At 41.3% G+C, this 72,089-nt stretch overlaps 1 long non-coding RNA gene across 1 annotated transcript; it reads left to right on the top strand.

Moving 5' to 3' along the window:
* The first annotated feature begins 38,850 nt into the window (after window positions 1-38,850).
* LOC122710203 lies at window positions 38,851-48,103 on the top strand. The gene is made up of 3 exons (XR_006345847.1): window positions 38,851-38,943; window positions 42,773-42,903; window positions 48,014-48,103. It is a non-coding gene; the product is annotated as an uncharacterized LOC122710203 (long non-coding RNA).
* The last annotated feature ends 23,986 nt before the right edge of the window (window positions 48,104-72,089 follow it).

Here is a 72,089-nt window from a genome sequence, read left to right as displayed (position 1 = left end):
ACGAAATCCATTGGTTTCTTTTAGGGAAAACCCAGGTACCTGAAAGAGTGTGCACGTCGTAATGCACATTGATAAAACCCTGCGGTTACAGAGCATTTTCACACACGTTATGTTAGGGAGTTCTCCGGTTTCAGGGACAGATTGCAGAGATATACGTAGGACACCTAAGCTTTTTCTAAGCAAGCATTTAATCTGTGTTTTCTTTGTATAAGAGTAGCATTTGCGGTGCAACATTCTGATTTTTTTTAAAGAAGCAAAGGAAGGGGAAACGTGAGAGTTTTCAAACAGAGAAGCCGGTATCGCTTTCGCTGTGATGCTGAGAGGGACGAAGTACTTGGAGCTGGTACCACAGATGCTGCCGGAGCAACTGCAGCCTCTCCCCTGGACAGGACAAGATGAGGTTCTTTGTGACTTTAAAAGACCTTTCCCTTTCTGTGGTCGAGACTGCAGCAGAGAACTTGTATGAGATTTCTAGACAATCTTTAAGGTCTCAAGTAATGCAACTTTAGAAACATTAATATTAGTCATTTAAATCTATCAAGCGGTCCATCCACACTCAGTCATCCTGGGATCTTCAAGCCGAGGCTGTCCTGCATTTTGCCTGACCCAGGCAGATGTGATTAGGCACTTATTATGATGCCTTTTTCGGCCCATGCATCTTTGGTCTTCTCATTGATCAGTGACTCAACACTGGGAAAGGCTTCTCTGGGGAAGGAGAGGGGAGTGTTGGTAAAACTTCAGTAAGCCATATTTTTATCCGCTCCCAATTACCTATATATGGATGACAAGTGACAGAATGGATTTTTTTAACCTGCCCCCATTTAAACCACATTGTTTCACACTCACTGTGTGAGTCCGCCTATGCCGCTTAGGTATTCATGAGTTCATTTCCTTTGTGCCAGCTCCTTTCCGTCCAGTTCAGGTCACCCTCAGAGATCTTAAGTCCATCAGCGTTTTTGTTTTTTTTTTTTTTTTTGCCATGGCTCCTGGCTGAAGCCTTTGACTGCGGAGGGAGTGGCTCAGAAAGAGGGAGGCGGCTGACGGATGCTGCAGGGACACGGAGATGCTGCGGAGAGAAGGAATCTGTGGGCCTCTGCTGCGGTCCTTTGAGCAGCTGAAAAGAAAGGCACCCTGGAGTGTGAAGGGTAGGAATGAGAGGGCAGGGACCCTTGTCTTTGCTGAGCCTGGTGAACAGGGTGTGGGGAGAGGGGCAGATCAACGCTATTTATGAATGTAGAGCTCAGGTCTTTTTCAATAGCTCCACTACAGCTTTGCTTTAGAGGGGCTCCCAGAACCAGCCTGTGTTTGAGTTTTGGTGACACTTTACCTTCAGCCTTCCTCTGCTAGGTACCAGCTCCTTTTTAAAATATTCTGTCCACTGAGTGAAGTAAGTCAGCCAGAAACGGAAAAATATCATATGGCATTCCTTATATATGGAATCTGAAAAGAAATAATACAAATGTACTTAAAAACAGAGACTCACAGACTTAGAGAATGCTTGTGGTTCCCCAGGGAAAGGATGGAAGGAAGGGGTAGTTAGGCAGTTTGAGATGGACATGTCCACTCTGCTATATTTAAAGTGGGCGACCAACAAGGACCTAATCTACAGCACATGGAACGATGCTCAGTGGTATGCAGCAGCCTGGATGGGAGGGGAGTTTGGGAGAGAATGGATACATGCATATGTATTTGTATATGTATGTGTATATATGTATAGATAGATAGATATGGCTGAGTCCTTTTGTTGTTCACCTGAAATTATTACAACATTGTTCATCGGCTATATGCCAATACAAAATAAAAAGCTTAAGTAAATAAATAAAATATTCTGTCTAGTCATTCTTCTTTTTAACTCCTCTTCTCAGCACTTTGTTCTGGATACCCCTGTGGCATCATTTCTGTGTGTCAAAGCAAAGGTAAAATGAACAACTTTAGAATCTGTTTTAAAAAAGAATCTTGACTTTCCTTCCCTTATCACAGATGATTCTGCATTAGTGCTATTTGCAGGGGTGTCGTTATTTCTTTAGAAGAAGGCTCTGGGGTCTTGTTACACATCTGTGCATTTATTCCCCTTTAAGCACATTCTCCACCAACATGAAATTGGTTGAGGACTGCCAACAAAACCCACTCCTAGGAGATAAAAAATATTTTTAAAATAAATAGACAAGTATGTTGATGAAATTCATAGAATTTCTGCCACTCTGGTTATCCCTGATAGCTCTGTAATGCCCCTAAATGACTGTTTGAAGTAGTTTAGTTTAAAAGTAAAATGTTCTAGCATTATCACAGAGCTCATAAAATATAACTCTTCGAAGCACTGAGAAAATTTAACCCTCTCATGCTGGGAGAGTCAGAAGTGTCAGATGGCTAGAACCTGGTGACTTTCATTATTTTAAAATCCTTTGGCAAATGAGAAGTACTGTATTTGCATTTGATTGGAAAAGCTCAGCTCTAGGCTGAGATTCTTATGAGGCAGATCTCCTGAGAACATCATTCCTGGGGTCAAGAGAACAAAGTTCTCCTGCCACCAGTGAGCAGCAGGAATAGTCCTCTTCCCTATCCGGTCTCCACGCCTCACCTTCCAGTATATCCATCATTGTGAGCAACATTGGCATCAGCTTGTCCATGCAAAGAAGGATGAAAGAAATATACATGTGCAGATAGGCGTTTGATATCTTATTATTTCATAATTCCCACATCTCCATGAGATGGTTATTGTTTGTTCTGAGCAAACAACTGAGGCCCAGAGAGGGTAAGTCATGTGCCAACTCACCCAGCTGCTCCACACCTAAGCTCAAGCTGCTTCCAGTCTGACTAGGCCTCTATCCATTACACATGCCGCTGGCCTTTGCTGCTGCTTGCAGTCTCTGCGGAATGTGATCATTGTATGCTATAGTCTCTGTGCTTGTGCTAAACTTTACACTCATGTTTGCGGGGGAGACCAGTAGGAACTGATTTACACCGTGAAGAAACTGTTCATGAGCCTGTTTTATTTGGACACCTAGTGCTGGCAATAAACTGCAGAATTATTATAGGTTTCCTAAGAGTTCCAAAAATAAAATGGAAGCTACCCCCAGAACATGACACATAACTGATGATGTGACTTTCTCGACACTCCTCTAAACATCAGTTTACAAGACACCTTTTCTGGAATGAACCACCTAAATGCAACTTCGCTGATTTAAACGCTTTAGAATAACTACATTGTGACATCTACCTTTTTACTAATTAAAATATCTTTGTTTTCCACTCTTGTAATAGGTCTTCTTTAGCAAAATGACCTTTAAAATTGCTCTAAAGAATAAAAGAAGAAATGCTGGCAGCCAACATCTCATTATGGGAGTTTGTCATGCTTTCTCTACATCTTTACCTTTTTTGGAAAGAAATACAAGTAAAATCAACAGAAAATGTATATCCTATGGAAACCACAAATGTATTACCTCTCTACTTTTTAGAACCAGTTTATTTCCTGATGTATTATGCTTGCCATTGGAATCATCATACACAAATCTCTCCATCCCTGGGGAAATATATTTGAAAGAAAACTTTCCTCCTTGTAATATAAAATATGACTAATTTTACAGCATCACATTCTGAAGTGATGTATCGTAAAAAGTGCTATGCGGCGTTATGACATGTAGACGGCGGCAGGAATGAGAATGTCACTTGAATAAATTAAAAATGAACAGTACCCTTGTATTCAGGACACGTGCAATATTGGAAATGACAGGAAGTTGCTGCCGTCCAAGCAGAAATGATGACCATAGGTTTAAACTCCTAAATGCTTGCTGCATGGAACCAGTCAAGGGAATGTATGTTCTCCCTAGAGACCTGTTTCACAGTGCCCTGCCCTTAATCACAGTCAAAGATGCATAGGTAAAAAGAGGCTATAAAAGGGACTTTAAAGGGCTTCATTTGCAGTCAGTCCAGGCAGGTCCCCGCCCTATGGGTCCGAACCAGCAGTACTAACCCTGATTGTTGAGATGTGCTTGTGTAACTGCCAGGATCACTCCAGTATTCTTGCCTGGAGAATCCCAAGGACAGAGGAGCCTGGTGGGCTGCTACTGATGGAGTCACAGGGAATCAAACATGACCGAAGCTACTTAGCACACACACAGGTGCAAAGAAGTACAAGCTGCTTCTGCAATCTGGGTAGCAACTAGCCACAAAGACATGCCAGGAAGCACCTGGATTTCTTGGCCAACCTTTGCAGTGGTTTAACAAATCAGTCGGAGGAATGTGAGGTTTACTGTTTGCAAAGACAGCGGATAAGCATTTCCGTCTGCAAGAGACAAAGACCCAAGGTCGGCTCTTTCACAGCCAGGCTGGAGCCCCAGCCAGAGCCGCGGTTCCTTTCTTTGCCGTGGGAATGCAGCAAATGCGGTTGCAGCAATGCTCATGGGCGGATCCCTGGGTTTTTCCGGGACAGCAGACAGACTGCTGACACCAGGACAGATGCCTAGCACTGGTGTTTGGTAAGTTGAACGTACAAGAGACAGTCTGGATTAGAAAAGCAAGACCAGATTGTGTCTAAATGGCTTCTTGATGGATTAAATAACTCCTATGTGCATTTATACACTGCATCACCGTATGCCATTAGAACACTTAGAATACACACAATTCTAAGTGCCTGGTGAAGCGGGGGCCTGCAAGGAGTTAGAGCAGAATCCTGCCTCCAAGGGCTTGAAAAATACCTGAGCACAATAGAAAGACCAGCTACTGATACACAGAGCATGGATGAATCTGATACTGAGTCCAAGAGGTCTTATACCCTATGCATAGAAGGATACATGGTATATAGTTCCATTTATATGAAATTCTAGAACAGGGGAACTAAGCTATGATGTTTTCCATTGTAGATTTCCAATCTGATTTCCAATGTATCCTTTAATACACTCTATTTATATGAAATTCTAGAACAGGTGAACTAATCTATGATGGAAAACAATCAGGGCAGTGATGGCTTCAAGGTGAGGAATGACTGGGAGGAGGCAGGAGGGAATTTTCTGGGGGATGGTATTGTTTTAGGTCTCAATGGATGGGACAGGTGTCTGCATTTTTCAAACTTCAGAACCTAGTAGGATTTCTGCATTTCATTGAATATAAGTTTTACGTCAGGAGAGAAAAATGTAAACCATACATAGACATATACACCTCTAATTATAAACATAAATTAACAATATAAAATATATTTACAAATAAAAAGCACATAACCAATCACTTTAAAAAGAGCTAAGCAGACAAGGCCCGTGTATGTGAAATTTCAAAGAACTATGCAAAAGTCATTAGTAAAAAGCAAAATTCTAGGCATTGTCTCAAGGAGGAGAAGAAAGTTTCTGGCCAAGTTTGCCATGATCTCAGAGAAAGGTCACATGAATGAAGAGAATCAACATTCTGTAGCTGGTTACTATGCCAGATGCTCTGGGCAGATTTTGAATTTAATTCCCACAGTAGCTCTATGAAATGGATGTTCTTATTATTCTGAAGATGAATAAGTGGGGGAGGGAAGGGTTGAGAGGTTGGGATTAGCAGATGCATACATATGCATACTAATGCATACATTAGTACATACAGGATGGATAAATAAGGTCCTATGGTATAGGACAGGGAACAATGTTTAATATTCTGTAGTAAACCATGATGGAAAAGAATATAAACAAGAATATTTATATATATATATGTATAACTGAGTCACTTTCCTAGACAACAGAAATTAACACAACATCGTAAACCAGCTATTCTTCAATAAAATTTAAAAATTTTAAAAATAAAGATGAGTAGGTATTGTATTTCTGTTAGCCCATCCCAATATTGCATTTAACATTTTTAGCCATCTTGCTTTGCTGCCTCATGCTGAATTTGTATCAACTTAAAAAGAAACCTTGAAAGCTAAGGCTATTCACTTATACTGTGACTTTTATAAAAACCTAAAAATATACCTTTTGTTTCTTTTCTTCAAATCTAATCTTTAATATAAATGCTTTGAATCCATTGGTCAACCCTGCTGTAATAGTTTTAAAACCTTCCAACTTTATATCAAATTCAATAATGGATGAATTTTCTAATTTTTAAAAAATTAATGCCATTATAATGGGAGTTTTTTGTGCTGTATTTCATAGACTCTTGGGATTGGGAAGTAATTTAAATACTTTCCACTCAAGTCCTCCACTGGCTGCTTCATCTTCAGCAGCTCTTAACCTTTCCTTTGCTTGTCACATTTTGCGGAATGAGTTATATCTTCTTACCCTCCCCCAACACCGAAGCCACTGGACATTACTTCTAAACAGAGCTGAAATTTCTAGAAAGGCAGCAACATTAGTGCCCCAAAATGAGCTTTGGTTTTCACTTTTTGTTTCTCATTATGCTCCAGTTTCTTTTCCACATGATTCAATAGCATCGTCATATAACAGAGATGATAACAGCGATATTTATGTGGAGAACAGAGAGTTTCCCACCACTTCAGCATGATATCACTGGATCCTTGTAACCATGCTGTGAGACCAAAAACAGTTCTACAGGGGTTACAGTCCTTGCTTCCTAAACAAGGATGCTGAGAAGTCTTAGCAGAGGCAAAGGATTTCCTCCCAAATCCTATCTTCTGTAACAATGAGGCCAGAGCTCTTACCCAGGTTATCTGTCATCAAATTCACTGGGAATTTGTCCTCCGCATCTTACATTTGACTATGTATTAAGCCTATCCTTTTCCAGATCCCCTCCTAGTCCCCTTCCAGAAAGATAGGAAAGCCCTAGGTGCTTCTCACTTTTAGGTTGGATTCTTCTTCTTCTTTTTCTTTTAGTGTTTATTTATTTGGCTGTGCTGGGTCTTAGTTGCGGCATGGAGGATCTTCAATCTTCATTGCGGCATGAGGGATCTTTAGTTGCGGCACATAAACTCTTAGTTGTGGCAGATAAACTCTTAGTTGTGGCAGGTGGGATCCAGTTCCTTGACCAGGACTCTGCATTGGGAGCACAGAGTCTTAGCCAGTGGACCACCAGGGAAGTCCCTCAGATTGGATTCTTGATGTACAATTACTCAAATCAAAGCTTCATCTCTTTAGCTTGCATGGCTATTAAAATGTCAGCATCAGTAGGAAAGGTAAGAGTTAAAGTTGATATTAGTCCTTTATATCTAAGACTAAATATAGGTTAATAACTCCTTTTGAAATAATTAAAGTTTGAGAACCTTGAGCAGTGAGGAACTGGAAAAGGACAGTAAGTGTCATTATCATAAAGAAGCTGGTCAGAGAATAAGCCAGAAAGGCTCCTGTCTCCCTGATATGAGTTGACCAGGATATAATTCATATCAGTCAGAACCAATGAATTCTGGGATGACCCAGATGTATTTAAGTCAGGGAAGACACTCAAAGCTTTATTTTGAGATGTCTTCTCCCATCTGAACTTTGGCCAATGAAGTTCTCGCATTGATAGACATTTGTCTCAGCTTCTTTGCTCTTACATCTTCAGGAAGGTACCAATCAACCAACTGGGAAACCATCAAATGGAGAAGGAGATGGAAAGAGAAGAAGTAAAATGGCATAATAATTTAGCACATACCAAGTACCCAAGTCTGAGCAAGGAAATTAAAGCATAAACCTAAATTTAAAAAGGAATATGAAAGTCTTGCATGTATTAAGCATAATTGCATGCAATAATATTAATAGAAGCTTTATATCAGGCACAATCCTAAGTTGTTTTCTTGGATAATTTCATTTAATCATCACAAAATTTGATGAGTTGGGTATTTTTTATGTGGATCATCTTTTTAAAGTCTTTATTGAATTTGTTACAATATTGTTTCTGTTTTATGTTTTGGTTTTTATGGCCATGAGGCATGTGGGATCTTAGCTTCCCTGCACTGGAAGGCGAAGTCTTAACCACTGGACTGGCAGGAAAGTTCTGAGTTGGGTATTTAAATAGTCCTCATTTTAAAGATGTGGAATATAAGGTTTAGACTAGAGCCTACACCATATATCTAAAGAATTCAGGCATATGTCACTGACCTCTAATGAATTACGTATTACTGTCATTCCATAAGGAGAAAGAAGGAAAATGAGATTCAGAGAGTTTAAGACTATTGATCAAGGTCGCACAGCTGGGTCAAGGTTTGTCTGAATTCTCACACTTCCTGTTATGACCGAAGTGCCAGAATGTTCTTGAGAGGTGCTAGGCAAATAGCATCACTCACTATATTTTTCCTGTGCAGTTTCAATTTGTAGACTGATACAAGAAAACGCTGCAACAGAGTTGAGGTTACACAAATCATGAGCAAGGAAAATAATCCATATAATGGTCATTTAGACAAAGCACCACAAACACACTCCAAATAAGTCATCTCTTGGTTTCATTAGCAGGCTGTAAAAATAGCCATCTATCACTGCAGTCATTTACAAGAAGCAAATTGCATTGGACCATCTCTCTCCAGACACAGGCTCCCTGCCTTATTGTTAACTAGCAATTTCTTTTATTATATTATCTGGAAGAGAAAAAGGCACACTGACAAAGATTCCCTGCACCTTTCAGTATCACTTTATCCTACGAATTTAATAAACTGCACTACCAAATCTCGTTACAGCAACAGATGTGCTGTTAAAGAGGCCTGAGATATTTCAATTTGCAAAGTGTTTTCTTTTCTTTATGCCAAAAAAGTTTTTGTCCATTACACTGATTAAAGCAGCTTCCAAATTAAAATTTTCTTCCAAATGAATTCCCCAATTCAGAAAGGTCACTTAAGCAAGGCACACAGCTCTGTCTTAACAATTAAATGTACAGATGAGTGTAAGACTTGGTGGAGGAGACTGCTCCGGGCACAAAGTCACAGCAGTTCAGAAAGGAATCACTTCAACTCTGAGCTGGCCTTGACCTTAGATGGCATCTCAGATCCTCTGCCAACCTGAGATTTTCTGATTCAAAAGTATGGAAGAGGCCAAAAGCGCTGGGTAAGCCAGGACCAAGGAGAGCTCTCACCTTTTAAGTGATGATAGATGAGAGTTCAAAAGCATAGGGTTGCAACAAAAACTGAGACTTGCTAATATCTTAGTTTAGATAGAAGCCAGACAGAATATGAGCAAATGCCATCAGAATGAGATTTTGGGGGGAAGAAACCATTACTAATTGAAGTTTTCAGGGAATTATATATTTGCTTATTTGTATTAAAGTCATCTTTCCTGGGGCTTCCCAGATGGCTCAGTGGTAAAGAATGTGCATACCAATGCAGAAGACACAGGAGACGTGGATTTGACCTCTGGGTCAGGAAGATGCCCTGGAGAAAGAAATGGCAACCACTAAAGTATTCTTGCCTGGAAAATCTGATGGACAGAGGAGCCTGGTGGGCTCACAAGGAGTCAGACCCCACTGAGTGGCCGAGCACGCACGCTTGCACCTTCTTACAGCACAGAGCTAATAGTAAACAGCCGAACAGTTATCAATATTTTATCAGTTGAATTGGTTCCCGTTCACCTAAGACAATAGAATTTCATTTTCTCTCCTCTGGTGTTTACCTAACACAATAGGATTCAACTTCTCATTTCTAATTTTTTCTTCCCGTGGGTTGATTATGAAAGAAATGAGAGAAAAACAGATCCTCCTCCTAAATCTTGCTTCAGGATTAAGTGTTGAAACAGAGCATAGATAGGGCTTTTGGCATTTTTTCCCCCCTAGGGCCCAAACCCCAGGATGAAGAATAGAAACAACTTCTCTCACTGTCTCTGTCTTCCTTTCTCCTTTTTAAAGTCTTTGGTTCTTTCTCTCCTCCTGAAACGTATGTATTGCTGATTTCTCTTTGAAGAAAGGAACCTAAGCCTTTGAACTCAATGCCCAGGAAATAGTAGGCTGTGGCATTTGGGGTTAAAGAGAGGACAGGCAAATAATCTCTACGTATCACTATGGTAACCATTCTAGACAGTGAGTGGAGCCTGCTGTTATTAAGAAAAAAAAAAAAAAAAGACAAACAACTAAAAGAAATAAACAAATAAGCTAAATGTATCAAATATTATCTTTTCCAGATAATGAAATTTTGGGGATGCACTGTTGTTCTACAGCTCATACAAAGTCCATATAATCTTGGCAGACCACATTGAAGAGTGGGAAAGCGCTGGATTTGAGCCTGAGGTATTTGATCCTAGATCTAGCTCTGTCGCTAACAAAGCACAAATGCCTTTGAGCTGGGCCATCTGTTCCCCTGAAGGGATTGGAAGACTTTTTAAGGGGTTCACGGAGAATAAGTAGTGCTAAGGGAGTCTATTTCCAGATCCCCAATTGCCATATGCAGTCTTTTGTAAAATCTATCTGCTTGAGAATTTGTGCTAATTCCGCTTTCCCCCCTTCGCTATAAATTGAATGAGCTAAATCTGCAACAACAAGCTTTTGACAAAAATGAATTTAAATCACATGGGAAATAAGATAATTTTATTAATAACATATTGATAAAGATGTATTGAAATTAAAAGATTAAAAGTATTCTTTATTCCAACCCTTTCTAAGTTTGATGAGTTAAGTAAGGTGCCTGTAAGTGAAAATAAACAGGTATAATTAACAGTCATTTGATAAGACTTGGTGAAGCCTCTTTTGCTATCTTCCCAGAAATGAAGGGAGTAAATTACTTTAACTATGCAGAAATAAATCTTTATGCAAGCTAGGTGTTTTCTAATTCTATGCTTTCAGCAAAATTAAAGGAGCACTTAATTAATTAGCAGATAGATCATTAAAATAATTATTTTATTTTTTAATTGAAGTATGGTTGATTTGCAACATCATGCTCAGTTTCAGGTGTGTGATAAAGTGATTCAGCTATATTCCTTTTTGGAATCTTTTCCTTTATGGGTTATTATAAAATATTCAGTGTAATTCCCTATGCTATACAGTAGGTCCTTGTGGGTTATCTATTTTATATGTAGTAATGTCTATATGTTAATCCCAAACTCCTAATTTATCCCTCCCCAATATTTTTATAATAGGTCAATATGTGCGTTTTGGCTTCAAATTTGGAAAGATTTTAAATACTGAGTAACATTCTAAAGCAATAAAAACAACACCAATATTTCTATTCCTGTATACTTATATATTTTTTTACTTTTATACTTGTATGTGTACTTGTATAGTTTTATATTTATTTAGGTAAACAAAATTTCTACAATTTTATGTTATATATATATATGTGTGTATATAGTTATTTAAAAGAAGGGAATTGTTTTATTATTTATTCTAGCCATCAGTACTATTCATTTATAAATGTATAATTAATTGAGACGCATTCTAAATAAAAGTTCATTCTTTATTTTAACTCTGTATTTCCATTTTGCCAATGATCAAGACTGTCGAATTCATGTGCTCATCAACCACTCATATACCTTCTTTGGGGAATGTCTATTAAATCAGATCCAGCATTTCTACTCCTAGGAATCTACTCAGAAGAAATGAAAACATATGTCTACACAAAGATTTGTACATGAGTATTCATAGCAGCAACTGAAGCGACTTAGCAGCAGCAGCATTCATAGCAGCATTATTCATAATGGCCAGAACAACTGAAATGCCCATCAGCTAGATCAATAAAATATATTTTAGCGATGGAATGTTATTTGGCCAGGAAAATGAACTACTGATACATGCCATAGTGTGGACAAAATTTGAAAACAGTATGAAACATTGTATGAAAGAAGCCAGTCACATAAAAACACACAGTCGATAGTCCATTATATGACTTTTTGAGTGACAGAATGAGATCTGGGCTCTGTGAGCTGCCTTGCTTCACTACCACTAGAATGGTAAAATGCGGAAGACTATTCTGAGGCCCTTCTATAGTTCTCTCTAGACAGTTTGATCAGTTTCTTCAGAAAAACTCTCCCATCTTCCCATGGTATTATGTAGTCTGATTGGGGAGGGGAAGCGGTCGCAGTGACTGAATGCCTGAAGGACCTGGGCTGGCTAGGCTGGTAATAGGGAGTTAAGGAAGAGAATGGGGGGATCAAGTGTTTCATAACACCCCCCATCAATCTCAGGGCCCTGTGCCCGTCCACCCTGCTCCTTTGTTTTATCTGCAGTCTCTACACTATAGCTTCTCCAGGGCTGTCCCTGGGCAGGTCGGCAGCCTCCTTACTGTAGGGCCCTCCATGCACATTGAGGGGTTTGCCTTCTTCACTTCACAGATCAAAACCCTTTAATCTACACCTGACTTTCAGAAATGTGTTGAACGCAGGGAAAGGAGAGGGTGGGACAGATTGAGAAAGCAGCATTGACATATATATGCTCTCGTGTGTAAAATAGATAGCTAGCGGGAAGCTGCTGCGTAAGTAACACAGGGGACACGGCCCGGACTTGCACTCTGCGACAACGCAGAAGAGTGGGATGGGAGGGCGCGGGGAGGGGGCAGGGAGGCCAAAATGCGAGGGGATATATATATATACGCATATGTGTAAATATATACGTAATTATGACTGATTGGCATGAACCAACACAGCACTGTAAAGCAATTATCCTCCAATAAGAAAAAAAAAATCTGTTGAGCTCTTCCTTAGTCTGTCTAGTCTCATAAGCTGTTGTGAAATTATATCTTTCTTAACTTCTTAATTATCATCAAATGGTGTCTCAGAAGAGAGGATAAATATATTCAGTTTAACATCTTGAATTAGATAAGTTTTATAATTCTATTATTCTATCTCCTATGTAGAAAAAAATTTTTTTACAGTGTTTAAATCAGCTCTGTCTGCATTTTCACCAGTCCAATCCTATGATTAGTGTCAGAGCAGACAATCAAAATCAGTAAGTAAAAAAAATACCAGTAAGAACCAAGGGCCTAAATATATTTTTATATATATGTACATATGTGTGTGTATATGTGTTTCATGTGCCATATTTCAATCTGTTTCCTTTCATGATCAAACAGTGGTAATTTAAATTGAAATTTGAATGACAGATTTTTATTGAAAATCTTCTAGCAGGCACGATCAGCCCCTGGAAAGATTTTTTTTAATTACAGCTCACAGAAAACTATAAAAAACATTATAATAAGCACCATATATCTCTTGCTCACCTGTCAAAATTTAACATTTTATCAGATTTACTTAGAATCTTAAAACAAAAATTACAGGTACCATCAAAGACTTCTATACAGCTTTCCTCAATCTCTTTCTCCATCTTTTTTTCCCAGAGAAAAGCAACAGACTGAGTTTAGCATTAATTACTCCTTTGCATGTTTATCGTCCATGGGATTCTCCAGGCCACAATACTGGAATGGGTAGCCTTTCCCTTCTCCAGGGGATCTTCCCAACCCAGGGATGAAACCCAGGTCTCCCACATTGCAGGCAGATTCTTTACCAGCTGAGCCACAAGGGAAGCCCAAGAATACTGGAGTGGGTAGCCTATCCCTTCTCCAGTGGATCTTCCCAACTCAGGAATTGAACTGGGGTCTCCTGCATTTCAGGTGGATACTTTACCAACTGAGCTATCAGGGAAGCCTGTTTTTCAAACTCCTATCCATAAATAATATGGATGTGTCTATAATAATATAGACATAGTCACTAATAAACACTATCATGTTTTTTTCCTTATTCTGTAAATGTGATCAATTACCTTAATGTTTCTAATGTTAATTCATCTTTACATTGTTGTGATTAGACACAGATATACAATATTCATATTCATATACATATACATACATTCAGTCTTAGGTTCAGTGTGCCTATATGTGTTTAAGATTTTTGCATATATATTCATAAAGTCAGGTTAACCTCCTCTTTCTTCCGTATTCCTTGCCTGATCTAGGCTAACCTCAGTAACTGAGTTTAGTTGTTTCCTCATGTTTTATTTTTTGGAAAGATTTACATAACTCTGGGCTATCAGTTTTTGGATGTTTAGTAGAATTTGCTTATAAAATCATCTACATATAGTGTTTTATTTTGTACAAATTTTAACTATTGAAAAAAGTCAATACCTTAATGGTTACAGGATCATTAAGTTTCTCTATTTCTTCTTGAGTAAGTATTAGGACTTTATATTTTTCCAGATAATTGTACATTGTAAGTTTTCAGTCATGTTAATATCAAACTATTGGTATTGGTAATATTCCTTTATTACTTTCATGTCTTGGATCTTTTGAAAGTTATACAGCTCTATAAACCCACTTTTTGTTCTTTGTAAAGAGAAATCTTTACTTCTTGCTTTTCCCCACTTTCTAAATATATACATTTAGCATGCTCTGTTCCCTCTGCCTGAAATGCTTCTCTCTCAACTCTTTTCATAGATGCTCATTCCTGTTTTTAGGGTATTATTTTATTTCATTATTTTCGTATTCTTGCCTTGAGAACATCATGAATAGTATGAAAAGGCAAAAACGTAGGACACTGAAAGATGAACTTCCCAGGTCAGTAGGTGCCCAATATGCTACTGGAGAGAATGGGGAAATAACTCCAGAAAGAATGAACAGACGGAGCCAAAGCAAAAACAACAACCAGTTGTGGATGTGACAGGTAATAGAAGTAAAGTCCGATGCCGTAAAGAGCAATATTGCATAGGAACCTGGAATGTTAGGTCCATGAAAGAAAAAGAAGGAACGTGAAGTCGTTCAGTCATGCCCAACTCTGCAACCCCATGGGCTGTAGCCTACCAAGTCCTCTGTCCATGGAATTTTCCAGGCAAGAATACTGGAATGGGTTGCCATTTCCTTCCCCGGGGGATCCTCCCAACTCAGGGATCGAACCTGGGTCTCCCACATTGCAGGCAGACACTTTACCATCTAAACCACCAGGAAAGCCCATAGGTCCATGAATCAAGGCAAATTGGAAGTGGTCAAACAAGAGATGGCAAGAGTGAACATCAACATTTTAGGAATCAGTGAACTAAACTGGACTGGAATTGGTAAATTTAACTCAGATGACCATTATATCTACTACTGTGGGCAAGAATCCCTTAGAAGAAATGGAGTAGCCATCGTAGTCAACAAGAGTCCAAAATGCAGTACTAGGATGCAATCTCAAAAGCAACAGAATGATCTCTGTTCGTTTCCAAGGCAAACCATTCAATATCACAGTAATCCAAGTCTATGCCCCAACCAGTAATGCTGAAGAAGCCGAAGTTGAAAGGTTCTGTGAAGACCTACAAGACCATCTAGAACTAACACCCAAAAAAGATGTCCCTTCATTATAGGGGACTGGAATGCAAAAGTAGGAAGTCAAGAAACACCTGGAGTAACAGGCAAATTTGGCCTTGGAGTCCAAAATAGCAGGGCAAAGGCTAATAGAGTTTTTCCAAGAGAACGCACTGGTCATAGCAAACACCCTCTTCCAACAACACAAGAGAAGACTCTACACATGGACATCACCAGATGGCCAACAGCAAAATCAGATTGATTATATTCTTTGCAGCCAAAAATGGAGAAGCTCTATACAGTCAGCAAAAACAAGACCAGGAGCTAACTGTAGATCAGACCATGAACTCCTTATTGTCAAATTCAGACTTAAATTGAAGAAAGTAGGGAAAAACCACTAGACCATTCAGGTATGACCTAAATCTAATCCCTTACAATTATACAGTGGAAGTAACAAATAGATTCAAGGGATTAGATCTGATAGACAGAGTGCCTGAAGAACTATGGAAGGAGGTTCTTGACACTACAGTAGACAGTGGTCAAGATCATCCCCAAGAAAAGGAAATGCAAAAAGGCAAAATGGTTGTCTGATGAGGCCTTACAAATAGCTGAGAAAAGAAGAGAGGCTAAAGGCAAAGGAGAAAAGGAAAGATATACCCATTTGAATGCAGAATTCCAAAGAATAGCAAGGAGAGATAAGAAAGCCTTCCTCAGCGATCAATGCAAAGAAATAGAGGGAAACACTGGAATGGGATAGAATAGAGATCTTTTCAAGAAAATTAGAGATACCAAGGGAATATTTCATGCAAAGTTGAGCACAATAAAGGACAGAAATGGTATGGACCTAACAGAAGCAGAAGATATTAAGAGGTGACAAGAACACACAGAAGAACTATGCAAAAAAGATCTTCATGACCCAGATAACCACAATGGTGTGATCACTCACCTAAAGCCAGACATCCTGGAGTGTGAAGTCAAGTGGGCCTTAGGAAGCATCAATATGAATAAAGCTAGTGCAGGTGATGGAATTCCAGTTGAGTTATTTCAAATCCTAAAAGATGATGCTGTAAAAGTGCTGCACTCAATATGCCAGCAAACCTGGAAAACTCAGCAGTGACCACAGGACTAGAAAAGGTCAGTTTTCATTTCAGTCATAAGCAAAGGCAATGCCAAAGAATGCTCAGACTACCACACAATTGCACTCTTCTCACATGCTAGTAAAGTAATGCTCAAAATTCTCCAAGCCAGGCTTCAATAGTACATGAACTGTAAACTTCCAGATGTTCAAGCTGGATTTAGAAAAGGCAGAGGAACCAGAGATCAAATTGCCAACATCCACTGGATCATCAAAAAAGCAAGAGAGTTCCAGAAAAACATCTTTATTGACTACGCCAAAATCTTTAACTGTGTGGATCACAATAAACTATGGAAAATTCTGAAAGAGACGGGAATACAAGACCATCTTACCTGCCTCCTGAGAAATCTGTATGCAGATCAAGAAGCAGCAGTCAGAACTGGACATGGAACAACACACTGGTTCCAAATCAGAAAAGGAGTACGTCAAGGCTGTATATTGTCACCCTGCTTATTTAACTTATATGCAGAGTACATCATGAGAAATGCTGAGCTGGATGAAGCACAAGCTGGAATCAAGATTGCCAGGAGAAATATCAATAACCACAGATATGCAGATGATACCACCCTTATAGCAGAAAGCGAAGAAGAACTAAAGAGCCTCTTGATGAAAGTGAAAGGGGAGAGTGAAAAAGTTGGCTTAAAGCTCAACATTCAGAAAACTAAGATCATGGCATCTGGTCCCATCACTTCATGGCAAATAGATGGGGAAACAAAGGAAACAGTGAGAGATTTTATTGTCTTGGGCTCCAAAATCACTGCAGCTGGTGGCTGCAGCCATGAAATTAAAAGAAGCTTGCTCCTTGAAAGAAAAGCTATGACCAACCTAGACAGCATATTAAAAGGCAGAGACATTACTTTACCAACAAAGGTCTGTCTAGTCAAAGGTATGGTTTTACCAGTAGTCATGTATGGATGTGAGAGTTGGACTATAAAGAAAGCTGAGTGCCAAAGTATTGATGCTTTTGAACTGTGATGTTGAAGACTCTTGAGAGTCCCTTGGACTGCAAGGAGACCCAGCCAGTCAATCCTAAAGAAAATCAGTCCTGAATATTCACTGGAAGAATTGATGCTGAAGCTGAAACTCCAATACTTTGGTCACCTGATGAGAAGAAGCAACTCATTGGAAAAGACCCTGATGCTGGGAAAGATTGAAGGCAGGAGAAGGGGATGACAGGGGATGAGATGGTTAGATGGCATCACTGACGCAATGGATATGAGTTTGAGCAAGCTCCAGGAGTTGATGATGGACAGGAAAGCCTGGCATGCTGCAGTCCATGGGGTCACAAAGAGTTGGACATGACTGAGGGACTGAACACACTCATTCCTGTTCTTAGGGTATTTTTTTTCATTATTTTTAATGAAGTATCATTGACATGTAATTACATTAATTACATTAGAATCAGGTGTACAACATAATGTATTGATATTTGCATATATTACAAAATGATCATCTCAGTATCATGTCTTTGTTTTATCTGTGATTATGTCTCCTTTTTCATTACTCCTCTGTATCTTATCTTTTTGAAGTATAGCTGATTTGCAATATTTTGATAGTTTCTGGTATACAGCAAAGTGATTTGGTTGTAAACATACATATATGGGCTTCCCAGGTGGCTCAGTGGTAAAGAACCCACCTGCCAATGCAGAATATGTAGGTTCTATTTCTGGGTCAGGAAGATCCCCTGGAGAAGGAAATGGCAATCTACTCCAATATTCTTGCTTGGGAAATCCCATGGTCAAAAGGTGGGGTGTAAGCCATGGGGTCGAAAAGAGTCAGAGTCAGACACGACTTAGCCACTAAACGACAACAACAAATATATATGTATATTCTTTGTATCAATTCTTTTCCATTATAGTTTATTACAATGTGGTTTCCTGGGTTAGGCAGTAAATCCTTGTTGTTTGCTTTATACATAGTATTATGTATTTGTTAATTTCATACTCCTAATTTATCCCTTCTTTTTTCCCATTTAATAACTATAAGTTTGTTTTCTATGGCTGTGAGTCTATTTCTGTTTTGTAAATAAGTTTATTTGTATTTTTTATATTCCACATATATGTGATATCATGTTTGTCTTTGACTTACTTAACTTAGTATGATAATCTCCAGATCCATTCATGTTGCTGCAAATGGCATTATTTCATTCTTTTTTATGGCTGAATCGATCATATACATACCACATCATTTTTATCCATTCATCTGTTGAAGGACATTTAGGTTGTTTCCATTTCTTGACCATTGTAAATAGTACTGTTATGAACATTGGGGTGCATGTGTCTTTTTTCATTAAAATTTTCATTTTTCTAGATATATGCCCAGGAGTGAAACTGCTGAATCATATGTTGTTATTGTTGTTCAGTTGCTCAGCCGTGTCTGCTTCTTTGCAACCCCGTGGACTGCAATACACCAGGCTTCCCTGACTCTCACCATCTCCCAGAGGATCATGTTAGCTCTACTTTTAGTTTTTTAAGGAACCTGAATGCTGTTTTCCACAGTGGCTGGACCGATTTACATTCCTACCAATAGTGTAGAAAGGTTCTCTTTTATTCACACCCTCTCCAGCATTTATTATTTGCAGGATTTTTTGCATCTTCTCTTTTTAAAAATTTTAATTGTAGTGAAAGACATGTAACATAAAATTTATGTTAACCATCTTTCCATATACAGTTAAGTATATTCATATTGTTTTACAACAGATCTGTACAACTGTTTTCATCCTGCAAATCCGAAACTCTATAGCCATTAAACAATAACTCCATGTTTCCCCCTCCCCTATGCCTTGGCAGCCACCACTGCATTTTCTGTTTCTATGACTTTGACAACTTTAGAGACCTTATGGAAGTGGAATCACACAGTAATTTTTTTTTAATTGGCTTATTTCATTTTGCATAATGCCCTCCAGGTTCATCCATGTTGTAACATATGACAGGGTTTTCTTCTTTTTTAAAGCCTAAATAATATTGCAGTGTGTTGCTATACCGTAATTTATTTATCCATCCATCCATCAATGGACATATCTATTGCTTTGACCTCTTGGTTATTGAGAAAAATGCTGCAATAAACACGGGTGTGCAAATATCTCTTCAAGATCCTGCTTTCATTTCAGTGTTGCCCATCCGTGCCTTTATTCCACCAGCCCACTCAGGTTATCTGCATGTGGGTTTGTTTGCGTGCCCAATAACATTATTTCCTCAATGAAAATCCCCGTGTGCGTAGCTGCAGTGTGGGGAAGGGACCCTGGATTTCAAGCCCAAAGTTTTGCATTCACATCTCAGTTTCACAACTTACTAACAGCAGGGTCTTGAAACAACTTTTCTGAGTTTTAATTTTCCATACACAGAGTCAAATATGCCTATCAATATGTTGGGAGGGTTAAATAAGATAATTGTGTAAGCCATCTATTATGTCACTTGAGTAATAACTGGTGGACAATTAATATTTGGTAGCTTCTCTGTTGTTTTACTTTCAAAGTCTTGATCTTGAGTCCTGAAAGACTTACTAAGTTTAAACGATTTTATGTTTTGATTCCTTTGTAGATGAAGGTGCATTGCTGATTATTTTGTGTGCTATCATTTTTTGTTGTTTTGGTTATAAGAAATCAGCCAGTTTCCAAGCCATAAACCTGCGTATCATCTTCTAAACAAAGAAAATGAATCAATGCTCTTTTCTAAATTGGACTGCTAAATTTCCCCACTTTCCCTCAGCTTGCTAAGTTTTCTTGGAGCTATATATGTGTAATTGCACAGGCATTTTCCTGACAGATTAAACATTCAGGCCAATAAAGAAGCAAGACACAGATCCATTTTACAGTTCACTTATTTTTGTTGGTGTTAGTCAACTTGATTGCTGAAAGGAAGCAGGAAAATTTCAAAAGGGGGACTTATTAAATAAACTAAGAATAATTTAATTCAAATAACATAAGTGCCAATTATCTCAGTGTAAACTCCATGCTGCTAAGGTCAGAAGATCTTAGCTTCTGGACTAACCTACAAGACTCAGTAGGGTTTTGGAATCAGAGGCTTAGATTTTGTTAAACCCACTGTAGGTATCCAAGTAACTCACGCACAGAACTCTGAATGAAGACACAAGTACAGTTTTAGGAAGCACTATAAAGTCGTGGCTTGAATCTGTTTGATTAATTCTTATACAATTATCTACACTATTTATTAAGAATTAATCGGATTAGTTGGATGTTTTTAAGGAGTTTTCTATATCTTAAAAAGTGCCCTTAACACTTTTTCTGAAGGGCAAAACAACCTTTCAAAGTTATCAAAACGGCAAGACCAACATCTAGTGGTGAAATAAGTATACTGCAGGATGAATTTAGACCTTTAAATTTTAGCAGTATTTCCAACTCTTCCAGAAAGAGGTATCTGCTTTAAAAAAAAAACGGGATGCCTAGAGTTACCCCAAAAGACTGTCAAAAATGGTTAAGAAGACAGTATAAGTGATTCAGACTTAAACACTTCATGAAGCAGTCTCCAGAGAACTGCAAAATGGGGCAAAGATAGGAAACTTTTATAGGAAAAAGAATAAAGAACAAGGAATACAAAAATAGAAATAGACAGCCTCCAATCAGAGGACTGCAAAATGGGACAAAGACAGGAAACTTTTATATGATAAAGAATAAAGTACAAAAAAAAAAAAAGAAGAATAAAGCACAAGGAAGAGAAAAGTAAAAGGAGAAGGTATAGAACGTATGTTGGCTGAAGCCACATGGTCAACCTTGATTGGGGTGAGAAGGAACAGGAAGTAAGTGAGGAGCCCAGAGTTGGCGTGGTGTCTGGGAACTGGCTGACTGGATGCAGTGTATTTCTGGTCAAGTGGAGGAATGTTTACCAGGATGCAAAATTTACCTGACTTTTGGCTTGCTGTGTAGCTCTGTGAGCAGGAATGACTCAATCTTGGCCCTAGAAATCTACTTCAACAAGACTAAATCATTAGTGGTAGAATTTCAGGTAATTAACTGTTAAACAGAGGAAATCTTTGGGAAAAAGATGAGAGTGGTCTTTTGGTGCTATCCCATACAATAAAAGCAAATGACTAACCAACTTATTTTTAAGAGCTCTAAGCTGAAAGAAGCTGTGCCAGAATTTTAGAGAAATTTTATATCCACTGTAGAAGATGCAGCTTGAAAATCATTTATAATTTTTACTGATGTTCCTGGCACACAGTAGAATCATTACTGCTTTAAATAAATGTCTAATGTAAAAGTTAGCTTCTCGTCAAGTAGTTAACTACTTTATACATTATTTTTACAGCTAGATTGCCTCAGCAAATAAATCTGTTTCTCCTGAATCCATAAAGCTCATTAGGAGCACTTATGAAGCATACTCTTTATAATTTATATCTCAGGATCATTATTATTCAGATGCAGGAAGCTGCTTCACGGGAGTCATAGATGGTTAAGCCTAAGACAATGACTCTGAGACCATTTGAAGAGCCCCAGTCCTGCCCACATGTTCTCAGAGATCGCTGCCTACGTACTCACTCCTCTTTCACCCTGGATTTTTAGAATGCTTCTCCTTGATGAGATGCTTGAAGGCCCATTTGCTGTTGACCAGAAATACAGACAAAAGCCATCAGGGCCAAACTTGCCACGATCCCAAGCCAGCTTCAGTAGCTGTAAGGTGTTACAACAACTCATTTTGGCTTCAGAACACAAATACATCTTCCAGTTGGCTAGCTCTGGATGGTTTCCCGTGACGACCACGGGTAAAATAGAAGCTGGTGAGAAATTGCTGTATCACACAGGAAGCCTAGCCAGGTGTTCTGTGATGATCTAGAGGGGTGGGATGAGGTGAGGCGGGGGAGGTGATATGTGTATCATTATGGCTGATTTGTGTTGTTGTATGGCAGAAACCATCATCACACTGTAAAGCAATTTTCCTTCAATTAAAAAATAAATTAAAAAAAGACAAATGTATATCTCTGTCCCTTCTTCCCAGGAACCGACTGGGAGGCCCACTGAGCACATTCAGTGGTTCTGGGTGCGGGTCCTTATGGTTTCTGACTCAGGCGCAGTGTGGAGGCTGGCTTGCCTCCATTGCCCCATCTCAAAGTGCCCTTCTCCCCTGGAGCAAAGAACAGTTTCAACTTCACAGAAATGAAACTGTGACAGTCTTTTTTTTTTTTTTTGACAGTCTTTTATGAATAGTGCTGGGTAAGGTTTGTGTCCTCAGCTGTGTCCGACTCTTCGATACCTCATGGACTGTAGCCCACCAGGCTCTTCTCTCCATGGGATTTCCCAGGCAAGAACACTGGAGTGGGTTGCCATTCCCTCCTCCAGGGGAATTTTCCAGACCCAAGGATAGAACTCTCATCTCTTGCATTGCACGAAGATTCTTTACTGACTGAACCACCAGGTAATGTTTAAGGGTGGCTGTTTAGTAAGTTCTCTTTGGCTTCATCACATATGCTTTGTTCAGCCTCCACATCAAGAAAGGGTGAGAGCACTGTAAATAAATGGCTCTTTTCATCAGGTTATGTTATTCACTGGCTTGCTGTCTGTTGCTTCGATGACTCACCCAAACTGAGCTTTGTGCTCTGACTTCAGCTTTTCATCCCCTCTCTAATAATGTTCTGTATCTGGATTTTGATGCTAAAATTAACACCGGGATTCAGGATAATCCAACAGAAGAACCAATGGCTCCATACCTGAATACAAATCATTTAAGAGAGAACAGGCTCCCTGGGTCCTTCATTTCCTAAATCACATTCAGGAATCCAAAGTTCCCTCTGCCTCCGTCCACACACTCACTGTGCGGAGGGCAGATTTGACATTGTCATCAGCCCCTGATCAGCCTCGTCCTTGGCTCCTCAGTGCCTGCTCGATCCCTTTCATGGCCTGCACCAAACTTGCCCTTGTCTTGCCCATACTGTGCCCTTTTTTTCCACTACTTTTTTACCCACCCTTCAAGGTTGAGTTCAAATGTCTACTTGTTTATCTCCTCTGAACTGCAGTAACTCAGATATCACATCTTTCTATTTCATCTTCGAATATTTCCTTATTCACCTCATTCTCCTTTCATGTAGCTATTTGCTTGGGAGGCTCTACAGTTTATCTTTCTCACTTCTGAACTCCCCGAGTCTGGTTCTTGTGCGTGCATGCGAAGTCGCTTCAGTCGGGTCCAACACTCTGCGACCCCATCGACGGTAGCCCACCAGGCTCCTCTGTCCATGGGATTCTCCAGGCAAGAATACTGGAGTGGGTTGCCCTTCCCTCCTTCAGGGAATCTTCCCAACTCAGGGATCAAACCTGTGTCTGGCGGTTTCTTTACAACTAGCGCCACCTGGGAAGCCCCTAGTGCTTACTAGGAGTTAAACAAATGTTGCTTCAATGAGCAAACACCTTTTAAAAAGTGCAGTGGTCCAGTGACTTTAATTTGGGGAGCCTCTTCCTTGGCATATGTCCACTTTGAAGGCTTGGCTGCACTATGAATGTAAACAGAGGGCTCCATCCTCATTTCTGGAGAAAGTGGGATGTCTCATTCTCCCATATCCTTGGCAGATGAATCCCTCCCTCCACTCCCTGTCTGAGTGAAACGCAGCAATAAGAGCTAAGTTGAAAATATATTGCAGAGACAGTCCATGACTGGCGTAAATTAAAGTGTTGGGATGTGAAAGATACCACAGTGCACACGGACAGCACAGCTTGTGCCCGTGAACTCAGCAGTAGGCTGATGAGAGGGGGGGATGCAGTGGGAGAGGAGTAGATGGTCTTTCTCTTTGTCCAGAGAAAGTGCCCTGTGAGGAAGGTCTGGGGGACAGGACCAGCACCTACTCACAGCCTCGTTTGGTTCTGTGAGACTGGCCATTTGAGGATTATGACGCGTTTTGTGTGGTCTGGCATCTGTAGCACAATGAAGGGCTTCAATTTCATCCTCTATAATGGCCCCCGCAGACTATGCTCTCATGATGCACCCAGGACTGGGCTGAGCTGTGAAATAGGCCCTGTGGTTACCAGTATTTCTGGCTTTCCTGGTGGCTCGATGGTAAAGAACCTGTCGGCCAATGCAGGAGCCTCGGGTTCGATCCCTGGGTTGGGAAGATCCCCTGGAGAAAGAAACGGCAACCTACTCCAGTATTCTTGCCTGGAGAATCCCATGGACAGAGGAGACTGGCAGGCTATACTCTGTGGGGCCTCAAAGAGTCAGACACGACTAAGTGACTAAACAACGACAACAACAAATGGATATTTGGGACAAAATAAATAACTTGTCCCAGGGTCACAGCTGGTGAGCAGGAGGGTAGATCTTGTGATCAGGTCTGGCTGCTCCCAGAGCCCACGCTCCCAATCTGTGTGCTCCTCAGCCTCCCCCGAAGGAGCACCCAACGAAGGGTCAGAGCGTCTGCAGTTCAACCTAAACTCCACCTCTCATCTGCTATTGACTCTAGAAAACTCATTTCATTCCCTCCTCAGCTATACAATGTGATTTTCTGCCATGCCTATCTCATGTGAAGCCCAAATGAGATCATGGTAAGTAAAGGTAATACTTGAAGAATAAATGAGCTGTAAAATATCAATCATCCTTTTACTTATTAAATGCCTGGTTGCCAGCCCCTGGGGCTTCCCTGGTAGCCCGGACAGGAAAGAATCCACTTGCATTGCAGGAGATCTGAGTTCAATCCCTGGGTCAGGAAGATCCCCTGGAGAAGGGTATGGCAACCCACTCCAGTATTCTTGCCTGAAGAACTCCATGGACAGAGGATGTTGTACTATACTACTGTACTTTTCAAGGTATTATTCTAAAAGATTTAAAATGTTTTCTTTAAAAAAATTAATTTAAAAAATAAATGTCTCATATATATTAGCTACTGCAGCAGGCATTTGACATGAAGAATTTAGATTCACAGTCCCTGTCCTGGAAGAGTTTTCAGTCTAAAGAAGGAGATAAACAATCTGACGGTAGCTAGAATAGTAACTGCTATGCCAGGGCTGGCACACAGGCAACTGGACCATAAAATAAAAGGCAGCATCTTTAGGCCGATGGTGGGGAAGGAAGTGTCGGGGAGGACTTCCCCTCTGATGACAATCAGAGCCAACGTTCACCAAGAGTTTAACTGTGTTCTCCTAAAGGCAAATGTTCTCATGAATTATTTCATCTCAGCAGCTGCCCTCCATTGAAGGTTCTCCACTTGTGCCCATTTAACAGATGAGATGCTTCTTGAGGTGAGGGTGCATGATCACGTTACAGGGGCAGGACATGGAGTCAAGTCTGTCTGATAGGGAAGTCAGCATGCTTAGTGGCCGCACTACTGCAGATCTGCCTTCCTCTGGAAGCCAGAAAAACCCGAGTCCTGACGGACATGTACCCACTGGCCAGGTCAGTAATCAAGTGTATTTTGGATAGGAAGAACAGCATGAGCAGAAACTTAAAGAGGACAGTTGGGAGAGTTTGAGGACCAGTTTGGCTGGAGCTTAAGATGCCTTTGGGAGAAGCAGCCAGGGTGGAGGAGTGGAGATTAAACGGTTGCCTGGTTCTGAAAGATCTCATCCTGTCTTCTTTAAATCTATGAACCTTGACCTTTCTGATGGCCCTTGGAGAGTGTCCCAGTTTCTCAAAAAGAAATGAGATTTGATTCGATGACTCTAGTACTGTTGGTAGATAAGTCAATAGACTGCTGAAAAAAAATGCACTGGGTTTCCAGAACAGAGTTAGCAATACTCCTGGTGTCTTTCTCTCCTTGAGTGCCTAAAATATCAAAGCAGTCACTAGAACTAATTAAGGTGTCAGGAAAGATCCACTGGAGCCAAACACACCATTTGCAAAATTGCATGTAGAGTCATAAAACATTGGATCCATGAAGCATTCATTTTGGGAAAGGAACTTTGGACACGTTTCTTCGTTAACGCACTTTTTCTTTTCCCCGACCCTCAGTCTAGGGCTTTCTTTTGGTGAGACAGGGTATGTATGTGTCTGTGGTGGGGGAGTGTGGTGTGCAGCATACTGGTGGGGAGGAAGCCTGGGCTTGGAGGCAGCCAGGCTGGCTCAGAGTCAGCCTCTCCCACATGCTCTTGCTGTGACCCAGACCAAGTTAGTTAACCATGGGAAGCCTTTGTTTCCAGGTCCATAATCGAAGCTAACTGTTCCGCTCCATCAGAGCAGGCCTGGGGAGCCAGCAGTGCACAGATGCCCAGCACAGTGCCTAGCCTGTTGTTATAGCTTAGTCACTCCATAGTTGTGAGGCGAGCAGAAGTAATGCCATGGCAGGCAGCTTAGATTAGGAGTAGGCCTTCCTACTTCTGGGTGGTAAGATTATCAGGCCACCTGGATCAGCTTTCGCTTAACACTGACCGCTGTTTGCCAATTAGGAATGGGGCGGAAACCCCTGGGAAAGTCCCGCGCGCGCGCGAAAGTTTTGACCATGCAATCCGCTTAAACCAACTACCAAAGGAGTGTGCTCACCCTATATATTTGTGTAACAGCTTGGGCTCAGGGCTCTCTGACCCCGCACCACTGCATTGGATGCGGCAGGAGCCCTGACTCAAGTCAGCAATAAACTTCCCTTTTTGCGAGTTGCATTGTCTTGGAGGCCTTCTCTCTTCCCGCTTGGGGATTCGGACATCAGGCATAACATAGTGTCCGACTCTTTTCGAACCCATGCACTGCAGCCCGCTAGGCTCCTCTGTTGATGGGATTTCCCAGGCAAGAATACTGGAGTGGGCTGCCATTTCCTTTTACAGGGGATCTTCCTGACCCAGGGATCTAACCCGTGTCTCCTGCATTTCCTGCATTGCCATGTGGCTTCTTTACCACTGAGCCACCAGGGAAGCAAGTTGTTAGGCCTCTATTAGTGACAAACATTATGATAATGAGCCATGACGCCTCAGTTACCATCCAGATTCCCAACCCCACCAAACACATACTGACCGTGAAATATCCACTCCATACAGAGGGAACCCCAAACTGGTGCCAGCTTCAAACCTACATCACAGGGCAATTCTCTGTGGAGAAGGGCAGGGACAGCACTCTTGTGGATACCCCCACTCCCAGAAGTAATCAGACTCACATAGGCTGAGTTCAGCGACTGGAAAGTGTGCTGTTGATCTGCACAGAAGCTGCTTTTCATTGCACTAATCATTCTATTTTTGCTGGTCATGGACGTAATTGCTCCAGTGTGTCTCAGATTCAACTCTTTTATTTTTTAAAATTTATTTATTAATATTTATCTTATTTTTTAATAATTAAATTTATCTATTTTAATTGAAGGATAATTGCTTTATAATACTATGTTGGTTTCTGCCAAACATCAACGTGAATCAGCCATAGGCGAGCCTATGTCCCCTCTCTCTCGGACCTCCCTCCCAGCTCCCTCCCCATCCCATCCCTCTAGGTTGTTTCAGAGCCCCTGGAGCCAGAGCCCAGTGTGAGTTCCCTGAGTCATAGAGCAAACTCCCACTGACTATCTCTTTTACATATGGCAATGTACCTTTCCATGTTACTCTCTCCCACCCTCTCCTTCTTCCCCCCTCCCCACTGTGTCCAGAAGTCTGTTCTCTATGCCTGTGTCTCCACTGTTGCCCTGCAAATAGGTTCATCAGTACCATCTGGCTAGATCCCACATATAAGCATTAGTATACAATATTTGTTTTTCTCTTTCTAACTTACTTCACTCTGTATAATAGGCTCTAGGTTCATCCACTTTTCAAGTTCAATCCTTATGGCTCTTATTTTGAGCCAACAGTGATGATGATTGGAGGAGAGTGGGGAGCAGGAATCAGTCCTCAAGGCCATGGGAGAATGACAACCAAGTGTAATTTTGAATCATTGTTTTTTTTTTTCAATATATGTGCAGCTAAGGATTTCAACTGAATACATATCCTACAAGTGACTCCAGAAATGAATCACTGGATATTACACATTCTGTTCAGCATTCACTCAGCATCCAACAACATCGACCATGTGCCTGGGTTGCTGAAAAACAGATATTAATAAGATATTGAGGACTTCCCTCATGGTCCAGTGGTAAGAATCTGCCTGTCAGTGCAGGGGACATGAGTTCAATCCCTGGTCAGGGAAGATTCCACTTGCCACAGAGCAACCAAGCCCATGGGCCACAGCTACTGAGCCCATATGCCTAGAATCTGTGCTCTACAATGAGAAAAACCACCACAATGAGAAGCCCACACATTGTAACTAGTGAGCAGACCCCACTCACCACAACCAGAGAAACCCCATGCACAGCAACAGAGACTCACTGCAGCCAAAAATAAATAAACAAATGAATAGAATTATATATGGAAAAGATACTGACAGAGTCAGTTTGGGCTGCTATAATGGGATATCATAGACTCTGTAGCTTAAACATTTATGTTACAGTTTATTTGCACTTCAGGAGGCTGAGAAGTCCAAGATCAAGGTGCCAACAGATGTCTGTTTGTTGTCTGGCAAGAGCCCACTTCCTGGTCTTGTTGCTGTGTCCTTACATGACAGGGAGAGAGAGAGAGAGAAAGAGGGCTTATCTCTTTCATGTCTCTTCTTATTAGGACACTAATCCCATAGGTGGCACAGGGGTAAAGAATCCACCTGCCAGTTGCAGTAGATGTAAGAGATTCAGATTCAATCCCTGGGTCGGGAAGATCCCCTGGAGGAGGTAATGGCAACCCACTCCAGTCGTCATGCCTGGAGAATCCCATGGACAGAGGAGCCTGGCGGGCTACAGTCCACGGGGTTGCAAAGAGTCAAACATGGCTGAGTGACTGAGCACATACCCACTCAAGGGGGCTTCTCCCTTATGACCTAATTACCTCTCAAAGGCCCACCTCCAAATGTCGCCCCAATAGGAATTAGTGTTAGGAGAGGACATAAACAATCCACAGCAGATATCCACGTCACCCACCAGCAGCTTTATCTGTAGAGCTTATGGTATGTAAATAAATTATCTTAAGGAAACTGTGAATACTATAGGAGAGAGAGAACCAAGTTAAAGGAGTTCACAAGACTGAGAAAGATTATTTCTGGTTGAGGACTCCAAAAAATATCCCCAAAGAACCAATATTTATATTAGGCTTTGAAAGAAAGAGGGCTTCCGTGGCTCAAGTGGTAAAGACAGCACCTGCCAATGCAGGGGACCTGGGTTCAATCCCTGGTCCAGGAACCCTGGAAAAGGAAATGGCAACCTACTTTAGTATTCTTGCCTGGGAAATCCCATGGACAGTGGAGCCTGGTGGTCACAAAGAGTCAGACTTGACTGAGCGACTAATGGAGTTACTATCTCCAGAGTAGATACAAAAGTTACTTCTGAGAAAAATTGGAAATCTCTGTTATTTGCTTCGATTTTGCCTCTTCTGGCTGGATTTCTGTCATGTGGGTTCTTGCTCACAGTGGAAGGAGTCTTATAGTGTGTCTGGGATCAAGATATCACATGCCCTCTAATTACCTAAGTATCAGTTTCCTTGCTGTGAGCCGCAGATGCCAGAATAGAGATAATAAAGTCCCCAGGATTGCATTTGCAGTCAATTATTTTTAATGATATGACAGAAGTCAGGTCATCAGATTGAAATCCCTCTGTGTATGATAGAAATGTCTCATAATGCATTCTGTGAAATCAGGGCAAAGTCTTCAAAAAGCTCACATTCTGTTCTAGCCAACTCTTTTTTTCTGCTAACAAAAAATGATACATGCCAACTTTAGAAGCTACCAAAAAATGTATACTGAAGAAAATATATTATGGTTTTCAAAAATCTTCACATAGTTAATTTTGATAGGCTTTCTTTAAATGTATGTATATTATAGTCAACTAAAGATATTTACATAGCCTATTTACATAGTTGGGTTTCCCTAATGGCTCAGATGGTAAAGAATCTGCCTGTAATGCAGGAGACCTGGGTTTGATCCCTGAGTCAGGAAGATCCTCTGGAAAAGGGAATGGCAATCCACTCCAGTATTCTAGCCTGGAGAATTTCATGGATAGAGGAGCCTACAGGCTACCGTCCATGAGTTGCAAAGAGTCAGACATCTCTGAGCAATTAACACTACCACTATTTACATAGTTAGCAAGTCTATAATATCCATGTATGATGTTTTCACTTAACTTCTATCAGAAGTCTTAAAAAGGAGTTTATTTAGTACTTGAACTCTATAAAGAAGATAGCATTGAAGTGAATTGCACAGGTTCTCCTATGGACACTTTCGTAACACAGGACTAAACTCATTTTACCCCACTACCACAGGAAAGTAATAAGTCCAGATACATCACTGACAGGCCAAGAAACTGGCTTCCAGAACAAGTGATGGATCACCACTGTCTCAGCACAGCTGGAAATATCTTCTGAGCCTAAAAATAATGGGCCACGTTAGCTAATGCGGAACAGTTATTTGGCTAAATTAAACTTCAGCTACTATCAAGAGACTCATTCCCAAATGGGATTCTTTTTTTAAAGTAATAATAGTAGTGCCTTATTAATTATTTATAAAATAATTATGGTTGAGCCCCTGCAGTTTCCATCTATCCAAATGGCACCAAAGCTGAGGTGAAGGAAGGAGATAGATAGGTATATACTCCCATTTTTTTAAAAATCAAAGATGGTATTTTTAGAGGTTGAGAGTGTGTCTCAGTAAAGTGTATAATCTAAGATTTTTATAACGTTTATATGGGTGTGTTTTGTAGAGGTGATGTTTCATCACATGTGTGACATTCTATGATGTTACAAGCTTTTCTTTAAATTCATAAAGTATACTTAGGGCAAATGAAGCTGAAGACAGGAACGTCTGATCACATCCAATCACGGGATGCTACTAGTTACAATTTCAGTGACAGCAGACAGCCAGTTTTGTGTGCTGTAGCTGAAGTTCCCATTAACTTTCTCTCAGCAGAGACTCAGGACAAAGAAAATATACAACCTCCTCCTGACAAACCCACTGAATGAAGACTTCATCAAGTCTTTTGTCCAGAAAATTCAGTAGTAAAATTCTGGGACAATGAATGCTCCACTGAGGCATAATACCAACAACAGCAAGAAAAAAAGAAAGCATACAGACAGCTCTCTGACCTAGGAATAAGGCCCAGGTCAGTCGCTGGAATAGGTGTCACACACATACACATGCCTAATAATAACTAAATGAATGGCCATGATGTTCCCTCCAGTCTTTTAAATTCACAAAGGATGAGAGGTGATGGGTAAGTGAGGAGGCGGATGTGGGGTGGCTTCAGGGTCAAATATGCCTAGTATAGAAAATCCAAAACAATTTTGCACAAGTAAAGTTCTTAGAAAATCACCAAAGAAAATTGCTGTTAATATCTTAGCATATTCTGGTTCAGACTTTTCAAAACATTCATGCATGTTTATGTGACATTTTACCTAAATCGGGATTATGTCTATTGTAATATTAAATCTTATTTTTTTAACTAATATTGTGTATTTTTAAAGCGTACTTTCAAGTAGTTAAATATTCATGACTCATTTGAAAAGCTTCTTAAATTTCTTTCACATGTTGTGAATTATAATATGTTTAATTTAACTCATCTTGTTGAACATGAGACTAGATTTCCAGTTTCTTATTAATATTAATAATATGACGAAAAATATCTCTACACATACATTTTTGTCCCTTCTTATACTGTTTCCTTATAATACGTCCCTATACCTTATTTTGTTCAGAGTAGATGAACAGTTTTCAAGCCTACACTCCCTCCACCAGAGTATGGTAACATCTAATTCTCAAAATCTTCATTAATATTGAACATAATCATTATTTAAATCTTTCAGATTAGGCAAGTGAAAAATTCGGGAGATGGATGACGAGAGTTGCACAACAAGGTGAATGTCCTTAGTGCCACTGAACTATTCAGTTAAATATGGTTAAAATAGTATGTTTTATAGTATGTGACTTTTACCACAATAAAAAAAAAATCTTAAGCAACCAGATGAAATTTGACATCAATAAATCTAACATTTTGAAAAAAATATTAATAAATTTCATTATTTAATAGGCAAAGTACATATTGTCACTGCTTTGACTTGTCCTTGCCTGATTAAATAGGTAGCTAAATGGTTGTTTTTCATTTTGTTCTGTTTTTTTTTTTGTTCTGGAAACAGTACATTTATGTCCACTCCCTTCCCTTTTGGATTGTTAGTTTATGTCTTATAAATTTCTAACCAAATGCTTTTATTATATTTGTGGCAAATGACTAACTGGTAAGTAGACTAGCATTTTCCCTTTGCAATTCTCTTTATGGCTTTTACACGTAGGAAGTTCTGCTTCACGCTAAGGTAAGATACATCTTTGTGATTACCTATTAAAAGTATACATGTGCACACACACTGCGTCAATCCAGTGAGTCCAACCCTTTTGTATTAACTCATGGTTTGCTTTAAAAATTATTTTCAAATGAGCACAGACTCAGTCTCCCCACCTTGAAAAATGGCGAGATGAATGTGTCCCTTTCCCTCCCCTTTAAGGTTTAGTTGAGACATGTGCTTATGTGTGGGCATTCCAGCACACACCTCGATCTGGTAACTGTGCAGCCAGGGGCGTGTTCATTCTATTAAACCTACTGGAGTTGGCTTAATTTGCAATACTGCATTCTACTCTACCCCTCCTGTGTTCGATTTTGATACAATGAGAGATCATTTTTACTTAGTTTTTTGAGAATTAAAAGGAAAGGAAAACTAAATTAATCTAAACTGAACTGGTCTTCCAAGAGAACCCTTAAAAAAAAAAAACTCAATGCCCAGATTTAAATCGAGAGAAAGCCATGCCTAAATTCTCAGCCTTAACCAAATACTACTGGGTGATTTAGACAAGGACCTCTCCTCTTGTTAGGTTTTGGTTTCCTTATTTATGAAGCTCTAGTTTACATCACTGCGTGATGGTTAAGCAAAATAATGTTCCTAGCCCAGGGCTTTAGTAAATCGGCACTTAATAATGTATGCTGAATGTGAATTTAAGGGAGGGTGAATCAAAGTAATGACGGCTGCAGGCATGCATGCTCCGTCACTAAACGGCTGCTACAAGGCTTTAAATTCCAGCCTGGCAAGATTCAGGCCCTCTGTTCTTTCCTTAATCCTAAAGTCCTTCTCTAGAGTGTAATTTACTGCAGTTACTGACACAAGAACTGGGGACATTGGAATGATATGTTCCAAATGACTTGAAAACTTTTTTTTTTTGGCTGCACCACACAGCTTGGAGGATCTTAGTTTCCTGACCAGGGTTTGAAGCCAGGCCCCTGCAGTGAAAGTCCAGAGTTCTAACCACTGAACTGCCAAAAAATTCCCTTGAAAACTTTTAAAGAAGAAAATTCTTCAAGAAATGAAAAACAGGGGAAATAAGTATATAAACAGGAAGCCTGATCTCCTAACACCTAGGTTTGTATTTAATTGTAAAAGGAAAAATAATTATGGTGAAGATGTATTTGAGGGCTGACCATGTCCCAAGCACTAAGTAAGCAGGATATTTTCTCATCCTCCCACCACCCTGGATGGGGTGGGCACTGTTGTGAGCACCATTTACAGATGAGAAGACAGAGTCTTGTCTACGTCTACGCAGATGTGACCCCAGAACCCAGGCCTAACGGCCATGCATTCATAAGAATTGATGCTTTTGAACTGTGGTGTTGGAGAAGACTCTTGAGAGTCCCTTGGACTGCGGGGAGATCCAACCAGTCCATCCTAAAGGAGATCAGTCCTGGGTATTCATTGGAAAGGCTGATGTTGAAGCTCCAATACTTTGGCCACTGGATGCGAAGAGCTGACTCACTGGAAAAGACCCTTATGCTGGGAAAGAATGAAGGCAGGAGGAGAAGGGGATGACAGAGGATGAGATGGTTGGATGGCATCACTGACTCAATGGACTCAAACTCATGTGTCCAACCAGGAGTTGGTGATGGACAGGGAGGCCTGGCATGCTGTGGTCCATGGGGTTGCAAAGAGTCGGACACGACTGAGAGATTGAACTGAACTGATTCATAATAATAACTTGTCATCCAATGAAACCACACCTGCATCACTTACCCAGCCAGGATTATTTCCAAGGTGTTCTGGAAGGAATTTCTGCTTCCCTGATACCTTCTCTATTCCTCTTATCAGAATATTTTATGTTCTGGAATCCAAACCTTTTCATTTCAAACTCAGATATGTCTTAAAATGTCACTGCCCCAGTGGCGCTTCTATTTTGATATATGTTCCCATGAAGGTGTGACTGTTGCTAGATTCTTAGCAACAAAAGGTTTGGCTGGGTGAGGAAAAGCTTGTGAGGAAATAAAGGGCAGGAGAAGGGCAGATTGGAGGAGCCAGGGAACTCCAAAAAAAAAAATCTTGATTCCACAAGCTTGCTTTGAACTGCCCTGAATACAATATAACTTTTTTTTAATGTATTAGAACCAAATTGGCAATTTGCTGTGTGAAGAATTAATAGAGAAGAAAAAACCTATTTCTACTTTACTTGGATTTTATTTTTCCTCTTAAATAACAGGACATCCAAACACTTTAAAAATTTTTAATTTTGTAATTTTTTATTAAAGTATAATTTACAGTTTCAAGTGTACAGCATAGTGAATCAGTATCTGTAAGAATTATGCTCCCAAACTCTTTCATTAAATTCCTTAATTAAAATCTTTCACTTCTTAAAAGTAGAATTTTTGCTAAAATAAGAAAATATAGAAAAATATTTTTTATTTGAATATTCCCTCTTTGTCTGCTCATAATCTTTATTCCCTAATGTTCTTTCTGGAGACTGTCATGATTGAGTATATTGAGTCTCTGTTCTATGTTTGAAACAAAATCATCAAAGGGCTTTTATATTTAATATTTCTTGCCAAAGTCAAATCTGAACAACTTTAATGGCCATATTATATATTCAGCTTGGTTTATTTGCTTCCCTTCTCTTCTCATAATACAACCTATGCATCATGAAGCATGGAATTATGGTAAAATTTACAACATCATTCAGGGACAAATATATTCTTTTAGCCAGAGAGGTGACATTACAAGACCCAAGGGGACTGCAGGAGCCATGACTATGAGATAAACATCTTTGATTTATTGATGAACTGTATTTGTGCTTATTATTTAAAAAGAAGAAAAAAGGTAAGTGATCAGAGATGTCCATATTTCTTAAATTATGTTCCTGTCTCAACAAGCCCATCTTTGACTCCATAAGGTCGTGTGGCTGACAAAGCATTATTGCCTATATGACTCTGATTCATCCACACAATGTAAAAGTGCACAGAGGACCAGTAAAAAGTCACCATAAGATTTAGAATCTGAAGCCCAAATGCCATTTTCCTCATTGGTCCACCACAATTGCTCTGAGTAGCTCCCACTTTCCAAATCTGGGCGTAACTGCGTTTATTCCAGCAGCCCTTCTTAGCTCAGCTCACCCCCTTAAAGCTGACTAGTGACTGGCTGCAGCCGGCTCGTTTATGAAGAAAGCTTTTAGATGGATTAAAATGTCAGACACTCAGACAGTTTAAATTGAGAGCTAGGGCTGTTTACCTAAGCATGTAGCTCTCTGCCGCATAAGGGTGGCCCTCACCCACCCACCCCCTCTTCAGCGGCCAGAAGAGAGACAAAGAGGTTTGAAGGATGGTAAGCAGTTCATCTTGGCGTGTCTAAAGCAATTGTTTGAGCTGTACACAGACTGGAACGGGAACTGCGATGTGTCTGCCTTCCAGCCAGACTGCACATTAGGCAGGAACGGTCCTCTGCTTCTTGACCTACCCGCTGCCCTCAAGTGCCCTAATGTGTCAACTGGAAGGATATCCAAGAGACTCCATAGTGACAATTTTTTCACAACTCCCTCACCCACCCATCCTCGTGCATCTCTCCTTCCTTCAAGACATTGCCTGATGATGAACATACTACTGACTTGTAATAGTAAAAGAAAACGAATTCTTTTACTATTAAAAGTATTAAAACGTAGTATTGGGACCTCCCTGGCAGACCAATGGTTAAGACTTTGCCTTCCAATGCAGGGAATGTGGGTTCAATCCCTGATCAGTGAGTTAAGATTCCAGGTGCCTTGCGGTCAGAAAGCCAAAAAAAACATACAACAGAAGCAATGCTGTAACAGATTCAATACAGACTTTTTAAATGGCCCACATCAAAAAAATCTTTTTTAAAAAAAAACTAATATTAAAAGATATTAACACATCGATCTTCCCAAAAATAAATGTGTGTGTGTGAGAGAGAGACAGACAGACAGACAGACAGACAGAGACAGAGCATCCTGGTTTTCCAGGTGGCTCAGGGGTAAACAGAAGACTCAAGAGACATAGGTTCGATCCCTGGGCCGGGAAGATCCCCTGGAGGAGGAAATGGCAACCCACTACAGTCTTCTTACTTGGAGAATCCAACGGACAGAGGAGCCTGGCAGGCTACAGTCCATGGGGTTGAAAAGAGTCGGACACAACTGAGTGACCGACACAGCATACACAGAAAACACAGCAAAGAGAACGAAGGGTCTTGGGCTCTAAAGTTAGAACTAAATAAAGCTAGCCAGCCCCTTAGCCTGCCCGAGCCTAGTTTCCTACTCAGAAAAGGAGATAACTGGACTAGTACTCCAAGGTTTGCAGGCATGTTTCAGTCTAAAGGGAGGTGTGTTAAAAGCACAACATCCTTTCTGCAGCACTTTGTCTTTATGCGTAGCACTGGCAACACACTTAACACGCCAGCCTGTAAACCAAGCGCCTGGTCTCTCTTGAACGGTATACATTCTGATGGGTTAGATTTGCAGCTTGACTGCACTGTCTGCAAATGGCACATCTTTTGATCAGTCCCTCAGCCGGAGAAAGCATACACCAGTGTGTTTCACAGTTGTGCCAACAAGAGTCCACAAAGGGATCTGAGGTTGGTCCAGCCATTAACAGGTTACAGCCCAAGTTCGTCTTTTCCACCAGAGACATTATCTCATTGGCAGGTCTCACCAGAGGCCCAAGTTCTGTCTCATTAAGATTCTCCCAAGCACTGAGAATCTGCTTTGTCACAGACAGTCATTTAGTTTATAGTTCTGCTATGTCATTAGGCAACCTTTCCGTAGGGACACAGCAAAGAAGAGGCTTCGATTAACCCATTCAAGGCAGAAAGGAATGAAGACAATCACAGAACCACAGAATACCCAAGATAGCAACAAAAAAATTCAAATTTCTATCATAACGAGAGACTTGAGGGCATGGATTGCAAAGAGAATGCCCAAAGCATGTAAAAATGAGTGAATGAATCGCCCTTTCTCTGCTAGGCATAGGGTGAAGGAAATAGTACAAAGCACTAGAAAACAACTTGGATGAGTAGGGGGAATTATGAGGCTGGAGGCCGGACCCAAAGAGAAACTGAGAAGATGTCAGAGGAATTGGAGAGGAGGGACACACATAGATCTGGATAGGAAAGGAGTCAATAGACTTTTTCTATAGATTAGCGGCTGCACCAAGAATCTGGGATAAATATTTAAATAGGTTGGGCTAGAAAATGGCATAACATAGAAGGAAAGAGGTGGCCCTTACTTACATCTAATATTTTCTATTAACTGGGCTAATTAAATTTTCAGCCTGTCAACCAATGAGAATCAAAAAGAGAAACTTAACTGCTTATTTTTAGTGCCTTTCTTTTTAAAATTAATCTTATTGGAGTATGAAAGTGAAAGTCACTCAGTCCTGTCTGACTCTTTGTGACCCCATGGACTCTACAGTCCAAGGAATTCTCCAGGCCAGAATTCCGGAGAGGGTACCCTTTCCCTTCTCCAGGGGATCTTCCCAACCCAGGGATCGAATCCAGCTGTATAATTGCTTTATAACGTTGTGTTACTGTACAGCAAAGTGAATCAGCTACACATATACACCCTCTTTTTCGGATTTCCTTCCCACTTAGCTCACCACCTCCCTGGACTTCCCTGGTGGCTCAGACGGTAAAGCGTCTGCCTACATTATGGGTTCAATGCCTGGGTCGGGAAGATCTCCTGGAGAAGGAAATGACCACCCCACTCCAGTACTCTTGCCTGGAAAATCCCATGGATGGAGGAGCCTGGTAGGCTACCGTCCATGGGGTCGCAGAGTCGGACACGACTGAGCGACTTCATTTCAGCTCACCACTCTTTCTTTTGGAAATGCTTTCCAGTTTTCCTCTGCCCTGAACCATGCAGTTGTGCCCAGAACGCTCTGTGCCATGCCGGCCTCCCCATTTTTCTGGAAGAACTCGCCACCGCAATGGCTGCCCATTCCTTGGGACAGCGCTTTGCCCGCTGCGACAGCGCCCCTGCTGGTGAGATTCATTAGGGCGCTGAAGCGGGAACAGCAAGTGCCCAGGGCGCAGACCCGGCTCCTAGCGCGTCGCCTTCAGTTTCTGCAGATTTGGGTTCCCCATCAATGCGCTGTTTGGTGCAAAACATGTGTGGGAAATCTTTGTTTCACACTGGCTCCCTCCTCCGCCCCGGAGTGGGACGCCTACGCGGGTACCCAAGCCTCTCCCCTTCCCCGGCCCCCGCAAGCTGCCGCTGCAGCATCCTTTAGGGTCCAAGTTCAACACTGCTGCAACTTTTCTGGGAAATTAAAAAAAAAAAAAAGAGCTGAGAGCAGGAGGGTGCGAGGGAGAGGGAGCCAAAGGGCGCTGCAGAGGGGTACTTTATCTCTCCCGTGAGGGCTACCACAGGGCGGCCAGCCAGCCTGCATGGGGCCAGCCAGCCTGTATGGGCTCAGTGGCGCGGCGTGGGTCACCCAGGAGGCTGCATCCGGAGTCCGCGGGGCCCGGGGCCAGAGAGAGAAGGGAAGTTCCTCGGTCAAAAGAGACATCCAGGTTGGTGGCAGCCCAAAACGCCAAGCGCGGGGGAGCTCGGGCTCTGGGCGGTGCCTCTCCTCTCCAGCGCCCGGCGGAGGATGCTGAGTCACCCCTTCTCTGCAGCGCGGGCGCGCCCCCTCTTCTTCCCACTCGCGTCCCAGCTGTGGCCCCGGACCCCGCCCCTGCGCTGTAGACCAGCTGGGGGGCTGTGCAGGAACCCCCTAAGAATGCGCCCCACCTGATGTGTATTTGTGCACTGGCGCGTTTCTGGGGAGAAAGAATAAATCGAGCTTTCATTGCCTCATAAAGGCGTTTTTGACTCCGAAAGGACCTTGGGTCTGGCTGTCCAAGCAAGGCCACTGTTTCACAAACGGCTTTCCCAAGCCTCCGGTCTCCCGTGCGAGCCCCTTTACATTAAAGTCCCTGCTCTAGCTTTTACATTTTGACATCTAGAGACTCCCTGGGCTCTGTCCTTTTCCCCATCTAATTACTCCCCTCCGTGGTTGGCCAGAAGAATCTTCTCTGTCCATTTTTAGTTATTTCTGCGGTTTCCCCACAGAGAATTCCTCTGCCCATTCCCAGATCTGTTTTCTCTTCAGAGGGCTCCACCCTTTGATCACACCGGTTTTGGCCCTGGGTTACTGCTGCAGGCGCCAGAAGCACCCTGGGGAAAGGTGTGCTGTGCTAAGTCACTCAGTTGTGTCTGACTCTTTGTGACCCTGTGGACTGTAGCCCACCAGGCTCCTCTGTTCCATGGGGTTCTCCAGGCAAGAATACAGTAGCGGGTTTCCATGCCTTCCTCCAGAGGATCTTCCCAACCCAGGAATTGAACCCAGGTCTCCCGCATTGCGGGCAGATTCTTTACCAGCTGAGCCACAAGAGAAGCCCAAGAATACTGGGGTGGGTAGCCTGTCCCTTCTTCAGGGGAACTTAGCCACCCAAGAATCGAACCGGAGTCTACTGCATTGCAGTCCTATTCTTTACCAGCTCAGCCACCACATTACCTGGAAAATGTGTGCTGGTCTGTGCAAAATGCTGCAATAACCAGTCCAGGCACACCACACACACACACACACACACACACACACACACACACACACAAACACACACACACATGTCCTTCTGGAATCTCTTAGTGGTTTGAATTTTAAGGAACTTTGTAGGGTTTTTTTCTATTTAATTTTTTTAATTTTTTATTTTATAGTGGAGTATTGTTGATTCACCATGTTGTCTTAGTTTCAGGTGTTCGGCAAAGTGATTCAGTTATACATACACATGTATCTATTCTTTCTCAGATTCTCCTCCTACATAGTATTGAGCAGAGTTCCCTGTGCTATACAGTCAGTCCTTGTTTCTGCTCTTCTTGATGGCAGCTTCCCAGGGTGGAATAAGAAGGTGGGGACTGTGGGTGGGAGGAAAAAGCCAATCCTAAAAGATCTTGTATTGCATATATTGGGCTTCCCAGGTGGTAAAGAATCTGCCTGCAATACAAGTGGCACACGAGACTTGGGTTTAATCACTGGGTCAGGAAGATCCTCCCAAGGAGGGCATGGCAACCCACTCTAGTATTCTTGCGTGGAGAATCCCATGGTCAGAGGAGCCTGGCGGGCTACAGTCCATGGGTTGCAAAGAGTCAGGCATGACTGAACAACTGAGCAGGCACTGCATATACTACAGCCCCTTGCTAATGTGCCAAGCGCCAGGCCAGAGAACCAGGATGACCCTACCCTTTCTGAGCATGGTATACATAAAGACTCTCTCCTAGGGTAGCCACGGGCGATGTGGACAGCCCTCACTGTATCCTAAACTGTCCAACCCTTCCATTTAGTCTGATCTTTTGAAACCAAGGAGCAGCGCCCAGAGTAGAGGGCTTGAGCTGCTGGAGCAGAGGTGGGCACTGGGGAAGGGGTGTGGAGCATGCAGCCCGCGCATTTCCAGTCTCCTGATCCCATTTCTCTACTATTTCATTTCTATTGAGTTGGTCTGGTCTTTCAGGATCTCAACCTTTCACTCCAGATTTTGCTAGTCAGTTGAACAGGACTCCATATTAATCACTCATCCTTGAAACTGTTTGAAATAAGATCCATATTCTAGTGGTTTAAAGCTCTTCTCTCTGTTCCAGGAATCAGTTTATTTTTCTGCCTTTCTTATCAGACTGATTTTAGATTTCCCCCATGGGTTTTTGGCACAGCCCCCAGGCAGGCTGTATTATTTACTGTGTCATTGTGGAGGGCAGGGCTACTCTTTAGCTGTGTGTCTTTGACTGCCCTATCTTTGTTCTTGAGTGAGTAAGCAGCTGTATTCCATAATACATGAAGGTTTTATCTGAGAGCAGCGTCACTCACCCGTATCAGCCGGGGTAGATAAAATTAACTAGAGGGTCATGGTTGTATCTTCTGGGCACTTGCTTATTGCTGTAATCATACAGGTAGTGAGCATTTGACTATCTTCTCTGTGCTCACACATTTTTAACCCTCACAACCCTGGCAAAAGAGGAATGATTTTTCTGTGTTTTTTCTTTTTTGGTCATTATTGTTTTCTGTTTTGTTGTTGTGTGTGTGGTTTGGTTTTGTTTTTGGCTGCAACTCAGCTTGCAGGATAGTTCCCTGAGCCAGGACCCCTGCCATGGAAGTGCAAAGCCCTAATCACTGGACCCCCATGGAATTGCTGTTTTCCTCAGTTTTTTAGAGGGTACCAAGGTCTGGATTTGAACCCAAACCTATTTCAAAGCCTTTTCCATTGGCTAGGAAGAGATTTGGGGGCATGAAGGCTAAGAGGTCAAGACTATTGGGAATTATTTCGAATTCTAGGAATTCCAGGATTATGGAATCAATTTTTTTTTTCTTTTTTTTAGGACAGAGGCAATTGTTAATGAATACAGCATAGGGATTGGAAGTACAGGCTGAAGTCTTACGGCCCTCATTAGACTCTGTGCTGATTACCATCCACTAGAAACTACTTATGTCCCCAAACATTATTATTGTAATCTGAAGATGAGGCAAAATAATAATACACACCTCACAGGTTCACTGAGGAAATTAGGTATGTTTGCAATAGTTAGGTCAAGGGCAAACAGAAGGTGCTTAATTGATGTTAGTGCTTATAAATATTAAGATAAAAGAAGGGTGAGTGAAAAATTGGCTTCTTAAACTAACACTTCGATATTGCCTTTCTTAGCTTGTCCTCTTAGGTGTAGATAGGCTGATTTCAGCCTTGGGAAAATTATACCATGTCTTATCTATTTCTGCTTCCTCAATATTGCATGCGAGTAAAATCAGTTTAAAACAAAGAGTAAGCCACAAACAGATAGCCCTGTGAATCATGCCCTGTGAATCCTGGCAGGAGCCAGGATTTCCCTGTTGGTCCACAGGCTAACATTCCGGGCTCCCAGTGGAGGGGGCCTCACGTTCAATCCCTGGTCAAGGAACTAGACCAGGAGCTGCAACTACTGAAGCCCATATACCTTGTGGCTCCACAACAAGAGAAACCAGCTCGATGAGAAGCCCGCACACTGCAGCTAGAGAGTAGCCCCCACTTCTCTGCAACTGGAGAGAAGTCCACACAGGAGTGAAGACCCAGTACAGTCATAAATAAATAAATAATTCTTAAAGAGTGAAAAAAGCTTTCTCATTAAAAAAAAAAAAAATCAGCTTCCACCTGCCGAGGGTCCCCCAGCACACTTCAGCTCCCCTTGGCTTGGAAGTCTCTGTCCAAAGTAGGGGATAACATATGTCGGTGGCTGCTTTCTAATGTTAAGGGAAAATGTTGCGTCTCTCAGAAACTGATCATAATGCGGGAAATTGTTTGTTAGGTAAGAGACATAACAGGTTCCCTCTTTCCTACTCAGTGCTCTGGAGATTCGAAATTGAAGAATATAGCCGACCTGCTCTTAAGGAGCAAATGGTCCTTCAGGACAAGACACTTCTGAATGAAAAGAAAATGCACCTTCTAAGAAAGCACAAAAGAGCAGCACAGATGGTAAGCACTGAGGTGTGTAGACAGGGGAAACCATGAAGACTTCTTGGAGGAGGTGAGATGGAGCATGGTTAGAGAATGAGTGCAGGGAAGGAAATTCAAAGCTACGAAACCGAGAGATGGGTAGATTTCACAGGTGGACTTGGAGAGATTTGTGAACTTACCTACAAGTTTTCCTGCATCTGCGCATTTTTCTGGAGAGAGGGACCATATATAGCATAAGATTTTCAGAGGAGTCTTTAACAACCTCAAAAGTCAGAACAAGTACTGTAGGGGCTAGAGAATTATGAGCAGCTTTTCATTGGTCTCACAGTGAGACACCAGCTGCCTTGACGTCTTTTTTTTTTTTAATTACCTATAACTAATTCAGATCTAGATCATTTCAGAACTATAGGGAGGGTGCCGAGGCCAGCAGTGGGGGAGACACTGAGGACAGAAAGTTCTTTGGGCACTTCTAACACATGGGTTATTGAAGTGGCTGCCTCTTTGAGAAACAGCTGTGCTCATTAATTCTGGAATCAGAATACCTGGGGTGTCCAATAGGAAACCATGTCTCTTGATTTGGAAAATGTCAGCTATGGTAATTTTCTGGTGTGTTTACATGAATAATACTTGACCTACATGTGGAAATATGAAGGTTTTCATCTTTCTTCCTCCTCAGGGCCACCCCTAGAGGATTGCAGTGGTCAGTAGCCCCTAGACCTTTGAAGAAGCTTATTTAATATTCTTGCCCTCCCTTCCCCTGCCCACAGCAACCCCATCTTCCACTCCAATTCCAAATTTCTCCTATTTCTAGGAGTATTTTGGGATGCTGCACCTCCTTGCCTGCTTTCAAGAATATTATCATCTAAAACCTGAAAGCTTTTTTTTTCTTTAAATTTAGATCAAAGCAGAGAGAAACCATTTTGCAAATATCTTTACTAGATACTTTAGTTACTTTAAGCTGTGAGTTGATTAATTAGAATTGATTTTTGTCAGGAAAATGAGGCTGGAGGATTTTCTGGTGTTATACCCAGGCATGAGTCATGACGCCCATATTACAGTGACTCATCACTTCAGAGAGAGTCATTTTGATGCTACTAGAGTTTTGCTCCACTAGGAGTTTCATAGTGAAGTTCTTTTTGTTCTCACTTAGACACCAACAACAGGCAACCTGGGCTTTGCACAGATACCAAGTTTTCTTAAATAAAATCTGTTTTCACTTTCAGGGTAGGATTTTTTTTCCCTGTCTCCTCTGCCTCTTTTTGAGAGAAAGAATCTTTAGACAGGAAAAAGCTCTGAGCTACTAAAAAATTCTCCCTAATGTTGTGGAAACGTATTTCACTCTGAAACAGTATAGAGAAGAGATAGAGCCTCTTGATTGAAGAGCAAAGCAGAGACATCGTGAATGGTGTAAGAGTTTAATCTTCTACCCTGATACCATCTCAAGAATATTGCACTCCTGGAGTTTCTTTATTGCCATCTATTGCTTAATGCCAGGACAAAAGGAATAATTTGATAACAAGCAAAGACAGCACAGTCTGTTCCTCCTGCTTTTGAGTTTCTTTCAGTTTTTCTGTCATTTTTTAAATTATTTTTTAAAATGGCACTCAAAATGTATCAGGTGCAACATGGAAGCTATTTAGTACCTCGGGCTGTATTGCAGACCCTGCGATAGCTTAAGACAATGGATGAAAGGAGCTCTCTGCTTCTTGGGTAGTTAACAAAATGATAAAAGGATCCTGCATGGGATATTTGATTCATTCTCCCTTGGGAAAGGAATATATGTTACTCTTAATTGCTGAGTTATGGATCTGTTATAATTAGTTAGTTACTAGGAAATAAATGGACTTCCCTGGTGGCTTGGATGGTAAAGAATCTGCCTGCAATGCAGGACACCTGGGTTCCATCCCTGAGTCAGGAAGTCTCCTGGAGGAGGGCATGGAAACCCATTCCAGTATTCTTGCCTGGAGAATTCCATGGACAGAGAAGTCTGGGGAGCTAAATCCATAGGGTCACAAAGAGTCAGACACAACTGAAGCAGCTTAGCATGCACGTTCAGTATACCAGACACTCACTATTGGATTGGAAAGGGGACCAGAAAGAGTAAGGTAGTACTCATGAAAGGCATGTGGTGCTCAGCAGGCACCCATAAAGGAAAAGGACAGAAATGATGGTAGAAGTCATTTCCCTCCAGTGGAGTTCGAGATTAGGACACATCACATGCTGAGTCTCAAACATGGGAGATGCTTAAACAGCCTGTGCTTTAGGTTAGGTTCAGACTTGTTCCAGAAACTGAGGGTGGGGGGGAAATTGTAAGTGATGAGCAGGTAGGGAGAGAGAAGGGGTTCAGAGTCCCTGAAAAAGGCAGGTACAGAATTCAGGAAGTCACATCCCCCTTTGCATTTCACTTGGTTGTGGCCAAGAACAAAGAGAAGACTGTCTTGTTCCTGCGCCCCACAAGACAAACCACACCCCTTCCTTCCTACCCTCTCTGTCCACGCCCCATTCCAGAAGAGACTGAGTCATGATGAACAGAAGGAACAAGTCACAAAGGGGTACGTGCTGGCGGATGGACGCCATGCTCACTTCCTTTATCTGAGATGGAGGAGGTACCACAGCAGACTGTGCCTGTGTGTGTGTGTCTTCAGCGTGTTTCAGCTGCAGCAGTTAGGTCCTAGGTTGTTCCTCTCCATGTTCTTTCAGAGTCAATCTCCAGCTACCGAAACACTAACCAAGATATGAACACTAAAACAATGCCCCAGGGTATGTTAAACCCCAGGAACAACTATGGGGATGGTACCAACAAGAACTTGATCAGAAGGGAATGCTGGACACCAGATGGAAACCAAGGTCACTAGATCAGAGGTTGACTTTGCTATTCTCACACCCAGGACCACAAACTGGAGATGTGATGGGGAAGATTGGATAAATACTTCTTCAGTAAGAAAAAGAGTCAACTTCTTGGTTCTCTTTCAAGCTGTTATGGAAGACCTTTTCTAATTAAAAGACTCTTCATGGGCAACACAAAAATGAAAAGATACGTCACGCTGTGGATGTAAGGAGACTAATTACCTGATAACCCATGACTGTTTCTTATAGTTTATTTCCACTTAATATTCTTCATAAGCTAGTGTGCAACAGAGGGATTCCCTGCTGGCTCAGTGGTAAAGAATCCACCTGCCAATGCAGGAGACCAGGGTTCAATCCCTGGGTCAGGAAGATCCCCTGGAGAAGGAAATGGCAACTCACTGCAGTATTCTTGCTGAGAGAATCCCGTGGACAGATTTTTCCTTCGGTCAATGACTGTGCATTTACTTCAATACTGTATGACAGGAACAAGGGTCCTTGAATCATGCCTGATCTCTCTTTGAAAGAATCTTAAAAACAAATATGTATTTACCAGAATTGGGGTGAAAATTTCAGATGAAGAGCTTAATCCCTTTCTGAGGAGAGCAGAATTCTGCCTTAATAATTAGCCCATACTCAAGACAGCTGCTGCTGCTGCTGCTAAGTCGCTTCAGTCGAGTCCCACTCTGTGCGACCCCATAGACAACAGCCCACCAGGCTCCCCGTCCCTGGGATTCTCCAGGCAAGAACACTGGAGTGGGTTGCCATTTCCTTCTCCAGTGCATGAAAGTGAAAGTGAAGTCACTCAGTCATGTCCGACTCTTAATGACCCCATGGACTGCAGCCCACCAGGCTCCTCCATCCATGGGATTCTCCAGGCAAGAACACTGGAGTGGGTTGCCATTTCCTTCTCCAGTGCATGAAAGTGAAAGTGAAGTCACTCAGTCATGTCCGACTCTTAATGACCCCATGGACTGCAGCCCACCAGGCTCCTCCATCCATGGGATTTTCCAGGCAGGAGTATTGGAGTGGGTTGCCATTGCCTTCTCTGACTCGGAGACAGCAATTACAGTTAAAGGCAGGCCTTCTTGACACAACTAATAAATAGTCCCTTGTTTCTAAATGAGGGAAGGATGTAATAGTGCTTAGGGCTGAAAAATGCCTAAGAGTTCTGTCATCCTCTTTGGTTTGCAAATTGATTGAAAGAGAATTTAGAGAAGAGGTCAAAGATTTTTCTTGTTTCTTGGGTCCTACAGGAACTACAGTGTGGCTATTCATGTTCTATTTCTCTTTTCATTGATCATAAAGGTTCAATAATGCTTCACAGAGAACTCTTAAAACTAGTTTCTAACCAAAAAAAAAAAATTGTCGCCAAAGTCTTGATTATCATCTTTTTCTTTTCCCACTCCTATCCTCTCATTACAAGTTACTTTTCTTGAGTGGTTGAGGGGGTAGGTGGCAGGGATGGGTTACACTGGGGACTGGGTAAAGCATAGCCAGTTAGCAAATGTTGTCTACTAGTGTTTTGCAAAAAAGACATCAGCCTGGCTTCTAGTCTAGTCTACAGGACTCTGCACTCCCTCAGCCTTCCCATCTTTATGTGGAGGAGTTAATAGAAAATCACTTTCAATCTAGAATCCTATGATTCCGTAAGTGTTGAAGTTTCTCATGTAGGCTGTTAGTTTGGGTGTTTTTCCCCTGCATACACACACACACCCCTGCTCCCTGACTTTCTATGAATAGGAGAAACAGGATCTGGTTTATTTTGAGATCAGAACCACAGAAGGAGTTGGCGTCTCTGCTGTCAGAGTCTGGAGGTTGTTCTGTCCTCTCTGAGCTGCTGATGCCTGAGCCCTGGCAAGTATGACTCAGGCATTTCTGTGTCCGCCGTTCTCACTGCAGCATCTCTGCAGCAGTCAGTCTGGGAAGCAATCAACTCCGGGCTTATAGCTGGGCCATCAAGCAAACCATTAGCTCCGCAAGAGCCGGCCACCTCCTTGATAATCTAAATGGCCTCATTGTTAAAGTAATTTACTCTCCTAGGAACTGCCACAAACCTGGTGTTTTCTAATCACTGAGTGTTAGAAAGGGTGGAAATCTTGGAAACCAAACCATTGACACATTTTGCTGTTGAGAAAACAGAGACCTAGAGAGAGGGTGTGGCTTATTCACCCACATCCTACTCCTGGCTAGAAGCAGAGCCTGGGCAGGTGTCAAGATACCTAACTTGGACCGCTCTAATTGCTCCTTCTTTTATACTGGGATGTCTGAACAATGAAAGCAGATGACAGCCAGAGCCCAGAAGGACAGACAGATGCAAGAAGAGGAAACTGAGGAAACCGTGACAAGTGGTCTACACAGCGGTTTGTCTTTTCAGTGTATTGTTGTCAGAATGCAGTAGCTATCAGCCCTGCGCAAGGTGACTTGTCATCTAAGCTCTGCCTTATGCCTGCCTTCTCACTTTGACCAATTTCTTCTGTGAGTCTCCGTTTCTACACTCTGAGAATGTCCTCGGCTTTCCCAGGTGGCTCAGTGGCAAAGAATTCGCCTGCCAATGTAGGAGCCACAGGAGACTCGGGTTCCATCCCTGGGTCAGGAAGATTCCCTGGAGGAAGAAATGGAAACCTACTCCATTATTCTTGCCAGGAGAATTCCATGGATAGAGGAGCCTGGTGGGCTACAGTCCTTGGGGTCGCAAAGACTTGTACACAGCTGAGCAACTGAGCAATTTCCTTACAACACAGGATTATTAAAACAAATAAAATAACTTGTGTCAGTAATATCTGACACATAGATGATCAATAATTGGTTACCTTCCTCCTTTCTTTGTGGTTTCCTTTTCTCTATTCCCCCTCTGTTTTGAAAGGAATGGATTAGGGTTATGTGTTTTTTCTGAAGCAACTTAGCATACACATGTTTTTTCCTACTGTGGAAAAGTAGCAAAAATCGCAAGGAAAAGTAGCAAAAACATATGCTCTACCTGATTTTGGGTTCTCCCAAACCCATCCTAGTATTCATAATAGACATTCTATGTGAAAATATAGCACTACTCTCTATTAGATTAATAGGATGTTTGTTTGAAAATGATCGCTTACCACTATCATGAAGTATTTATTGAGACCTCCTATATAGTACTGTGTGATGTCTCGTACATGGAATTACCACCAACATTTTTCAACATAGTTATTGTAGGAAGATATAAACAGAAAACCACACATAGAAATTAGACACGTTTGCCCCAAATATCGCAAATGATTACGGCCCCTGGCCTCTGCGAGCTCCTCACGTTGTTACTGAGAAATCACAGCATAGGGCTTAAGAACATTTTCAGGGCATTTCCATAATGCAGAGATCAGGCATTTTTAAGAGCACAGTATGAATATCAATGTCCTTCCCGTTACTGCTATTTCATTGACTGGAACTGTCATGACACCTGTGATATAATGACACACCTACATTTTTTTTTTCCGTAGAATAAAATGGTTCATTAGCCAAAAAGAAGGATGCTCAGTACTCACTGATGTTCAGAGCCTTGCTATGTGAAAGTGGATGAGTGTGTTTTATTAAGATGATTAAGTATGGAGGAGGCAGCCAGACCTGCCTGCACTATTCTCAATGCAGTGAGGAATACAGGACATATAGGAAATGATTCTACTCAGCCTTGAAGAGTGGTGAATTTCTGTCATGCATAAGTAACAGCTCCTCTTTAAAAATGCCTCTGAAAGCTTCCGGCAGAGGACTTGATAAAATATTTTGTTTCACTTATGGCTTTCCTTTGTGTTCCATGACTCTCTGAATAAAGCTCTACCATGAACTGATTGTATTGTATTATTGTAATTTATTTGTTGTCTGCCTCATTAGAGGGATCAGGAGCATATGCAACTCCTGACTCATTCTCATCTCTACTGGACCAGGCATCCAACCCCCAGGATGGAAATACCCTCAGCTCTCTACCCACTGATGCGGGAGTGAGTTTTCTCTGCACAACTATTCATCAAGGCTTTCTTGCATTCCCTGTTCTTCACTAGTTCCATAGAAAACTATGATCTTTACCATTGTCTGATCTTTTCCCCTTCCTTTCTTGTAGTTAACCCCCGAGTGAAAATCTTTCACATCCTTTTTATTCTAACTTGAAGTCAACTTCCCTTTGATCAGGGATCAGGTAAAATTATACCTGCATGTCATGTAAGAAATTGGAGACACTTCCCATTTATTAGAATGAGACTTTCAGCAGATATGAAATGTCTTTCTCCCTCATACCACTAGCTCACAGGGATGATGCATCTCTTCCTGTTTTATAATCTATATTTGGAATATAATCTATATTCCATTACATGAATGCAACTGTTGCTGAAATGCATAAGCAAAGCAAAAAGTCTGTGTGCTGTGTGCAGGAGCAGGGTCTGAGAAATCGCAGGCTGAAAGAGTGACGATGAACAGAGGAACACAGGAAATGGATTTAAACCAGGTCCAGAAGATATATTACCCTAACTATGCTTTAGAAAATGCTCTCCTTCTGAGTTTGGGAGGACTGATAAGGAATGACAGAATCAGACTGCAACTGAACATATATCTTTTTAGTAATTTCCTTTGAGTCTCTAAGTGTACACCGACTAGATCTTTGATATTTCATTCCATATTGTAGGGTATCTTTCTGGTCTATATTGTATTCATTTTAAAAACTATATTATTTTTTAAGAAAGACACCAGAGCAGATCAGGTTGACACAAATAACACTGTGGTTATTATCCTGATACCAAGTTGAAGTGAGTAGTTCTAAATACGAATTATTCTCAGTTGGTGCAGATAATAATAGCTACAGTATATTTATCCCTTTAACCACATGCCAGGTACTGCAGTAATTGCTTTAATATAATGTGTTGAATACTCATACAATGTGGCCAGATTGGTAGGTTTTATCATCATGTTACATTTGAGGAAACTGGTGCAGAGAGGTTAAATAATTCATACATTTAATAAATATTTATAGAACATTCACTGTTTGCAGGAACAGGACTGAGCACTGGGGTTACACTGGATGAAGAAAACAAGCTTATAACTTAACGGAGTTTTTCACTTCTTTTTTCTTCTCCTTGTGAGTTTGGTACTTTATGAGAAATTAAACACAGCACTGAAGAAACAAAAATCAAAATATCAGCAATATTATTGATAAATTCTATTGTACCTTCTCCCCCCTGGTCACTGGCCCTGCTGGACAAGTACAGACCCACTTTCTTTCCAGGATATGCCTCTTACCCAGGATGACATTTTTGCCAGCAAACAACCAGTAGAAAAGTTCACAAAGGACTAGGTCACATCCACCCAGTTCTTCCACGCATCTCTCGAAACTTGAGAATGGAAAGAGAAAGAGGCACCAGGATAACTTCATAGAAGCACCTCCAGGTGAAAACAAGCCAGAGGGAAGGGTGTTGCCCCCTTCCCAGCGAAATCTAGTGTGGAAGACAGACATTAAACCAAAAAATTAAATTCTCACTTAATTTTTGGTTCCGTAGTGTAGAATCTGCCTGCCGATGCAAGAGACACGGGTTCAATCCCTGTGTTGGGAAGATCCCCTGGAGAAGGGAATGGCAACCCACTCCGGTATTCTTGCCTGGGAAATCTCAGGGAGAGAGGGGCCTAGCAGGCTACAGTTCATGGGTTTGGAAAAGGGTCAGACATGACTTAGCAACTAAACAACAAACAATGAATCAGAAGCAGAGGATGCCACAAGAGTATACAACAGGAAAATTTCCCAAGACTTCCAAAGGAAATAATATGAATGAATAGGAAGTGTCTAGGCAAAAAGGGAGAATATGCTCCAGGGAGAAAGGCTCTGTACATGCTAAGGCCCTGAGGCAGGAAGGGATGTGTAGTGTCTGGGGAAGCAAAAAACCAGTGGGCTGTCCTACAGTAAAGTTCAGTCGCTCAGTCGAGTCCAACTCTTCGAGACCCCATGGACTACAGCACACCAGGCCTTCCTGTCCATCACCAACTCCCAAAGTTGACTCAAACTTTTGTCTGTTGAGTCAGTGATGCCATCCAACCATCTCATCCTCTGTCATCCCCTTCTCCTCCCGCCTTCAATCTTTCCCAGCATCAGGGTCTTTTCAAATGAGTCAGTTCTTCATAGCAGGTGGCCAAAGTATTGGAGTTTCAGCTTCAGCATCAGGCCTTCCAATGAATATTCTGGGCTGATTTCTTTAGGATGGACTGATTGGATCTCCTTGCAGTCCAAGGGACTCTCAAGAGTCTTCTCCAACACTACAGTTCAAAAGCATCAATTCTTTGGTGCTCAGCTCTTTTTATAGTCCAACTCTCACATGCATACATGACTACTGGAAAAACCATAGCTTTGACTAGATGGACCTTTGTTGGTAAAGTAACATCTCTGCTTTTTAATATGCTGTCTAGGTTGGTCATAACTTTTGTTCCAAGGAGCAAGCGCCTTTTAATTTCATAGCTGCAGTCACCATCTGCAGTGATTTTGGAACCCAAAAAAATAAAGTCTGTCACTGTTTCCATTGTTTCCCCATCTATTTGCCATGAAGTGATGAAACCAGATGCCATGAACTTAGCTTTCCCTGTAGGGCTGTCCTACAGGGAAAGAGAAAAATTGTTAGAAGAGCTTGGTGTGGTCTGAATTGTTCGTGTCCTTCCCAAATTCACATATGAAATCCTAGCCCCTGAAGTTGATGGTAGTAATAAATGGGGACTTTGGGAGCTGTTTAGATCATGAAGGTGGAGCTCTTATGAGTGGAATTTGTGCTCATGTGAAAGTTACTCCCCAACTCCCTTCCATCATATGAAGACACAGCAAGAGTGTACCAGCTTGAGGCAGGAAGAAGGCCCTCGTCTCATTATACTCACACCTGGTCTTGGACTTCCTGACCTCCAGAACTGTGAAAATCACATTTCTGTTGTTTGTAAGCCTCCCAGTGTGTGGTATTTTATTATAGCACCTAGGACAAGGCTGCAGAGATGGACAGAAGCTCTTCCACCATGCATGCCTTTGTGGAGGGCAAAGGATTTAGAACTTTAGATTAAAAACCATGTATGTGTGCTAAGTCGCTTCAGTTGTGTCCAACTCCTTGAAACCCTATGGACTGTAGCCTGCCAGGCTCCCCTCTCCATGCAATTCTCCAGGCAAAAATACTGAAGTGGGTTGCCATGTCCTGCTCCAGAGGATCTTCCTGACCCAGGGATCAAACACATCTCATGTCTCCTGCACTGGCAGATGGGTTCTTTACCACCAGGGCCACCTGGGAAGCCCATGAGAGGGCAGGAAGTGACTAAAATGAGAAGTCAATAAAATGTACTAAGCAGGGAGTTGAGGTCAACAGAATTGTCCAAGATGACCTTGCTTCCATAGTAATAATCAGCAATTGTTGTTATTCAGTCAATAAGTCGTGTCCAACTCTTTGTGACCCCATGGACCACAGCACACCAGGCTTCCCTGTCCTTCACTATTTCCTGAATCAATTATTAGCAGATCAGAACTTTCCAAGAGCTTCCAATTTTCTTTGCCACCAGTTACTAATTCTCTCCTCTGGTACTGTCTCATGCATTCTCAGCAAACTTACAAGTATGCTGAAAGTTCTGAGGTTATTTTTAGTTTCATGATGAAGTGGTATCCAAAGGTGCTTCTAGTGTGTTCTGGAGCTTTCAATAGATTCATTTTCATTTAATAGGCTGGCCTTCAACCAATGATTTCATTTATTCATGCCTTCCTTTTTAAATTTTAATTTAGCAAAGCTTAGTAGATGTCAAAGCTTATTACTTCTTGGTCTGTGATTTAGCTAGTCTGCATTTGCTGATAACATGTTCCTTCCAATCCATCAATGTCACTGTACATCTGAGATCTCTGGGTCTGACATGGTCGCTGCTATTGCTCCCTGACTTTCACGTGAAAATGTTTTCTTCCATGAAATGTTCTCTGCTTTAGCGAACTGCTTTTGTGCATATTGGATGCCTCTTTTTTCAAAATGTTATATAGTTGACTCGACCAATACAGGTTTGAATGGCACGGGTCCACTGCAAATTTTTTTCAGTAGAAAATACTACAGTTTTACACGACCCACAGTTCACTGAATCTGTGGACAAGCAACCAGGATACAGAGGGCTGACTTTTTTTTTTCCTTAAAGAAGTATTCTTTCTTTTAAAAAGAGTAATTTTATTTATTTATTTTTGACTCTGTTGGGTTTTAGCTGCTCTATGGGCTTTTCTCTAGATGCAGCAAGCGGGGCCCTCTCTTCATTACAGTGTGTGGGCTTCTCACGGCAGTTGCTTCTCTTGTTGTGGAGAACAGGCTCTAGCTGCTTGGGCTTCAGTAACTGCAGTGCATGTGCTCAGTAGCTGCAACTCCGGGACTTTAGCGCACAGGCTCAATGGTTGTGGCACACAGACTTAACTGATCCGCTGCCTGTGGGATCTTCCCAGACCAGGGATCGAACTTGTGTCTCCTGCCCTGGCAGGTGGATTCCTCACCACTGAGCCAAGCCACCAAGGAAGCCCAAGAGGGCTGACTGATACTTGAATTTTCTACCTTGCAGAGAGTCAGTGACCTTAACCTCCACATTTGTTGAAAAATCAGCTGTAATTCCAAAACGTGGATAGTGTCTGAGGAATTCTTCCTTACCTGGATGAACCATCTAGTATTTGTTGAACATCTGTTGGAAACAACAAATCTAAGTGCTGTGGGAAACTTGAGGGAAAGGTATACATAGGTTATCTACAAAAACCTATATATTGTAGGTTTTGCCTTAATTCTGCTTACATTCTAGCTGCAAGGGAAAACACACACACATTAAAGGATAACTGATAACACAACTGATACTTGCCTTATACATTTAATTAATATCATTTAACAAACGATATTAAACCCAAATACTGCAGGAGTGCAGGGGAGGGAGAAACCCTAGTAAAGGAAATGGATTGAGTAAATGGATCTAGGGGGATGGATGGGATTCAATGGGCAGAGAAGGTGGTTAGAGCTTTCTAGATGGAAACAATTTCCCAATGAGGGGAAATGGTATATGAGGAATAGAGAAGCTGGGGTTTGAGTGGTTATTTGAGGAACAAGCAAGATTTAAATGGTAAATGGTCATAGGATCAGATTATAAAGGATCTTTCATATAGGAATATTATTAGATATTAGTAAATCTTAGCTTTAACATAATGTTTTTAGAAATGGAAGAGATGATGTCAAATCTCACTTTTTTAAATGAGGAAATTAAAACTGAAGATAAATGTTTTATTTCAGTTTCTATCTATCTATATTTCATACTTTATCTACTTACAAAGCTTTTGAGGTATTTCCATTTTGCCCAAGTCATTATTTTGAGTGTTGTTCAACCAAGCAGAAAGATAATTTCAAAATAATCTCCTGTTGAATATGGCTGTTGTAAACACCAAAGTTATTTGGTTAGCCTAGAGTTTTTAGTGTTGGACTATAAAGAAAACTGAACGCCAAAGAAATGATGCTTTTGAACTGGGCTACAGCTATGCGTGTATAGCAATGGTAAGTAACTTTATTAGAAACTATCAAAGAGCTTTCCAAAGTGTCTGAAGCACAAGCTACTCCTATCAGAAAAAATATAAATATTGCAATTGTTCATCATTTTCACCAACTTTTTTGTTGTCTGCCTCTTTAATTTTAGTAATTCTGAAAATTTTAGAGGTACGTCATTGTGGTTTCCATGTTACCTGATATTTCATGATGAACACCAATTCGTATACTTAAGAAGTCTTCAGATGACATTTTTTCAAGTCTATGGTCCATTTTTACACTGGATTGTCTTTTGACTTGTAGGAATTCTTTATGTATTTTCAACACAAGTCAAATATATATATATATATATATACACACATATATATACATATATTTTTTTTTCAACATTTTCTCCCAGTTAGTGGCTTTCCATTTGACTTTTTGACATTGTCTTTCAGTAAGCAGAACTTTTCTCATTTGATGAAATCCAGTTCATCATTTTTTATTCTAACAAATATTTCTTCACTAATCTTTATGATTAGTGCTTTCTATGTCCTAAATAATCTTTGCTAGTCAAATATTAAGGAGATACTCTTCTAAGTTCTCTTTTAAAAACTTCATAGTTTTAACTTTCACTTCTACGTCCAAGATGCATAGTAAACCAAGCTTTCATGTGCAGAGCGATGTGTGAACTGAGGTCACTCATGTGGTCACGCAGCTCCAGGGCCTTCTGTTGACAATGTCTCTATTTCGCGAGGAGGTTTCTTCTGCCTTCTGGCTTCCCTGACAGCTCAGATGGTAAAGAATCTGCCTGCAATGCAGGAGACCTTGGTTTGGTCCCTGGGTCAGGAAGATCCCCTGGAGAAGGAAATTGCAACCCACTTCACTGTTCTTGCCTGGAGAATCCCCATGGACAGAGTAGCCTGGCAGGCCTCTGTCCATGGGGTCACAAAGAGTTGGATATGACTGGGAGACTAACACTTTGACAAAATTTTAACTCATGGTAGTAAGCTTTGAAATCGGATAAATAAGCCCACTGGCTATGTTCCTTTTCTTCAAGATTGTCCTGGATACTCTCTGTCCTTGCATTTCAGTACACATCTTGGAATCAGCTCATCGACTTCTACAAAAACAAAGGCTGCTGGGATTTTAATTGGAATACCATGTATCTATAAATCAATCTGATAAGAACTAACATCCTAACCCTAATCCTAATCCGGTTCCAAATCGGGAAAGGAGTACATCAAGGCTGTATACTGTCACCCTGCTTAATTAACTTATATCCAGAGTACATCATACGAAATGCCAGGCTGGATGAAGCACAAGCTGGAATCAAGACTGCTGGGAGGAATATCAATAACCTCAGATATGCAGATGACACCACCCTTATGACAGAAAGCAAAGAAGAACTAAAGAGCCTCTTGATGAAAGTGAAAGAGGAGAGTGAAAAAGTTGGCTTAAAAGTCAACATTCAGAAAACGAAGATCATGGCATCTGGTCCCATCACTTTATGGCAAATAGACAGGGAAACAGTGAGGGACTTTATTTTTTGGGGTTCCTAAATCACTGCAGATAGTGACTGCGGCCATGAAATTAAAAGATGCTCGCTCTTTCAAACAAAAGTTATGACCAACCTAGACAGAATTTTAAACAGCAGAGACGTTACTCTGCCAACAAAGGTCCATCTAGTCAAAGCTATGGTTTTTCCAGTAGTCATGTATGCATGTGAGAGTTGGACTATAAAGAAAACTTAGCACCAAAGAATTGATGCTTTTGAACTGTAGTGTTGGAGAAGACTCTTGAGAATCCCTTGGACTGCAAACAGATACAACAGTCCATCCTAAAGGAAATCAGCCCAGAATATTCATTGGAAGGCCTGATGCTGAAGCTGAAACTCCAATACTTTGGCCACCTGATATGAAGAACTGACTCATCTGAAAAGACGCTGATGCTGGGGAAGATTGAAGGCGGGACGAGAAAGGGATGACAGAGGATGAGATAGTTGCATGGCATCACCAACTCAATGGACATGCATTTGAGCAAGGTCTGGAAGTTGGTGAAGGACAGGGAGGCCTGGCGTGCTGTGGTCCATGGGGTCGCAAAGAGTCAGACACGACTGAGCGACTGAACTGAACTGAACTGACATCCTAACAATTTGAGTGTTCCAGTCAACCATCATGATATATCTCTTCAATTATCATATCTTCCTTAAGATCTCCCAAAGTGTTTTCTATTTTTCAGTATAGAAGTCTTGCTGATATTTTGTTAAATTTATTCACAGAGGCTCCAATCAAGATGGTGAAGTAGAAGGATGTGGAACTCACCTCCTCCCACAAATACATCAAAAACGTATTTGCAAATGAAACCGTCCTCATAAAACACCCACTGAACACGAGAAGACCTCAAACACCTGAAAAAACAGGAAAGATCCCCATGTAGCCAGTAGGGCAAAAGGGGAAAAAAGGAAGTAGGACAGCACCTGTATCCCTAAGAGGGACCTGAAAAAGAGAAAAGGTTCCGCTGTGGGAAGCCCCATCGCTAATGGGGAGATCAACCAGGACAGAAGAGGGGCTTCAAGAGGCTCAAAGGAGCACACAACAACCAGTTTTGGGTAGGCAGGACAGAGACAGCCACACACAGATGGCCCCGGCCACCGCCCTGGAGGCCCCAGCCTGAGACAGTACCACTGGCGCAAGCAGGGGCGGGGTGCTGGAATACCTGTGTAGGTGACAGGTGACGCCACAGAGAACACCCTTGCAGGGTCTGCGAGAAGACTGCTGTTAGCTGTGTGGAGACAGCCTGAAAGGGCTGGGGCTGGAGTGTGGTACGGTTGCAGCTGGGCATGTTCACAGAAGCCCAGGCTGGCCGTGTGGAGAAGAGTCATGTGTTAAGTAGCCTGAAGGGAGGGGCGGGGCCCCATTTTCAGCCTCTTTCTCCACACACTGGCCCCGCCCCCTCAGGCTCCAGAGAGCATGCGCAGCCGCTCCTCAAGGAGTTTTCCCCCTCCCCCACCAGGCCGTCTCACCTCGCGGTCAGAGTCGCCCACTGGCTCAAGGGCGTCCACCTCAGGGGACTCCATATCAGCCTCCAGCAGGTTTTTCAGCACAGAGGCGGGACTGAAACCACAGCCCAGTCCTAGGGTCCGTGTCAGCTTAGGGCTGACATCTCTCCCACGGGCTTCAAGAGCCCCGGGTTGATACCTCTGCTGTGGGCTTTGTAACTTCAGAGTCTGAGGGCCTTCCTGATAGCGGGTGTGCCTGTGATGGACAGGTCTGACCTTAGCAGCTGTGGGCACTGTGGGCCTGGGCTGGGTCAGAGCCAGAGTGGCCTCCATATCTCCCACAGCGGGTCCCCATGCCCAATGACTGAGGTCCTGGGACCTGACTTCAGTAGCCTGGTGAAAAAACAACGACTGAGGGACACCGGGGACGATGGTCGGCATTCCCAAGGTTGAGGCGGGGTGGAGGGCGGCGCAGCAACGGTGTACCGTGTGAGCCCACACACAAGTGACAGGTGACACCGCAGAGAACATGCCCCGATGGACAGCACCTCTGCCGGGGAGCGCTCCCATCCCACCTACCTAAGCCCACAGCTCAGAAACGGGTCCGGAAGCTTCAATTCCAAGTTCTAGACGGCAAGCCCTGCCCCTGACAGGGCAGTTACAACCATAGGGCCCAGAGGAGGCCCCAGCTCAACAACATCCAGTGCAGGCTCTGGGCACCACAACACCCGTCACACCTCCTAGCAAGGGGCTAGGGTGAAAAGATCAAGAGAATTGCCCTGAAAGAACAATGAAATAGACCTCTTCAGTGTAATAGACACAGAGTTCAAAAAAGAGATAATGGGGGGGAAAAAAAAGGAGATAATGAAAATACTGAAGGGACTCAGAAGGACTATTGATAGAAATGCAGGTTACTGTAAAAAGGGAGCGAGAGGCTATAAAGAGGAACCAAGAAAAATTAGAGAACTTATTTGCCTAGACAAAAGCTGAGCTAAAGGGCAATGAACAGCAGAATGAATAAGGCAGAGAATAAATAAGTGATTTGAAAGATAGAATAATGGAAATCACACAATCATACCAGCAGATAGAAAGCCAAATGAAGAAAAAAAAAAATGAAAGCAATATAAGAGACCTATGGGATACTACATATCATGACAATTTATGCATAATAGGGATCCAGGAGAAGAAAGAGAAAGGGGGATTGAAAATGTACTTGAAGAAATTATGACTAAACACTTCCCAAACCTAAGGAAGGAAACAGATATCCAAGTACAGGAAGCACAGAGGGTCCCAAACAGACTATACCAAGACATAATTAAAATGGCAACAGTGTATTCCCAGATATTAGGGGAGTTTTTTGATGCTATTGTAAATGGTATTATTCTTTTTCATTTTTCAGTTTTTCCTTGCTCATAAATAGAAGTAGCAGTAGATTTTTGGACATTGATGTGTATTCCCCAGCCTTGCTGAAAGTGTTAGTCCATCATTCATGTCCAACTCTTTGCGACCCCATGGACTGCAGCCCACCAGACTTCTCTGTCTGTGGAATTTCCCAGTCAAGAATACTGGAATGGATAGCCATGCCCTGCTCCAGGGGATCTTCTTGACCCAGGGATCAAACCCAGGTCTCCTGCACTGCAGGCAGACTCTTTGCCTTCTGAGCCACCAGGGAAGCCCCTAAAGTTACTTAATAGTTCAAATTGTTTACAGATTCTTTGAGATTTCCTAACATACAGTTATGTCAGCTTTGAATTGAGATACTTTTCCTTTTTCCTTTTTAAGCATTGGTCCTTTCATTTCTTTGGGGAGCTTTCCACTGGCTAAGTCTTCTAGTACAACGTTGAATTAGAAGTAGTGACAGTAAATATCCTTTCTCCTTTCCAGATCTTAGAGGGAAAGCATTGAGTATTTCACCATTTATATATTAACTATAGCTTTTTTACAGACATACTTTACAGTATACAGTTGAGAAATTTTCCTTCTTTTCTTTGGTAAAAATTTTAACCATAGACAGCTGTTGAATTTTATCAACATTCTCTACATATATTAAGATGACTATATGTTTTCTCCTTTATTCTGGTAATGTAGCAAATTATATTGATTGCTTTACAAATATTAAGCCAATTTATATTCCTGAGATGAATCTCATCTGACCATTATGTTATACCTTTTTTCATATTTTTGAATTGCTAATAATGGTTGATAACTTTTTATCTATATCTACAAATGATATTCATATATATCTTTCTTATAATGTATTTGTCAAGTTTTGATACCAGGATTGTGCTGGCCACATTAAATGCGTTGAGAAATAGTACCTCTTCCTCTATCCTCTGAAATGATTTGTGTAAGATTGGTAGTATTTCATCACTAATTTTTTTTTTTTTTTACAATTTATCAGTGAAGACATTGACTGTAAAGGCAGTACATTTAAATTTACAATAAGGGCAGTAAAGTTTAGTTTTTCTGTGAAGTTTTTAATTACATTATTTTATTTTTTTAGTTTTTAAATTTATTTATTTATGGTTTCACTGGGTCTCCATTGCTCACAGGAGATTTCTCTAGTTGCAGTGAGTGGGGGGGTTACTCTCTAGGTGTGGTGTGCAGACTTCTCAATTGCAGCATGTGGGATCTTCCCCGACCAGGGATCAAACCCATGTCCCCTGCATTGGCAGGTGGATTCTTATCCACTGGACCATCAGAAAGTCCTACATTAGTTTCTTGAATAGATATAGAACTATTTGGGTTTTCTACTTCTTCTTGAGATTCAACTAAAGTTTGCATTAAAAGGAAGGGAAGTTAAAACTTAATTCTGTTTTACAACTTTCAAAAACATGATCTGATTGATTCTTATTTCACAGCATCTTCCTTCCAAAGGACCAGCTTCCTACCATGGAGACCTATGGAGCTCCTGGAATAGCTGCCAAGTCCTTCAACATCCCCCTGGAAGCACTGGAAGTAAATTAAGTAAGTTTCATTACTCTCAGTCCTCAGTGATATGTTTTAGCCCATGAAATGGCATCTGGACATCACTCGTGATCATTGTTGATCTAATCACACCTTAGATACTCTCACTTTCTAAGCCATTTTCCCAGGACTTTTTTTGTATTTTTGGTGAGATTATTGAGAACTGGGCATATTTGTCTTTGCAAGTTACAGAGCCTTGGAGCCACTGTTCCTACTTGCATTAGTGAAGTGTTATCTCACATAACCCACATGGGACTGCTGATTGTATCCCAGTCATGGGCACTTCCTAGAACTGTAGAACCCAGAGCCATTATCTTACATCATTGACTCAGATGCTATCTATATGAAATACATTATTTATTATTATCTCCATCACTAGATTTTAATATTTGGAAAGCAACTAGCATACGTGCAATATAGCCTAAACAAATAAAAGTATGTCTCATAGCTACTAATCCTGAGCTGGGTCAGCTGCAACGAATATTTATTTTCATTTATTTGGCTTGCAGAGTTCTGCTTTCTTTAGGAAGTAACCTTCAAATTTCTTTTTCTGTTGGGAATCGTTTACTGAAGAGGACATTGGAAGGAGAAATGATGAATATGTTCATAGAGGTTTTTACAATGCAATTTTGAAGGAAAAAAAGAAAGAAAACAAAAGAGGCCAGGAAGAACCCTGGAACAATATTCCAATGTGTGGAGAATGAAAATAGCTCTGACACATGTACAAAAGGGGATGATGTGGTCAGGGAAGAACATTCTGGTATGTTTAGATATGTTTTGATGAGATGTTCTCATGAGCAGACCTAAGGCCACAAACCCCAGTGTATCAGGGTTTGAGAGCTGCTTATCTGTGTGCAAGTATGGAGGACCTCCTCTTAGAAGATACCAGGGGAGAAAGGAAGATGATGCTGTCTATTGCATCCTGAGACTAAGTTTCTCGGCACTTTGGGGGCTAGAGTAGAGGTGAGTCAAGAGCTAAGAATCCTCACCTCAGTAGAGCAGCAGTCAGCTTTGGACCATGAGACTGGCTGTCATGGGCTTGCTCTTCTGGGGAAGCCAATAATGAGCCCACTTATTTTGGCTCTGTTTGCTCTTTGGATTCTTGGCATTGGATTGAACTTTAACAAAAGGTCTTAACTGCATCTCAGAATCCATTTTCTATTTTCTGCTCTTTTCAGTTAAGCTCTTTTTGGAGTCTCTCAGTTTCTCTCCAAATCTTTTACCAACCCCCATATTAGCTTGCATTTTTCTACCTGTTGGCTTCAGCCAACTGATGCACCTCAAAAAGCAGCATTTTTTAAATATACCACTTCACCTTGAATCAGCATCGATAGGAGTATCCATGGATGTCTGAGCATTGGTCCAGCTCCAAAAAGAATCACTTAGAGTCATAAGAAGGCCCCATTCTGGGTGGGGGAGTGGAAATGGAAAGTCTATAGACTGAGAAGGTGATCAGAAAAGCCATAGAACATAGTCAAGAGCTGGGCAGATACCTTAAGGTTTACATTTCCACCAACTGCATAAGAGGATTCTTTTTCTCCACACCTCTTCCAGTGTTTGTTATTTATAGACTTTTTAATGATGGTCATTCTGACCAGTGTGAAGTAATATCTTATTGTAATTTCAATTTGCATTCTCTAATTAGCAATGCTAAGCATCTTTTCATGTGTCTATTGGCCAATTTGTCTTCTTTGGAGAAATGAGTTGTATGAGCTGTTTGTATATTTTTGAAAGCAGCCCCTTGTCAGTTGCAACTTTTGCAAATATTTTCTCCCAGTTCAGAGGTTTTCTTTTCAATTTGTTTATGGTTTCCTTTGCTTTGAAAAATCTTATAAGTTTGATTAGGTCCCATTGTTTACTTTTGCTTTTGTTTCTATTGCCTTGGGAGACTAACCTAAGAACACATTTCTACAATTTATGTCAGAGAATAATTTGCCTATGTTCTTTTCTAAGAGATTTATGGTGTCCTGTCTTATATTTGAGTCTTTAAGCCATTTTGAGTTTATTTTTGTGTTGTATGTGAGGGAGTATTTTGACTTTACATTTACATGGCTATCCAACTTTCCCAACACTGCTTGCTGAAGAGACTGTCTTTTCTTCATGTATATTCTTGCCTCCCTTATTGAAGAGTAACTGTAAGTGTGTGAGTTTATTTCTGGGCTCTCTATTCTGTTCCATTGAACCATATGTTTTGTGTGCCAATACCATGTTATTTTGTTTACTGTAGCTTTGTAGTATTGTCTGAAGCAGAGTCGGCCCTTCTGAATTCAATTCTCTGACTTCCTAGACTTATAGTGCCATCATCTAAGTTTTCATTAGCTTTGGGGGCTTGGGTCCTTAAATTGGGCTTGCAAACATAGATTTTAGTTCCTGAGGTGGGCTAGACCAGGGCAGTAATTTTCTAACAGTCTGAATCCACCAGCCTAAAGGTGGTGTCCATTTTGCTTTGGTGGGTTTACACACCCTCCTAGTTGTAACTTCATTCTCAACATCACTACTGTTTGGTCCACTTTTACCTGGGTTTTGAGCTTTACCTAGTCTCAAATTTTTCACTTAGACTGGAAGTTTGCTGCTGTGAATTCAGGATTGTCTGAAGTCCTCATCAGTCACAGAAGGTTGGATTTATCACTCTCTATGCTAGTCACTAACTCAAGTCTTGGCATGAAGAGATTAATCTCCTGAACCCATTCAATGGGAATAGAGGTGGGGTTGGAAATGATTTGTTTTATGTAACATTTCTTTTTCTTTGGTGCAAACCTCTTAACATTTCAGTCTGTTGGCTGGGAATTTTGCAATGTGATAGGTTTGATTTGCCCATCTGGGAATGTAGAGTGATAGAAACATATCTTCAGGGAATGGAAAACTTTCATAATGACCAGTACAAAATGCTTTCATTGAGATGGTCTTTGTTTTACTCATCTTCGTACCTACCAGTGTCCAGAAGAGCAGTGAGCCCCAGTAGATATTCAGACAATATATATTCCAAAAAGGAGCATTCTAGTGAGCCAAACAAGCAACAAATTCATTTCCATGATGTTGTGTAAAATCACTTATTACCAGTATTCTGTGAAGCACTACAAATCTGAGTGAAATTTGACCCCTGCTTTCAAAAAATTCACAGTGTGGTAGGGAGACATATATGTACTTATATTAGTTTGCTTGGGCCACCATAACAAATACCACACACAGTGGGCTTACACAACAAAAATTTATCATCTCACAGTTCTGGAGGTTAGAAGTCCAAGACCAAGGTGCTGACAAATTTGGTTTCCAAGGAAACCTCCACCTCCTTGGCCTGTTGCTGTCTTAACATGGCTGTCCCTCTGTATACATGTGCCCCTGTTCTCTGAAATTTCCTCTTCTTATAAAAGACACAAGTCAAATTGGATTAGAAGCCATCCTACCAACTCATTTTAACTCCATAACCACTTTCAAGGCCATATCTTCAAATTCTGAGGTACTAGGAGTTGGGGCTTCAACATATGAATTTTAGGGGGACTCAATTCAACCCATGACAATGCTTGTATTATAACATGACTGGGTTATAAGGTGAGGGTTTTAGCAAAGAATAGATTTTATTAAATGAAGGACAATGAGTTTTAGAAAATAATAGCGTTGCTAGTGCTAAAGCTCTTCAAGGAAGAGTAAGAAAAATTATGTTACTACTTTCTCAGTCAATCCCTAAAAATCACTTTGAACTAAGTAGAACCCAGATTGGAGGTGCCATTTGTTCTAGTTTCTGAAATATTATTTTTATCTTAATTTAAAGATTAAAATATATTAAATAAAATAAAAATATTATTTTTCTCTTAAAGTGGCACATATTTAATGTGTCAGTTCTAGGAAGAGAATCAGAGTTTAATTTACCTTTTCATGGAGATTTATATTGTTTCTTTAATGAGTCAATGCAAAAATCATTTATCAGGGGTTTACTCTATCATTAAAATTCAGATACTAAAGTTCTGCTTAACATGGTTTCACCCAAAAGTGATTGAGGTGTGTTTTGATCCCAATAGTTTATTTATGGGAGTCTATTCTAGGAATTGTCTGGAGGTGGAAGGAAATAAAATATTAGGTGTCCCTCACCACTCAAATTAAAGTGCAGAGAACTGAGCACAGTATGAAACTGAATCAATAGACAAAATCAATCCATCAATCAATGTTTGATTTATTTATCCTACAGTTTACTTAGACAAGTGTTTGTTAAATGAAGGAATAGTAGTAACTCAATGATATATTTATTGAACACCCCCTATTTGTCAAGACTATGCTGAGCTCCCAGGAGAGCACAAAAGCTATTTAATAGATGAAATAAGAAATTTACAATTACAGTGAGAGATAAAACTACCAAACATGACATAGAAGACAATTAAATGATTAATCGTGTGGTAGTAATGATAAATTAGGAGTGAAAAATTAGTAAAGATTTTATAGAAGAGACTACAAAAATAGAATCTTAGATGATGCCTATAATCTGATTCAAGGGTCAATAGTCAGAAGGACATGCTAGGTGAAGACAATAATATTACACAATGTGGAAACAACACCAAGCGTGGAAAGTTGGTGGGGCACCCAGACAGCTTGACTAAGGTGATATGGGTTGAGGAAGAGTGGGAGATAACATTGGAAATGTTGGCAGATGGCCTTAAACATCAGACTGAGAAGCTTCGACATGAAACAATGATATACAGTAAGTCTGCTACATACAAATGAGTTCTGTGCTGAGAGCACATTTATAAGTCCAATTTGTTCATAAGTCCAACAAGTTAGCCTAGGTACCCAACTAACACAATTGTCTATATAGTACTATGCTGTCATAGGTTTATAATACTTTTCACACAAATAGTACATAAGGAAAAAAACACACACAAAAAAAGAAAACATTTTTTATCTTAAAGCTTAGTACCCTGAAAAGTACCGTTGTACAGTACAACTGGTATACAGGGGCTGGCACTGAGTGAACAGGCAAGAAGAGTTACTGACCGGTGGAAGGCGAGGAGGTGGGAGATGGTAGAGCTGAAGGATCGTCAGCAATAGGAGATGAAAGGTAAGTTGCAATTTCACTCACACCTGATGTTGATGAAATGCACATTTGCATCTTTGAAAGCTCGCAGCTTGAAGGTTCATAGGTAAAGGATTACTGTATACAGATCTCTTGAATCTGCATTTCCAGAGAAATGACAGGATAAAATGTGTTCAGGTAGGATAAGAGAAAAAGAGTGAGAATTTGACTGGGCAGCACAAGGAAGTTTCAACAATCTGGGCAAGTAGTAAGGCAACCTGAGAAATAGGGTGGAAATGGAAGCAAATGATATGAGATATGGTGAAGAATAAAATGCAACTATGTCACAGAAAGTTTTAGATTTGTTAAGTCTGAGTAACTTGCAAAATATCTGCACTGACAGAGTACAGATAAAGAGATTGAATTTGTTTGGCAGAAGTAGTCAATGATTATATTTGATGAGCTTGGGGTGCAAGTGAATAATTCAAGTGGAATAACCAATAGGCTCTTGGAGATAAAGAACTGGGGTTTGGGTAAGAAAATTCACTTGGAAATATAGCATTTCACATTAAAATTTCTGCAGTTAGGTGTTCTGTATGTTATCTTTCGATGGACTAGAATGTAGATATAACTTTGAAGGGCTTGCCTGTTGGCTCAGATGGTAAAGAATCCATCTACAATGCAGCAGATCCTGGTTCAGTCCCTGGGTCAGGAAGATTCCCTGGAGAAGGGACTGACAACCCTCTACAGAATTCTTGCCTGGAGAATCCCATGGACAGAGGAGCCTGGCAGGCTCCTATAGGCCATGAGGTCGCAGAGTCAGACACGACTGAGTGACTAAACACACACTCACATAGCTTTGAAACACAATTTATGTGTTTAGTATCAATGGAGTAACAATGTCAACCTAAGCTAGGAGCATGGAATGCACTTCCTCAGCCAAAGAGAGTTGAGCAAAGAATCAGTTCAGGAGACTGAGGGAAACTCAGAAGAGTAATAGGAAAATCAAGAGTGAAATGTAATGAGAACCGAAGGAGGATAGAATTTCACAGAGACAGAAAGCAGCCAGAGGTGGGGGCAGTGATGTGGGGAAGGAGAACCAACAGTACTGTCAAGTTCAGCAGAGAGTACAGGATAATGAACAGCTAAGAACAGACCACCTGATTTATAAAGCACCACCTCCAAAAGAGTGTTGCTTTGATAGAATAACAGAAACAAAACCTGGAGGCCAAGAATTAAAGGTTAAGAATGAGACAGGGAGAAAGAAATGCATGTCCTCTCACAGAAGACTTGACAGTCAAGTAGGTTGAGAATGGGAGCTCAGAAGTCCACATTATTGGGAACTTCCTTGGTGGTCCAGTGGTTAAGAATCCACCTTGCAATGCAGGGGACTCGGAGAAAATAAGATCCCACCTACTACGGAGAACGCTCTGGAGCCCTTCTGTCACACCTAGAAAGCCCGAATGATGCCATGAAGATCCCACATGCTGCAACTAAGACCAGACGTAGCCAGAAAAATAAAAAAATAAATATTTCTTAAAAAAAGAAGCCTGCATTATTTAGAGCTTTGTGGGAAGTAGAACACACCCAGCTATCACCCCAGTAAGAAGACGTTTCCCTCTGGGACTGGCAGATGTTTAATAGTCTAAGTTGGTGGTACCAAGAGCATGAGGGCTTCCCTGGTGTCTCAGATGGTAAAGAATCTGCCTGCAATGCGAGACACCCGGGTTCAATCCCTGGGTTGGGTAGATCCCCTGGAGAAGGGAATGGCAACCCACTCCAGTATTCTTGCCTGGAGAATCCCATGGACAGAGGAGCCTGGCAAGCTACAGTCCATGGGGTTGCAAGGAGTCCAACACAACTAAGCGACTAACACTTTCACTTCACTTAACCAAGAACATGAACTGGCACGATTCCATCCCTAGAGGACAGCAAGTGAAGACAATAACCCAAACTATGAAAACTGAATGACTACTGCTTAGCTATTTACAAGGCACTTTGAGGACTCCAAGAAATAAGTATCTTTGCCTCTGTGAAACAAGCTCAGTAGAAGGACAAGCAGCCAGGACAGTTAGCAGACCACAGTGTGAGTCCAGGCGTGCTTGTCCAGTGCAATCGATTGTGTTCTGTGCTGCTGCCCCCTTGATTAAAACACCTAGTGATGCCCCTGAGTGGTTTCAAAGCTGACACTTGAAATCAACCCGCGCAGTTTCACAGAAATTTCTAAATTAAGGTTAACAAATTGGCTTCGTCTCGTGTGCCAACTCTGATAAGCTGGTTGTGGCTGTTACGTGTGCAGTGTTAAGAAAGATTCTGAAGTTTCTCTGGAAAGGGTATACTTTGATTAGCAACTTTGAACCTGGGCCTTCCTGTAGGAGGAAATGGCAAGCTACTCCAGTATTCTTGCCTGGAGAATCCCATGGACGGGGAGTCTGGCAGGCTACAGTCCATGGGGTCACAAAGAGTAAGACACGACTTAGCAACTACACACACCTGGGCCTTATAGGGGGATGTTGTAGCATTGATGTTTCCCATCTTCGGCCTTCCTACTAAATGACTCTCTTACAATGCAAGATATGTGAAACCCATGATTTGATAAAATAAGCTCTTTATCCTTTCTACACATTAAGTTTAGTTGAGGCAAAATCTGTGTTACAAATGCAAAACAGACTCATGATAGAAAACAATATGAATTAAAAAAGAGTCTAGAACTGAAATTCAAAGCATAGTGATTAACAATAAGGGTGGGGTAGAGAGAGATACAGGAGAAAGAAAGAGGGATGAACTGATAAAGGAAAGGGGCAGAAATAGAAAGAAGAAATAGGTCTCTGTCCTCGTCACACTTTTTTCTTCCTCAAGTCCTCTCTTATTTGCAGCTTTCCTGTTTTCAATCTGAATTTGGCAGCCTGGGGTCCGCAAATCATGTTCCAGACCATCTTGCTGCAATCTGATAGAACTCCCCAAGTCTCAGAAGACATCAAAGTCACATGACAACTGCATTAAAAAGGATTCTTCCAGTCAGCAGCTAAAACCTGCTTAAATCTTTTTTTTTAAGATTTTTTTTATGTGGACCAGTTTTAAAGTCTTTATTGAATTTGCTACAATATTACTTCTGTTGTTCATGTTCTGGTTTGGAGGCTGTGAGGATTGTGGGATTTTAGCTCCTATACCAGAGACTGAACTCACACACCCTGTCCTGCAAGGTCAAGTCTTAACCACTGAACTGCCAGAGAAGTTCCAGATCTTAAATGTCTAAAACATGTACCTTTTACAGATAACAGATAAGCCAGCAATTTAATTATACGTGTGGTCCCTTTTACTGACCTGGGTTGTTGTTTTGGTTTTTTTTTTAAACCAGTCCAGAATCTCCATTTAAATTCCAGTCTTGGTCCTTGAAAATGTCTATGCTTAGACATCCAACTAGAGGCACTATGAAATATTTATTTAACCTTCAAGACTAGGATTTTGCAGCAAATGGACTTGTTTTGACCATACTGAAAGCTTACTGCAGTCATCAGTGGCCTTCTGAGTTTAATTCAGTGTCACAAAAACAAATCAGACCAGAAATGGAAAAAAAAAAAAAAATTCAAAACCACTGCTTGTCTTAGTATCTGAATGTAAATTATTTATACTGTCTCATCCTAGAGACAGTGAGAGGAATAGAATGACTCAGCAGTTTTCTTTGTGAAGCTGTGGGGGAGGCTATAAAGCATCAGCATGGATGAGATGAGACAGAAAGGTATACATTCTTTACCATAATGCTTAGCTTAAAACCACAAATTGGCCTACCATTTTGGTATTTCCTTTTAGAGTGACCAGACCACAGTCCAGAAATAGGCTTCCCAGCTAGCTGGCAGCTTAACTCTTCCATTACACTACAAGAAACAGAATGATGCCCTGAGTGGCCTCACAGCAAGGTGCTCCCTATGCATGACTCCTGCCCAAATGGAGGCTCCTGCGTTTGCCTTGTGTGCACTTCCTCACAGTCGTGACAGTCCAAACAGATTGCAAAAGAATTTCCAAACACAGAGTATTGTAGAAAGGAGTGAGTTTATTTTAAAGAACAAAGAGCAGAGATAATGTGGGCACTGTGAGCATAGCAGGCCGACCTCCTGACAGGCCAGGGAAAGTCAATGTTTTTCTTGGGTTAGGAGCCAATTTTTATAGCCTCAAAACAAAGAAAGTTCCTGTTGGAAGGGTGGCATTAGGTGACTGGTTAGAACACTCTAGGGTGAGCACTGGAATGGGTATTTTTGCCTAATAGAGGTCAAGAAGCCTGCTGGTGATAATCAGGGGGCTTCTGTCAACAGTTTTAAAGGGGCTCAGTCAGAGGTTCAGAGGTGACCTTGGTTCTGGGCTCCACTTCTGTGTCCTTGGTGCAAGGCCTCTGTCACTGTGACCTTGGAATTGGACTCCATACTCACCATTGCTGGCATCTAAGCCCTTCATCTGTATGTCATTCACCAAATAAGTTGTCAGAACAAATGACAGTGAAAGAACACAATGGGACTAAAAATATCCATCAGGTTTCAGGAGAAATGAAATATTTATTATGGATAACATGGATCTGGGTTATTTATATATGAGAACCTTATTCTGGGGCTGTAAGAAAAGAGTCTTCTAAGGTCCTGAAGCTGGATTCATGTAGGGTCTTCTTAGGGATGATGAGGGTGCCCCAAGAAATATTGTTGTTGTTGTTATTATTGTTTAGTTGCTAAGTTGTATCCAACTCTTTTGCAACCCCATGGACTGTAGTATACCAGGCTTCAAGGGGTTCTCTAGGCAAGAATACTGGAGTGGGTTACCGTTCCCTTCTCCAGGGGATCTTGCCAACCCAGGGATCAAACCCACGTCTCTTGCATCTCCTGCATCGGCAGGTGGATTCTTTACCGCTAGTGCCACTTGGGAAGCTTCATCCCAAGGAGCATCCCCAGCAAAAGGCAAGATAAGACAAAGTGTCCACCTCAGCCTTATCGGAGCCCAGGGGCATGCATGCCTTTCAGGAATAAGAAAACAAGTGATATTAGTTTCCAGAGAGAGGTTCTTCTCATGCTTTTTAGAGCTTCCTTTGGGAAGTCTGATCTTTATTCCCTATAGAGGAAATTATGAGCACAAAGCCTCGCTCTGGCTGGAGTAGGAACTCTGATATTGAAGGGAAGAGCCTTGAGGGCAGCAGCGAACTTGACAAGTGAGGACCTTCCTTCTTTGGTCTGATGTCATTTACTCACGAGTTCTTTCACTGACTTATTCAACAAACTTCCTTCACAGTCAAACTCTAACACATAAGAGGATGTAAAGAATGGAGACACAGCCTCTGGGGGCTTCTGGCCCAATGAGACAGACACTTAGAGAGGGAATCCTTAGAATGAGTCTTGATTTTAATGTGATTTATTGTTTTCTTTCGAGTTCTCACAATACCTTCATTATCAAAAACTTGGATACAGAATAGCATAATACCAGGTTAAAAGTCGCTACCTAAACAAGGTTAAAAATGAGACAGTACTTCATTGGGTGCAAAACTCCTTTATTCCTGTGTGTGTCTGCGCATGTGTCACATACTACCTGCTGGCTTAAGCTTTTTTTTAATTGAAGTAGAGTTGATTTGCAATGTTGTGTTAATTTCTGCTGTACAACAAAGTGATTCAGATGTATATACATATATATATACACACACATATATATAAATACTTATATGTATATATATATTCTTTTTCATGTTCTTTTCCATTATGGTTTATCACAGGATATTGAATATAGTTCCCTGGTGCTATACAGTAGGACCTTGTTGTTTATTAATCTTATATATAATACTTTGCATCTGCTAATCCCAAACTCCCAATCCATCCTTCCTCTACTCCCTCTCCCCATTGGCAACCACAGGTCTCTATGTCTGGGGATCTGT

Source organism: Cervus elaphus, chromosome 16 (genome assembly GCF_910594005.1).
Source record: "Cervus elaphus chromosome 16, mCerEla1.1, whole genome shotgun sequence".
NCBI lineage: Eukaryota > Metazoa > Chordata > Mammalia > Artiodactyla > Cervidae > Cervus > Cervus elaphus.
This window is presented reverse-complemented; position numbering and strand designations above follow the sequence as displayed.